The sequence below is a fragment of the Oncorhynchus kisutch genome, linkage group LG2 (genome assembly GCF_002021735.2).
Source record: "Oncorhynchus kisutch isolate 150728-3 linkage group LG2, Okis_V2, whole genome shotgun sequence".
Lineage (NCBI taxonomy): Eukaryota > Metazoa > Chordata > Actinopteri > Salmoniformes > Salmonidae > Oncorhynchus > Oncorhynchus kisutch.
Genome location: NC_034175.2, coordinates 28,817,020 through 28,888,959, shown reverse-complemented (window position 1 = coordinate 28,888,959; position 71,940 = coordinate 28,817,020). Strand labels below are relative to the sequence as shown.

At 43.5% G+C, this 71,940-nt stretch overlaps 3 protein-coding genes across 8 annotated transcripts in view; 2 read left to right on the top strand and 1 right to left on the bottom strand.

Moving 5' to 3' along the window:
- LOC109864850 (lysophospholipase-like protein 1) overlaps positions 1–4,344 on the top strand; it is a 10,806-nt gene extending 6,462 nt beyond the window's left edge. The window contains exons 3-5 of one of the 3 annotated variants that reach the window (XR_004203462.1): positions 613–782; positions 2,267–2,854; positions 3,152–4,344. Coding sequence is in view for 2 of the 3 variants with exons in the window: in XM_020452856.2 (XP_020308445.1) it covers positions 613–782; positions 2,739–2,854; positions 3,152–3,403 (538 nt within the window). In the remaining variant the exon portion in view is untranslated. The remainder of the gene's footprint in view (positions 1–612; positions 783–2,266; positions 2,855–3,151) is intronic. The other 2 variants (XM_020452856.2, XM_020452864.2) reach the window with 2 other exon arrangements.
- A 26,605-nt stretch (positions 4,345–30,949) lies between these two features.
- LOC109864841 (prolactin regulatory element-binding protein-like) lies at positions 30,950–41,168 on the bottom strand. 2 transcript variants are annotated; one of them, XM_020452835.2, is made up of 10 exons: positions 40,974–41,168; positions 39,584–39,760; positions 39,171–39,360; positions 38,530–38,783; positions 38,346–38,426; positions 38,081–38,208; positions 36,494–36,667; positions 32,692–32,764; positions 32,453–32,612; positions 30,950–32,350 (listed from the first exon to the last, which is right to left on the bottom strand). In XM_020452835.2, the coding sequence occupies exons 2-10, from the start codon at positions 39,716–39,718 to the stop codon at positions 32,256–32,258; spliced, it is 1,290 nt and encodes a 429-aa protein (XP_020308424.1). In that variant the 5' UTR covers positions 39,719–39,760; positions 40,974–41,168; the 3' UTR covers positions 30,950–32,255. The 2 variants fall into 2 exon arrangements, with proteins under 2 accessions (XP_020308424.1, XP_020308431.1); XM_020452842.2 differs by having other exon boundaries at positions 38,530–38,780; positions 40,974–41,166.
- Positions 41,169–43,451: 2,283 nt separating this feature from the next.
- LOC109864829 (adenylate cyclase type 3-like) lies at positions 43,452–71,504 on the top strand. Of its 3 annotated transcripts, XM_020452814.2 has the most exons (21): positions 43,452–44,039; positions 44,346–45,916; positions 47,125–47,274; positions 55,651–55,793; positions 55,944–56,055; positions 56,281–56,408; positions 56,776–56,934; positions 57,289–57,454; positions 57,839–57,958; positions 58,463–58,605; positions 58,914–59,075; positions 59,203–59,290; positions 61,949–62,065; positions 62,376–62,644; positions 62,884–62,965; positions 63,123–63,281; positions 66,818–66,964; positions 67,158–67,271; positions 67,589–67,715; positions 67,827–67,951; positions 68,411–71,504. In XM_020452814.2, exons 2-21 carry the CDS (start codon positions 45,242–45,244, stop codon positions 68,591–68,593), a joined length of 3,369 nt encoding a protein of 1,122 aa, XP_020308403.2. In that variant the 5' UTR covers positions 43,452–44,039; positions 44,346–45,241; the 3' UTR covers positions 68,594–71,504. The 3 variants fall into 3 exon arrangements, with proteins under 3 accessions (XP_020308403.2, XP_031648551.1, XP_031648534.1); XM_031792691.1 differs by having other exon boundaries at positions 43,452–45,916; positions 57,842–57,958; XM_031792674.1 differs by having other exon boundaries at positions 43,452–45,916.
- Positions 71,505–71,940: the final 436 nt, after the last annotated feature.

Sequence of the window (71,940 nt, the reverse complement as noted above, 5' to 3'; positions counted from 1 at the left end):
TGTTGCAGGCAGCAGAACGTTCTCCACGGCGTTTCCAGACTGTCACGTCTGTCACATGTGCTCAGTAGTGTGAACCTGCTTTCATCTGTGAAGAGCACAGGGCACCAGTGGTAAATTTGCTAATCTTGGTGTTCTCTGGCAAATGCCAAACGTCCTGCACGGTGTTGGGCTGTAAGCACAATCCCACCTATGGACGCCGGGCCCTCATACCACCCTCATGGCGTCTGTTTCTGACCGTTTGAGCAGACACATGCACATTTGTGGCCTGCTGGGGGTCATTTTGCAGGGCTCTAGCAGTGCTCCTCCTTGCACAAAGGCAGAGGTAGCGGTCCTGCTGCTGGGTTGTTGCCCTCCTACGGCCTCCTTCACGTCTCCTGCTGTACTGGCCTGTCTCCTGGTAGCGCCTCCATGCTCTGGACACTACGCTGACAGACACAGCAAACCTTCTTGCCACATCTCGCATTGATGTGCCATCCTGGATGAGCTGCAGCACGATATTGTGGAAAGGGGTAAATCTTCTTCTCCTCCTCCCATGTGACCCTCACTACCCAAACCTTTCCTCATTCCATAGCTAAACTTTGAATCTTGTTCTGTCTTCTGTTGATCCCTCAGGCCGTACACACCCATGCGGGGGGCTCTGTCCAATGTGTGGTTTGACCGCTACAAGATATCACACGACTGCCTGGAGCACTTGGAGTCTATAGACGCCATGGCCAACTCCTTGGGAGCGGTTATACAGGAGGAGATCAGGGCAGGAGTACCAAAACACAGGATGATCATAGGTACTGTCTCACACACATACACGCTAATTCTGCTGCTACTAGAGCTGTTTGTTTTATTTCCCTGTCTCTTTCTGACCGTATGTCAGATTTGGCTGTATGGTCTCTCCTTCACTCGTTACCTTCCTCATGACTTCCTAACTCCATGACCCCCTCCTGAATGTGTATTATGCACCCATCCACTTGCCCATTTGCTTGATCTTGCTCTATCTCTCTCTACACACATCACTCTCTCTCTCTCTCTCTTGGCCTTGGTGTTCTCAACTCCCTCTGTCATGATATAAAATGAAGAATGCAAGTTATCAGGTTTCTTTACCCTTTTATACGCTGCCAATTATGAACCGTAAAGTATTTCTGGAGGGATTCTCGAGTTCAGCAAATCCTTTTTCCCAAATAGTTTGGTTATCAGGTTCGCGTGTAAATGACAATGACATAAAACCGCTCGGATCAAGCGCCATAAACACTATTTTAGAACCTAGGTAAGAGTTCCCACAGGAAATATGTGGGGGGGGCCATCGCAAGTTTTATGTCTCTGTAAGAGAACAAATGATAGCATCCATGAAAGGGGAAACCGATGGGAACATTGGGAAAAGGGTCAACCTACAAGCCCTGAAATATATAAATATACGGAAATAGTTGTGAGTAGAAGAGAGAAAAAAGAGCCGAGCGTTTGTGTGAAAGGCCCAGTGTGGAACGCCAGAAAAGCCCCTGAACTCCACTCGAGAAAGTGATTCAAAAAACACATGTTCCTGGGAGAAATATTATCTTCCTAAATCATAACATTTTGTCATTAACTATAAATACTCATTGGAATCAGTCGGCATACTGGAGAAACGGGAGTGGTCTGTACCCGGAGTCCACTTGCAGGGCTGACGGACTGACAAGCGGCAGAACTTTCCATGGAAAAAACTTTTTCAAGTACAAGCCGCCGCCGCAGGCTTGTGTGTTCATGTTTTTCACTCTTTAAAAAAGCATGGATCCGTTGGGAAATCTCAGAAAAGAGAAGCTATCGCCACAGTCATGATTTCACACATATAGGCTCACACACACACACTGAAAACACACAGCAGCACTGTACCAAACAGCACAGCGGAGGGGTATACGAAAGAAGGAGACATTAGAATGTGAATGTATGATTGAGGTTTGTTATCGTGGATTGGCATGAGAGACTGAGAGTATACCAGAAAGACAGTCTCAAAGTATGTACTCTCTTCTTCAGCTGTCCCCATAGGAGAACCCTTTTTGGTTCCAGGTAGAACCCAAAAGGGCTCTACATAGTACCAAAAAGGCTTCTACAAAGGGTTATCCTATGGGAACAGCCAAATAACCCTTTTAGGTTCTAGATAACACCTTTTTTTGGTTCAAGGAGTATAGCCGGTGAAGTAAAGAAAGAAACAGAGAATCTCATGGACAAATGTTTTATTCGTTGGGCAAAGCGTGTGAACTCCCCCCCCATATCTCCATTCTTCCCTTCCCCCTCTTGACAGTATGATGGGTACTTTCACACTTTCCCAGATGTACACCGTGTGCCCAGATGTGCCCAGATGTGTGAGATTAAGGACGGGCTCGTGAACGGATGCCGACTCCTGAGGAGCGAAAAAGCTGATGATGTGGAACTATGGAGTCTGTTTCATTTTTAATGTTTTTTTATTTTCTTTCTCAGTCAAAGGCAGAGTATTTTCCACTTCGGACCGCTTAAACTGCCAGGATGGCTTAAACTACTGTTACTCATACATAATAATAAATGAATATATTTATTATTATGTTCCTATCTTATATTATTGCCAGTATGCACAGTTGGAAAAAATTTGTTTTTTTAAATTTTATTTTATTTTTTTCCTGGGAAAAGCACTTTGGATACAATATTCAATACACATTTTCAGTGAATACCTGTACAAAGACACCTAATGGAACCCAGTGCAATGACATGTTCTGTTTTGTCTTGTTCCTCGTCCAAAGGGGGTTTCTCTATGGGCGGAGCTATGGCCCTCCACCTGGCGTGCCGTTATCACCCTGACGTAGCAGGAGTCTTTGCTCTGTCCAGCTTTCTCAACAAAGACTCTGTAGTATATCAGGTAAGGCAGGCTGTCACTGGTATGTCTACTAAACTGTCCAGACAATATTCTAAATCTTGATTAGAGCGCCAGAAAACTACAACTACCTACTCAACTGTCCTTTGAATGACAGATAGTGGTAGAGAAATATTGGTGTATTGATATACAGTTTCCCAATTCAAAGATGCTCCATGTCAGTCCCAAGATCTTGCATTTATCAGGAGTTGGCTGCACTTGGTTCTGACAGAGATATTGGGCCTATAGAGTGTGCTAGTAAGCAGTCTAGAAGTGTCTGACTGACTATTCTCCCCCTGCTAGGCTGTGGAGGAGCGGGCAAGGGCTGGGAGCCCCCTCCCAGAGCTATTCCAGGGCCATGGGACAGGAGACGAGTTGGTATTCCATAAGTGGGGAGAAGAAACTACGGCCCTGCTGAAGAAGGCTGGGATGACAACCACCTTCCACTCGTTCCCAGGCCTCCAGCACCAGCTTTCCCGGCCAGAGATTGAGCTACTGCGCTCCTGGATCCTCACCAAGCTGCGCCCGGACAGTCTAGATGCCAGTGGGCAGTGACCAGTCAGCCCCACACCACTAAACAGACACATTAACAACACGCTATTAACATGGTAATAACACGTTCACATTATTGAGATGCTTTAAAATGAGCCAAACCAAACGGTACTGCGCTGGCCTGGTAAAGCACTGCCCATAGTTTCTGGAACAAACCTGGAAAAGCGAGCCAGCACGGTCAGGTCGGTACTATAGTGTGAAAAGGATATTAACATGCTGAGTGGGCTGTGGACCACCTCCTCACAACCTCTGTTGGACACAATACCGCTTTTTAAAAAATGTGTCAATAAATGTTTTTTTGTTGTTGCTTGGACACTGTCAGTTGTGCTTGCTTAGTGTCCTCAACAGCTGTGTGGTTCCCTTCAAAAGAGAACCTGTGATAGTTGAGTGTGCTTATAACCACTCCCTCTGCACTTGTACAGTCTCCACTCTTCGTCTGTCTAACTCTGATAGGATATGGGAGCATGCTCTGCCTCCACCCCTATCGTTTAACGAACACTAGAGTCAATTTAGTACCGTTGCTGTAGAGAGAACAGGAATTGTTTAGTCAATCTTGCTCGCTCAGTTTTTTTTTTATACACCATTATCGTTTTGCGCTGGGGAATGTGTTGAACATGTGTGGGGATGGAGGGAGCGGAGGTCTGTTCTGTTTGCTCAGTAGTTCTGCTCCGTAGCACACATCGCCTCATTGATAGTTATTGGGAAGAAGCAGTTAGCTATTCTTCCCTTCTTCCTACCTGCAGCCTCTCTCTCGGCGTTGTGCTTAAGGTAGTCCGGCTGTTGGGCTGCCTTCACTAGTGTAGGGCTGCAGGCCAGGGTCAGAACACAGGAAGATCATGAGTGAGCAGTAGTAACACTTAGGTGCCAAACATAATGAGTTATGGAAATGATTCACGTTTCTTGTGTAGTCCTGGCTATAAATTAAACATCTGTCAACATCAGCAGTCACCCTTTGGAAAATACTTTGAATTATGATTTTTGAAATTGTATCCACAAACCTTTAAAATTAACATTATTTTAATGAGTTTATTATATATTTGTGGTTTACATGATATAGGCTATAACAAATCAGCAACTTAGACATGAATAAGGTGGGGGCCTCCCGGGTGGCGCAGTGATCCAAGACACTGCATCGCAGTGCTAGCTGTGCCACCAGAGACTCTGGGTTCTAGCCCAGGCTCTGTCGCAGCTGGCCGTGACTGGGAGGTCCATGGGGTGACGCACAATTGGCCCAGTGTCGTCCGGGTTAGGGAGGGCTTGGCCAGAAGGGATATCCTTGTCTCATCGCGCACTAGCGACTCCTGTGGTGGGCCGAAGCAGGTCGCCAGGTGTACGGTGTTTCCTCCGACACATTGGTGCGGCTGGCTTCCGGGTTGGATGTGCGTTGTGTCGAGAAGCAGAGGCTTTCGACCTTCGCCTCTCCCGAGTCCGTACGGGAGTTGCAGCGATGACACAAGACTGCAACTACTATCAAATAAAAGACATGAATAAGGTATGAAAAATGATAGCTGCTCAGAACCAGCTAGAGAATGTAACATGGTCCCCCTACACACAAGAACACCAAACCAAAATGTATCTCACTGCAAAGGAAAATGCATGTTTATTACGTCACAGCCGTGCATGCTTTCATTCCAACATATAAACTGTATGTCCAAAATGCTTTGGCATCTAGCTGTTTTTACAGTAGCAGTAAGGCTATTCAAATTCAATTAGAAGTTGGCCTCAACACCATCCACCATTTAGGAAGCGTTCACCTCCAGCATCTGTTTCATCAACGTGTGTTGAACTCAACACTGATTAAAGTCTCTGTGCTCCCACTATACTCTCTCCACTTTCTAATCACCCAACAAATCATGTGCAATGTTTATTTGTCAATCATGCTCTCTCCCCCTTTTCTATCTAGGTTTTTCTTTCTATGTCTCCTTCAACTGGAGAGGATGGAAACGTGAGTATCAGGTGAACTCGGATTAGGCAACAATGTTAAGATCAAACTTAGTGGTTTATTGTGGCTGGGATGGGGGACTGAGAAAGGGAGAAGAGAATGGGGAGGTGGAAGATGGGGGTGCGCTCAGGGCCTCAGCCCATGTCGAGGGGAAGGGAGAGAAAGAAGAGAGGAGGGTGGGAGGTGCGGCCAAAGCAAACAGACTGAGCTCTGAATTTTTCTCTGGCCCTGATCGCTGATTACTTCCAGCTATGTGTGAAAGAATGCTACTGTTGAGCGGCCAGCAGTTCTCCTCCCCTACACCGACTGGCACACTCCTCTTCCCTTGTATGCCTCCTTAGCCATCGCTCCTTACTCGCTCCCTCCCTCCATGCCCCCACACGTTCTCTCTTTTTCTACCTCTCTTCCCCTGGCCAGCGAGAGGCCTGGGCTGTAGCCTATTGCCATTCATGCGTTTTGTGATTTAATGGCGGGAATAGATGTAGGTAATGAAGGATGCCTTGAGCGGTCTACTCCTCTCTAGGTGAAATTTTGGTGAAGAAACAAGTGTTTGTCGACGTCTCTAAAAACGCTTCATTTCGAAACGAGGAGGATACAGCCTTCACCTTGACAACCCACTGTAGACTTTAAGTCCTCTCAACACTCCTTATCCAATACCTTACTTTTCACCACTAATTGGCGTATGATATGCCACTACAACTCCCGTCACTGTTTCTGAGGCTCCTACAATACTAGCGGATCGCAATTACATAGCCACCCTAACTTGTAACTGGCCCCTTAACCCTTAGCCTACCTCACTCCTCTCTCACTGGCATTTCTAACTTCACCCTTCTGTTCTCCACCTTCCCTTCTCTTTGCTTTCTTGTTCTCTCTTTTCCTGAGGTATTCCCCCTTCCTCTCCTCCCCTCCCTCCTCCTCTAAAGTGCGTCCCCTGTCGGCTCAGATGATAATCTGCTTCACGGTGCATGTGTCAGGGGGAAGGAATGCTAATCTGGAAGAGTTGCGGACTGCGAAGTCGGGGCTTTTTTGGCTGCCAGTTTCCACTGTGCACTACTTTCCATGTGGACCTGCTCCAGAGTGGCCAGGCTACAGCAGAAGGAATTCCCGGCTGAGGGAGCCGAGATGTTGAAAGATTCCAGATCACTCATCTGGTCACCCCCCCCCCCCCCCCCCCCCCCAATTAGAGGTCACCACTCAACTGGTCTATCGCAACGCTTGACCATCCGTCGATGATTTGTAATTAGATACTATGGATTCCAATCCAGTATTAAATGATTTGTGGTCTAGGGATTAGATTATTGTTGTAGTGTCTAATATATTCTTCTAACATTTGTTTTGTACAGTGTGCCAGCAAAATTAATTAGGAAATGTGTGAGCAAGAGTGCCAAAATCTGATTGTATTCTCATTTTATTCCAATAGCCCATTTATTGTAGATTAGGATTTATAAATAGTCTGAATTGAAGAATAGGGTCTAACTTGAGTTAATGTTACTTTATAGAAAAACTGTTCTGACCAGCAAAAAATAAGTTCTGAACCGGTTTGACCCCCAGAAAAATGCTGGTTCCTTTCTGTTCCTTTTTTTAACCTGTGAAATACACAGTTTTTGAAAAACATTTAGCTCATTCAATTACTTAACCAATCAGTGTGGGTAGAGCAGGCAAGCTAGTTGTTTACATGCATGATGGACTGACATGTGTAGCCTATGGCGCAAGATGCGACTGACATTTTGCAGAGGGTTGAGGAGGCTTGAAGCGCTGGGCTGACATGCACTATCTGAATTAGTCCCCCCAGAAGAACTGTACCTGGCTTTTACAAGAGGCTGGAGCTGGGCTCTGGACAGAGATGTCACGGGCTGTAGCCAGGGCCAATTTGTGATGGTGATCTCCCCACTCCGAAGAAAGTTAGAGGTAAGTTCAGGTGATTTACACTGAGTATACCAATTAGGAACACCTTTCTAATATTCAGTTGGGGTCATGGACTCTACAAAGTGTCAAAAGCGTACCCCAGGGATGCTGGCCCATATTGACACCAGCTCTCCTTTGGATGGTGGAACATTCTTGATAAACAGGGGAAACTATTGAGTGTGAAAAGCTCTAGCTTTGCAGTTCTTTTTTAAAATATAATATGTTTATTTTCCAAAAAGAGAACGAGATACAAACATTGACTTTCACTGTAGTGTTGAATGGGATGGCAAATTTAGAGGACAAAACAAAACTTAACTCGCATATGCAAAATAAAAATCCTATTAGCTGGTACATATGATAAGACAGCGTATAGTCATTCCAAGCAGTGTAGTTAAACCAGAAGTAAATATTGAGTGGAGTACAGCACAGAGTAGCAGCAGGTCATCAACCCAGTTATGAAGGGGGAATAGACCATTTATCCCGTATCGGCTGCCATATTTTGTAAAACATTGGACTTCTATTGGAAGTATTGTATCGAATCTTTTTCCATTAGCATTACGTATCCTAAATCCGATCATCCTATTTTTTCAACTTAATTGAGGAAAATAAGAACAACCCAAAATGTTGTTTTTTTGATACTGATGCAAAGCTAACCAAAAAGCAACATTCCCCAAGAGAGGATAGCAGTGAAAAATTCATGAACTTCTTTGACGAAAAGATCATGATCATTAGAAAGCAAATTACGGACTCCTCTTTAAATCTGCGTATTCCTCCGAAGCTCAGTTGTCCTGAGTCTGCACAACTCTGCCAGGACCTAGGATCAAGGGAGACACTGAAGTTTTTTAATACTATATGTTGTCACACATTGATGAAAATAATCATGGCCTCTAAACCTTGCATACTGGACCCTATTCTAACTAAACTACTGAAAGAGCTGCTTCCTGTGCTTGGTCCTCCTATGATGAACATAATATATGGCTCTCTATCCACCGGATGTGTACCAAACTCACTAAAAGTGGCAGTAATAAAGCCTCTCTTGAAAAAGCCAAACCTTGACTGAGAAATTATAAAAAACTATCGGCCTATATCGAATCTCCCATTCCTCTCAAAAATGTTAGAAAAAGCTGTTGCACAGCAACTCACTGCTTTCCTGAAGACAAAGAATGTATACATACGCTTCGGTATGATTTTAGACCCCATCATAGCACTGAGACTGCACTTGTGAAGGTGGTAAATTACATTTTAATGGTGTCAGACCGAGGCTCTGCATCTGTCCTCGTGCTCCTAGACATTAGTGCTGCTTTTGATACCATCAATAACCACATTCTTTTGGAAACCCAACTTGGTCTACATGGACAAGTTCTGGCCTGGTTTAGATCTTATCTGTTGGAAAGATATCAGTGGATGGTTTGTCTTCTGACAAATCAACTGTACATTTCGGTGTTCCTCAGGGCTCCGTTTTAAGACCACTATTGTTTTCACTATATATTTTACCTCTTGGGGGATGTCATTTGGAAACATAATCTTAACTTTCACTGCTATGCGGACAACACACAGCTGTACATTTCAATGAAACATGGTGAAGCCCCAAAATTGCCCTCCCTGGAAGCCTGTGTTTCAAACATATGGAAGTGGATGGCGGCAAATGTTCTACTTTTAAACTCTGACAAAACAGAGATGCTAGTTCTAGGTCCCAAGAAACAAAGAGATCTTCTATTGAATCAGACAATTAATCTTGATGGTTGTACAGTCGTCTCAAATTAAACTGTGAAGGACCTCTGCGTTACTCTGGACACTGATCTCTCTTTTGACAAACATATAAAAACTGTTTCAAGGGACAGCTTTCTTCCATCTATGTAACATTGCAAAAATATTAAACTTTCTGTCCAAAAATGATGCAGAAAAATTTATCCATGCTTTTGTCACTTCTAGGTTAGACTACAGCAATGCTCTACTTTTCAGCTACCCGGATAAAGCACTAAATAAACTTCAGTTAGTGCTGAATACGGCTGCTAGAATCTTGAGTAGAAACAAAAGATATGATCATATTACTCCAGTGCTAGCCTCTCTACACTAGCTTCCTGTTAAGGCAAGGGCTGATTTCAAGGTTTTACTGCTAACCTACAAAGCATTACATGGGCTTGCTCGTACCTATCTTTCTGATTTGGTCCTGCCGTACATACCTACACATACCTACGCTACGCTACGCTCACAAGACGCAGGCCTCCTTACTGTCCCTAGAATTTCTAACAGCTGGAGTCAGGGCTTTCTCCTATAGACCTCAATTTTTATGGAATGGTCTGCCTATCCATGTGAGAGAAGCAGACTCGGTCTCGACCTTTAAGTCTTTATTGAAGACTCATCTCTTCAGCAGGTCCTATGATTGAGTCTGGCCCAGGAGTGTGAAGGTGAACGGAAAGGCACTGGAGCAACGAACCTTACTTGCTGTCTCTGCCTGGCTGGTTCCCCTATCTCCACTGGGATTCTCTGCCTCAAACCCTATTACAGGGGGTTAGTCACTGACTTACTGGTGCTCTTCCATGACGTCCCTAGGAGGGGTGAGTCACTTCAGTGGGTTTAGTCACTGACATTGATCTTCCTGTTCGGGTTGGCTCCCCCCCTTGGGTTGTGCCGTGGGGGAGATCTTCGTGGGCCATACTCTGCCTTGTCTCAGAATGGTAAGTTGGTTGTTGAAGACATCCCTCTCGTGGTGTGGGGGCTGTGCTTTGGCAAAGTGGGTGGGGTTATATCCTGCCTGTTTGGCCCTGTCCGGGGGTATCGTCAGATGGGGCCACAGTGTCTCCTGACCCCTCCTGTCTCAGTCTTCAGTATTTATGCTGCAATAGTTTGTCAGGGCTAGGGTCAGTCTGTTATATCTGGAGTATTTATGCTGTCTTATCCGGTGTCCTGTGTGAATTTAAGCATGCTCTCTCTAATTCTCTCTCTCTTATTCATTTATTTATCTCTCTCTCTGAGGACCTGAGCCCTAGGACCATGCCTCAGGACTACCTGGCCTGATGACTCCTTGCTGTCCCCAGTCCACCTGGTTGTGCTGCTGCTCCAGTTTCAACTGTTCTGCCCATGGCTATGGAACCTGACCTGTTCACCGGACGTGCTACCTGTCCTAGACCTGCTGTTTCAACTCTCTAGAGACAGCAGAAGGGGTAGAAATACTCTGAATGATTGGCTATGAAAAGCCAACTGACATTTACCCCTGAGGTGCTGACCTGTTGCACCCTCTACAACCACTGTGATTATTATTATTTGACCCTGATGGTCATCTATGAACATTTGAACATCTTGTCCATGTTCCGTTATAATCTCCACCCGACACAGCCAGAAGAGGACTGGCCACCCCTCGTAGCCTGGTTCCTCTCTAGGTTTCTTCCTAGGTTCTGGCCTTTCTAGGGAGTTTTTCCTAGCCACTGTGCTTCTACACCTGCGTTGCTTGCTGTTTGGGGTTTTAAACTGGGTTTCTGTACAGCACTTTGTGACATCAGCTGATGTAAGAAGGGCTTTATGAATACATTTGATTGATTGATTTCAAAGGTAGGTACAGTCTACAATTTCCAAAATTGCAATATGAGCCTTTTAGCTAATAGAGTACAAAGGGAAACAGCCTTCCCTTCCTGGTTATTCCCATCAACTGTACCAAACAACGATCAATTGGTCTGGGGCTATAACACTAAGGCTTTAGATATGTTATCAAAAATGAGAGCCCAGTAAGCATGTAACTTAAGACAGTCCAAAATAAGTGTGTCAAAGTCTCCTCATCCTGCTTGCACCTCTCACACAGTAGTGAGGTGTCTGGGAATATTTTATGCAGTTTTGTCCTTTGAGTAATGTAACCTGTGTATCACCTTAAACTGAACATGGTTGTGTCTGGCATTCACTGAACTGTGGTTTATATTCATGAGAGATCTTCATCTGAGATTTCTGAACCAAGTTCCTGCTCCCAAGTCCTTTAAATAGTGTCTGTAGATTCCTCTATGTGGGCAGGTAGCACATCATAAAGTCTAGAGACCGACCCTGTTGAATGGGGTTTGACAAGGATAAGGCTATCTAAAAAAACAATTTAAAAAACCTAGATGGCGTAGCAGTCAGATGACTTTGTCCTGTCCCTTGTGTAAATATATTTTTACTTATTTTTCTCTGCATATCTTTTAAAAATATTTTCCTACGCCTCAACTTCTAAATACTCTCCTGCAACCCTCCTCACCCAACGTGGCGTGGATCTGCTTTTTTCTAAAGTATATCTATTTACTTCGGATCTGGAATCCCTCAACTGAAGCCAGCTAACTACCTACCAGCTATCAGTTAGCAAACCATTGCTCGCGGTCATCAGCTAACCTTTAGCTCGGTAAGCTCTCGCCAGTTAGAACAACATGACTCAAACCAGAGCATAACGGACCTATTTCTCTCCATATCCCGGGATTTCTACCGCAGACTGAATATTTTCATCTGGATCTTCGCAACTAGCTAACCGCAAACCCAGGTGACCACTCTTGGCTAGCATTTCCATCCCGGAGTAAGAACCAATTAGCCTGAAGCAAGCCCGGCCAGGGCTCCGGTGCTACCACCGAAGCCCACTCCTGGGCTACAATATCCGGAACCCTTCTACTGCCGGTACGGGGTACAGAACCCCGCCGATCCTCTATGACTGGAATACCGACATAATCTGCCCGAGGACTCCAACAGGCCCCTCAGGCGCGGCGCCCGCTGAAGGCCCATTCTGCTAACCTGCTAGGTCTGCTAGCTACATAGAGCTACCTGGAACCCTACTAACTCCACGACTGGTCTATCGACGTCACCGCACGAAGAGGCAAAAACAGACTTACCCCCATCGCGACGTCCCCCAAAGGCTAACTTGCTAGCCCCAGTCTGCTAACTGCTGGCTTGCCTGCCCTGGTTTGCTAACTGCTAGCCCCTGCTAACTGCTTGCTTGCTAACCCGGTCTGCTAACTGCTAGATTGCCAGCCCCGGCCTACTAACTGTTAGCTTGTTAGCATCGGCCTGCTAACTGCCTGAATCGCCGTGTCCCGAGTCAGCCCAACCACTCACTGGACCCATATGTTCACTTGGCTACGCATGCCTCTTTCTAATATCAATATGCCTCGTCCATTACTGTCCTGGTTAGTTATTACTGTCTTATTTCACTGTAGAGCCTCCAGGCCTGCTCAATATGCCTTAACCTACCATGTTGTTCCACCTCCTACATATGCGATGACATCACCTGGTTTAGACGTCTCTAGAGACTATATCTCTCATCATTACTCAATGCCTAGGTTTACCTCCAATGTACTCACATCCTATCTTACCTTTGTCTGTACACTGTGCCTTGAATCTATGCTATCGAGCCCAGAAACCTGCTCCTTTTACTCTCTGTTCCGAACATGCTAGACAGCGTATAGCATTTAGCCATACCCTTATCCTACTTCTCTTCTGTTCTTCTGGTGATGTAGAGGTTAATCCAGGTCCTGCAGTGCCTAGCCCCACTCCCACTCCCCAGGTGCTCTCATTTGTTGACTTCTTTAAAGGTAAAAGCATTGATTTCATGCATGTTAACATTAGAAGCCTACTCCCTAAATTTGTTTTACTCACTGCTTTAGCACACTCTGCCAACCCGGATGTCTTAGCCGTGTCTGAATCCTGGCTTAGGAAAACCACCAAAATCCCTGAAATCTCCATCGCTAACTATAACATTTTCCGCCAAGATAGAACTGCCAAAGGGGGCGGTGTTGCAATCTACTGCAAAGATAGCCTGCAGAGTTCTGTAGTACTATCCAAGTCTGTACCCAAACAATTCGAGCTTCTACTTCTAAAAATGTACCTTTCCAGAATCAAGTCTCTCACTGTTGCCGCTTGCAATAGACCTCTCTCTGCCCCCAGCTGTGCCCTCGATACCATATGTGTTGTGGATGTCATCCTAACTAACTCGCCCTCCAAATACGCCTCTGCTGTTTTCAATCAATATCTCATCGATCACTGCCTCATTGCCTGCATCCGTAAAGGGCCTGCGACCAAACGACCACCCCTCATCACTGTTAAACGCTCCCTAAAACACTTCTGCGAGCAGGCCTTTCTAATCGACCTGACCGGGGTATCCTGGAATGACATTGACCTCATCGCGTCAGTAGATAATGCCTGGTTATTCTTTAAAAGTGCCTTCCTCACCATCTTAAATGAGCATGCCCCATTCAAAACATGTAGAACTAGGAATAGATATAGTCCTTGGTTCACTCCAGACCTGTCTGCCCTTGACCAGCACAAAAACATCCTGTGGCGTTCTGAATTAGCATCAAATAGCCCCCGTGATATGGAACTTTTCAGGGAAGTTAGGAACAAATATACACAGGCAGAAATATACACAGGCAGTTAGGAAAGCTAAGGCTAGCTTTTTCAAACAGAAAGTTGCATCCTGTGGTACTAACTAAAAAAACGTTCTGGGACACTGTAAAGTCCATGGAGAATAAGGGCACCCCTGTTGACAGCCTTTGAACAGGCGGAATGACTGCGACATCTCCTGATTGGTTACCACGGATGCCACTGGGAGTGCATAAATTATTCTTATCCAATTAATAGATTCCTTTACAAACCCGAAATGCTTCAGAACCTACGACATGTACTTCCACTAAATCTGCCTTCTCTATATCAAGAGCAAATAGCACTACTTCAACTTTATGATCATGATACTGTGGTATCCCGGGAGGTCTATCCCGAGGGTTGGTGATATAGGGGAGGTGCGTACCGTATTTGGCCACTTAGCCGGCAGACACAGCAGTTCTGTATCCTCAGCCAGTCCTGATGCCTCGACTGTCACCTTAAATCGAGCTGGGAAGAAGAATCCATATCGGGTGAATTGCCGCCCTGCATTTCTTGCGCAACTCATCATACTCTTTCCGTTGGTTCCTCACCTCCAAAGTAAGATCTGGGTAGAAAGACACCCTGCCTCGTTGTAGTTAAGGGGGAACTTTTGACTAGCCAGCTTGAGGATGAGTTCCCTGGTCTGGGGATAGTGCAGCCGTGCGATGAATGGCCTTGGTGGCGTGCCTGTGATCTGTGTGCACCATCGATCAGGATGGGCCGTTTGGAATGGGCCGTCACTCCCCAGAAAGATCGGTATCAGCTCCGATACATATTCCGTGGGTTTCCCTTTCTCAGTGTCCTCCTGGATCCCAAATATTTGGATGTTCGGCGTCTTGAATGCGATTCGACCATTTCCAGTCGGGCTTTCAGTGGTTTGTTGTAATTTTTGTCCTGTAGCCTGGCCTCGTGATCGTCTGCTCGACCTCATGCACCCTTGGTTGCCTTCACAGTTTTAGACAAAGACCCAATACTCTTTGAGATATTGGCCAACCTGTGTCCACCTCTTTGCTTAGTGAGTTTATAGCGGCTAGTAGGTCACTTGGAGTAGGTTCTGTGGGGAGCTAGTATCTTCAGCTAACTCCTCGTGGGTCGATGTTGACATTGGTTTGTTTTCTGTCTCATCCAAATTATCTTGTTTAGCGCCCCCTTTTTTGATGCCTTTTCCTTTTGTCACATTGCCAGACAATGTTTGAAGTTATATGTGGTGAGAGATTAAAATAAATATGATTTTGTTTCAAAAGTGAGCAGATCTCTACAAAACACGTCTATTCCATAGCACACTCTCTAGCGCCCCTCCGCGTTACAGTTCTTGACATAAACCGGTGCGCCTGGTACCTAATACCATACTCCATTCAAAGGCACTTAAATGTTTTGTCTTGCCCATTCACCCTCTGAATGGCACACACAGAATCCATGTCTCAATTGTCTCACGGCTTAAAAATCATTAATTATCCTGTCTCCTCCCCTTGATCTACACTGATTGAGATGGATTTAACAAGTGATGTCAATAAGGGATCATAGGTTTCACCTGGATTCACCTGGTCAGTCTATGCCAGGGAAAGTGCAGGTGTTCTTAATGTTTTGTACACTCAGTGTATCTTATCACGTGCCTTTGCATATAGAGAAGATGCTTTGTCAGTTTTGTGGATAACACACACAATTTCACTGTTCTCTCTCCGCCCATCTCTCCTCACGCACACACACTCTCTCCCTCTCCTTTCATTTTGCTCCATTCACCCTCTAACTCTTATAACCTGCTGATGAAGTGAAGCAGTAGGATGCCCGAGAAATTGTTCATAATCAGATGGCAACAGAATGCCGTGTAGTCAGTGATGATAATAATAGCTTGTGTGACTGGCAGACCACCCTGAAGTTCAAAGTATCCAGTGTTTACTTATTTCCATTTTGTTCTTTTTTTAATGCCTTCCAAAAGGCATCATTGGCAGAGTTTAGTGAGAGGACATGAAAACATTATACCTCCTTTACCCCAGAGGCAGTACACAACCACTGGCATGGAGCCTCCATCCAAGGCACTTCTCCATGGGTACGCACCCCACACATTACACCCCTACCCCCATGCCCCTCTATCTCCGGGGCACTTATCCAGCAAGAGATCATTAAGAGGCTTGTTTTAAGCTCATCAGAATAGTTTTAATTAAATTTGTCTGTTCATGTTGCTAAAGAAGGGGGTGTATGACCATTAACACAACATTAACAAGCCCTTAAAAACCAACTCAATACATTATGCATAAAGCTCTAGCCACATAAACAAGCTAACATTACTGTTTGGCAACATTGACATATGGTGCCCTGGACACCATATGTGAATTGATTGTCCCCCGTTAACTTGGCTTAGAACCTTGAGCGTGGCTGAGTTCGTACTGTTAGGTGACATAAACTGGGATATGCTTAACACCCTGGCCATCCTACAATCTAAGATAGATGCCATCAATCTCACACATATGATCAAGGAACCTACCAGGTACAACCCCAAATCTGTAAACACGGGCACCCTCATAGATATCATCCTGACCAACTTGCCCTCTATATACACCTCTGCTGTCTTCAACCAGGATCTCAGCAATCACTGCCTCATTGCCTACGTCCGTAATGGGTACGCGGTCAAACGACCACCCCTCATCACTGTCAAACGCTCCATAAAACACTTCAGCGAGCAGGACTTTCTAATCGACCTGGCCCAGGTATCCTGGAAGGATATTGACCTCATCCCGTCAGTAGAAAATGCCTGGTCATTCTTTTAAAAGTGCTTAAATAACCCATTCCAAAATGTTTTAACTAAGAACAGATATATCGAATATCCCCACGATATGCATCTTTTCAGGGAAGTTAGGAACCAATATATACACAGTCAGTTAGGAAAGCAAAGGCTAGCTTTTTCAAACAGAAATTTGCATACTGTAGCACAAATTCCCAAATGTTTTGGGACACTGTAAAGTCCATGGAGAATAAGAGCACCACCTCCCAGCTGCCCACTACACGGAGGCTAGGAAACACTGTCACCACCGATACATCTACGATAATCAAGAATTTCAATATGCATTTTTCTACAGCTGGCCATGCTTTCCACCTGGCTACCCCTACCCCGGCCAACAGCTCTGCACCCCCCCCCCCCCCCCCGCAGCAACTTGCCCAAGCCCCCCCTCTTCTCCTTCACCCAAATCCAGATAGCTGACGTTCTGAAGGAGCTGCAAAATCTGGACCCCTACAAATCAGCTGGGCTAGACAATCTGGACCCTCTCTTTCTAAATTATCTGCCGCAATTGTTGCAACCCCTATTATTAGCCTGTTCAACCTCTCTTTCGTATCGCCTGAGATCACTAATGATTGGAAAATTGCCGCGGTCATCCCCCTCTTCAAAGGAGGAGACACTCTAGACTCAAACTGTTACAGACCCATATCTATTCTGCCCTGCCTTTCTAAAGTCTTCGAAAGCCAAGTTAACAAACTGATCACCGACAATTTCGAATCCCACCGTACCTTGTCCGCTATGCAATCTGGTTTCCGAGCTGGCCATGGGTGCACCTCAGCCACGCTCAAGGTCCTAAACGATATCATAACCGCCATTGATAAATGACAGTACTGTGCAGCAGTCTTCATCGACCTGACCAAGGCTTTCGACTAAGTCGATCACCCCATTCTTATCGGTAGGCAGTCAAATGACTGCCTCGCCTGGTTCACCAACTACTTCTCAGATAGAGTTCAGTGTGTCAAATCGGAGGGCCTGTTGTCCGCACCTCTGGCAGTCTCTATGGGGGTGCCACAGGGTTAAATTCTCGGGACGACTCTTTTCTCTGTATATATCAAAGTTTTCGGCCTTCGCTGCGGGTGATTCTCTGATCCACCTCTACGCAGACAACACCATTCTGTATACTTCTGGCCTTCCTTTGGACACTATGTTAACAAACCTTCAAATGAGCTTAAATGCCATACAACACTCCTTCCGTGGCCTCCAACTGCTCTTAAATGCTAGTAAAACTAAATGCATGCTCTTCAACCGATCGCTGCCCGCACCTGCCCGCCCGACTAGCATCACTACTCTGGACGATTCTGACTTAGAATATGTGGACAACTATAAATACCTAGGTGTTTGGTTAGACTGTAAACTCTCCTTCCAGACTCACATTAAGAATATCCAATCCAATCCAAACTTAAATCTAGAATCGGTTTCCTATTTCGCAACAAAGCCTCCTTCGCTCATGCTGCTAAACATACCCTCGTAACACTGACTATACTACCAATCCTTGACTTCGGCGATGTCATTTACAAAAATAGCCTCCAACACTCGACTCAGTAAATTGGATGTAGTCTATCATAGTGCCATCCGTTTTGTCACCAAAGCCCCACACAACCACTGCAACTTGTATGCTCTAATTGGCTGGCCCTCGCTTCATATTCGTTGCCAAACCCACTGGCTCCAGGTCATCTGTAAGTCTTTGCTAGGTAAAGACCCGTATTAGCTCACTGGTCACCATAGCAACACCAACCCGTAGCACGCACTCTAGCAGGTACATTTCACTGGTCATCCCCAAAGCCAACACCCCCTTTGGCTGCCTTTCCTTCCAGTTCTCTGCTGCCAATGACTGGAACGAATTGTAAAAATCCCTGAAGCTGGAGACCTACCCTCACTAACTTTAAGCATCAGCTTACTGATCACTGCACCTGTACACAGCCCATCTGTAAATAGCCCATACAACTATCTCATTCCCATATTGTTATTTATTTTTGCTCTTTTGCATCCCAGTGTCCCTACTTGCACATCATCATCTGCACATCTATCACTCCAGTATTAATGCTAAATTGTAATTATTTTGCCTCTATGGCCTATATATTTCCTTACCTCCCTAATCTTACTACATTTGCACACACTGTATATACATTTTTCTATTGTGTTATTGACTATGTTTGTTTATCCCATGTGTTGTTGTGTGTTGCTGTGTTGTTGTTTTTGTCGAACTGCTTTGCTTTATCTTGGCCAGGTCACAGTTGTAAATGAGAACGTGTTCTCAACTGGCCTACCTGGTTAAATAAAGGTGAAATAAAAAATCGATTTTAAAAATGTTATTAAAAAGAAAAATGAAGATGTGAATACCTTGCAACAGATCAGACTCTGGTCTTACGATGATGATGAAACTCGGAGTCGAACTCATAATGCAGGCATTAGTCATTCAGGTTTTTGTGTGTATGTGTGTCCGTCTGTGTGTGTGTCCCCGAGAGTGTATGACAGAGAGACTAGAGATCGAGTGGAGTATGTAGTCTGCTGGTCTGTGTCCGCACTATGCTGCCGTTTATAGGCTTTCCTGTGATTAGAAAAGCAGCTGCAGGCGTCCGCCAGTGTTGACTCAGGGCCCTGCGGGGGCCGCCATGTTTTCTTTCGCTGTTTAGGGGGCTGGGCAGCTGGAGTACCCGGGGTGATAGAAACTCACCAAAGAAAATTTGACGTCCACTGCTTTATTTGAGCCTTTTTGGGTCATCCCTGCCAGAGAAAACCTTCCTGAAGCAGAGAGTGAGGCCAAAATGCAGGATAAACACTAAACCCTCCAATCACAATACGCCCCTCCCTGCTGCCGCTTATTTTGAAGAGGGATCACATTCAAATTTTTCCCTATTAACATTTCAAAGCGTGATCAAATAATGAAATACCTCAAGTTCTCGTGCAAAATGGGTGCACCTTGTTTGAAAGTGAAACCTCGGAACCCAATAGGAGGAGGAAATCTAATTTAATTTCCTCCCTTGTTGTCCATTACAGTGATTCGATTTAAGTGTTTCAAAAGACCTTTGACATCAGAAAGAGAGACACTGAAAGTCCTCTGAAGTTTATACAACTGCCTCGAGTAGGCTCCATTTTTAATAGTGGGCCCTCGTCCAACGTATATATTATTCCAACTTTCTTACTGCCACGAGACAGTGCCTGCTCTGTTCACATAGAGCCCATAGATGGCCCTCCCCATCCGCTACGCTCTGCTCCACACTACTCTACCAAACCAGTCCAATCACACCGCTGCCAGTGGAGCACACACCGATTTGCAGTTCAAGTACATCCCGTGTCTTATGCTGGGATGTGGCATCGTACACTTTTCAAGCTAGCCCTCTCAGGAGCACACTTGTACATTTCTATTTTCATTTCGTTGTTTCATGCTGTTTTCCCAGGAAATACGTAGGTTAATGTAATGTGCAAACAAACACCTTGCCCTTTCATCTTGAAACATTTTGCAGTCGTTACAGTACTGTACAGAAATGTCATGTTATTTAAAACGTGTCTACAGCCACATGGAACTTGAACACAGCGTGACTTGTAGACGTATCCAGAAATTAACCCTAAAAGTATAAGTCGTTGGAGGGGGTTCTACTATGCTAACATATGGAATTCGTTTTAACATGGTGATACCATGGATCATTTCGCTATTTAATTTAGAATTTTAGGACCCCTGTAGGTATATATTAGTTGTAGGCCAAACCGTTCGGGCGCTACATCCAGATTTTCAGGATGTCTCCTGGTCTGACAAACAGTGCTGGAGCTCTCTCACTTTCCTCCGCAAATGCGGAAAGCCGATGTCGGTGGATTGAGACCAATGCAAAAAAACAGATCTTTAATTTAAACAGACTTTTTATGGGGATTTTTGTATTATGTTAATTAGATTGGTGTTCCAGTCGACTCTTATTTATTTTTTTTTATTTTTTTTAAAGATTATGCAAGGCTCCATAATTTCAATTAATGAAACAACCAGTCTGTTTGGCTTGAGACTTGAGAAAAAAAGACTTAAGGACTAAAACATACACTTATGTTTCCTGACCAATCGTGTGGTGTAACAGCAGGTGATGCCAATAGCAGTAGACATTTCTAGAATGCACTCCTGCAGTCTGAGACTGTCCAGTCATTGACACGCAGCGTTGTGCTTCAGACAGAATGTTCCTGTATTTGTCATGGGGTTTTCAGATGGCTGTCACTTGCCAGATTCAGTGCGCTGTGACATTTAGTGCCATTTTCGCAGGGGCGTTTAGGGGCGTGTTGTTTATGAGACCACTGATTGTTTTACCAGAAGATCCTTTTTTTTGTTATAGTTTTATTTTATTTATAGAGGAATAGTCTAAACCTGGGCAGTTGCCCACCCCCCCCCAAAAAAAATCTATTTAATGTATTTCATATGTTAAAGATGATTACCAACATCTTCTTTAATTAATGCGGTGTAGAATGGGTGTGACTACCTCATGCAAATAAAATGGCTGTGTATGTGTGTGTTTATGTGTTGTGTTAGTGAGTATGTTTGCAGTCGCCAGTCAGATGCATCCATCAGGAGGTATAGTCCAGGTGAAAATTGCTAGTCAGCTACCTACGTTCCTCTCTGATGCTGAGACTGTGAAGCGCCGGACTGCCGTTAGTGGTGTGGTGGTTGTCTTATTCATAGCAGGGTTGAAGGGGAGATGTTTGGGACTCAGACCAGATATATTTGGGATCACCACCCCACTACCTCTGTAGGCACACTATCCAGGGAGAGTGGGACTGTACTCTTTCATATCCACTGGTCCCTCTCATCCCAGCATCGAGAAATGGACCTCTAGTTAGCCGATAGCCACGTGTGATCATCACCATCACAGGTAGTCTGCAGACCGGTAACTGACCTCCTAGTAATGAGCCTGACTGCCCATATGTGAGAGCCCCACTGCCCCCCAGCACTGCTGCCTCTGGACTGGTTTGATCAGGGAACAGCTGGAGAGACCCTCTGATTTATTTCACCTCACAGGAGTCAAAATGGCCCCTGCTCGTGTTCACTCTGCTAACTATCCAGTGCTGCGAGAGACAGAGGCCTGCCTGTGAGAGGAGGATGTCTCATCACGGCAAACCAAAGCTCAGTCGAGGATCTTAACACATCAGCCCTGCGGCAAACGCACATAAACGTACATGCTACCTCACTCATAGCACCACACGCAAACCATGCGCTGCTACTGGGGATCAAACCGCATCACGGTGAATCACACAATGTTTGCCCTGGGCTAGACGTATAATTTCATTGTGCTGCTTGCGTCTTAAAGAGTGGGAGGTAGAGAAAGTGGTGCCATCACCAGCAGGGAGCCCCCCACCACAAGCCCCACAACGGGTGTCTGTGACGCGCCACACATGGCTTTAGCTCCAAGGACTGGCTGAGCAAGTTGACCCATATCTCTGTCATCCGATGCGAGTTTACCAGGCCAGACTGTGGGTCTGTGAGAGATACCAGAAATAACCCATGACGCAGTAATATATCATTTCTAAATGTTGACAAGTGAAGATGTGAGTCGTTTTAGACGACTTCAGACTTGTCTATGGAACATAATGATCGTGTTACCCCTGTCCTGCCGCAGCATCGGTTTTCCAACTCTCGCCTCAGCAGGCAAGCCCCATGGTGCTCTAACGGGACAAGACTGTTCAAGTCACCCACAGCGAGACAGAGAGAAAGGGAAGGAGGGAGTCAGACAGAGGGACATAGTTGTTCCACTCACCCTGTCATTTTTTGTGTTTCATTGCCCTTTTGTCAGAAACGAAAAGCCCTTCTCTTAATGCGACCATGTTGTCTTTTCCATGTTTGAGTTCAGAACTCCTTATATTAGACCCAAAATGTCAGCAGCAGCAGGGCCAGGGCGTGTGCACCCAGATTCCCATCATTTGTGTTATTTAATGCCCCGTCCTTCACTCGGGCACCATAGCCACCACTGTGACAAAAAGAAAAAGAGTCAAAATGATTCCGTCTGGTTTCTGGTTTACCGAAATAGAAGTCGAAGGGAAATTACGCCCTGAAAACGCCCCCACTCTCCCGTGGCACCCTGTTCTCACCAGAATGGTATATAGCAGGTTGGGAGAAAGTGCCCATACCAATAGATGGGTTGGTTGTTTAGCAACTAAACCGACACGTGCGCAACTATGGGGCAAAACAGATGGGGTTGGCTTACATTGTTCACAACATGTAAACAATATTTAGTCTCCAATGTTAATTGCAAATGTAAATAAACACACATATTTCTGCCCCATTGAAGCGTGTGCATTGTTTTCGTGACATTGTCAGCTAACCCATCTATGGCCCAGACAGATTGTGACTAAATGGGTGGGCAGAATTGTAGTTAAGGTTCGCCACCAAGGCTTTCTTGTAGGCCAGACTCTACGCACATGGCACAAAGCACAGTATGATTAAAAACAATGATGTGTGACACACAAACAAGCATCCTACTGCTGGTTATATATAGTTTGGTTGACATGCAGGGCTTTGCGTCACAGCCTCAATAACATGTCTGTGGCTTTCCGTACATCTAGGCTGCCAGGGTCCAGTTCTGCTCTGTGTCTACTGTCTACTGTCCGGTGGGCACGAGCCAGGAGAGTCAGAGCTTCAACTGTGTTCTGCCAGCAAATTCAACATACGGTATCTATTGTGCGTGTGTGTGTGTGTGTGTGTGTGTGGTGGTGTGCCAATTAACATTGAAATATTTAGCCTACTATTTTATATGTATAGGACATGCTTGTGTGAGGCATTGCAGGGTTATGCTTTTTTTAAAGAGTTTTGTTTTGTTTACCCTGGGAGATTTTGCTCATGAAAAGGAAAAACATATACTTTTACATCCTTCATTTCTTGTCTGTTGTTGTTTTTCCCCTCTTGTTTATGTGGCCTTCTAATTTGGGCTCTGGCTTATTTACACACACATCCACAGACAGGGCCACTTTTAGCAGTGTGCGACAGATTTCCACTCCAGCCGTGGGCCGGCTGACTCCATGGCTGACGTCAGTGCAGAGGGGCCCCGGCGCAGACACTTGTGGTGTGAGTGTGTGGGATGGGATACAGGGTTTTCTCGCTGGAAATCCCGGCTTACTCACTGCCTGGCTCATTGTGGCTAGGTCACCACTGGCTTGGGTTTGCTGCTAGGGTAAGAGCTTAGACACTAGACTAGACTAAGACACATGGGCTTTAGTCTCATCGGGTGTCATTCCATCCCATGTAATCTGATTATATTTGACCTCTCCTGCGAGGAGAGTTATGACGTTTTGAAATGGCATTGGCAGAGACCATTAGAACACCAATGTTTAGAAAGACATAGGCCTGCCAGGTTTTTTGGGTAGGACTTGGCGTCTACAGAGGCACACCCCGCTATCAAGTCCACAGCCTATGTCTGTCTGTGCGTATGTGGCTATATGTATATATGTGTGTGTGTGTTTGTTTAATCTGTGCCAGCAAGACTGCCTGGCAAGCATACCACCCTGAGTTGGTGAGACGGGTCAGCAGTGTTTAAACAATGGCCAGATGAGAATAAACAGAGCATGGCCACAGGATGGTATGGGAGGGAGGTAGAGATGAGGTTCTAGTTCACATTTAAAAACTGACTCACTCCCAGACATGGGGGTGAATCATTCCAGAATAAGGGGCCCTACAATTAAAGTCCCTGACACACATTTTTGCTGTTTTCTTTCCAGCCCATCCCAACAGCTTCTCATCAAAAACAAACACTCTTTTTCTTTCTTCTCTAGACTCCTTGGGGTCTGCCCACCACAAAATTTAACTCAGGGCGGATCATGTTTTACTATACATTCGACCACCAACAATTTTAAGCAGTATTCTTATTTTTCGTCTTATGTTGCCATGTCATGGGGTTGTAGCCACATGAACACACACACACTCTCACACACACACTCACAAAGAGACAGGGTTGAGCGCAAATTAAAATGAATGTACATTTTATGTGTGGAATTTAAAGCTAACCCCTAACCCTTCCAATTCAAACTGGTTGTGATAGGAGTGAGTGGGAGAGAAGTAATGTGTGGACCGAAACATGCTGAAGCAATAATACTCTCTAATGTGTTCCATCTCTGATAAAGCACTGTACCTGGTGCCGCTCTGGCTACCACTCCACCTCATACAATCACACTGCTAGACGACAGCACTCTCCCATACACACACAGTCACTCAATCCCAAAGCACATAGTCACTCCATCACCCATATGCTGTACTCACCTCAAATACACAGCCACACATGCAGTACACTCAAAGACAAATTCACTCACCACACTGCAAAGACACACAGGAAGAGACATAAGCACACTACACTGTTCCAGTTCTATGCCACACAATTACACTCACTCTTACAAACACACAGAATCAAAGTCAAACATGAAATAGCCTACACACACATGCATGCAGACATAGTCTATTTCTTGTACCATGTATGGTGCTGTACAAAAGGTATGTTACACATTTTGTTCAAAGTGGTTCCTCGCTCTTTGTCGGTTCCCAATAATGGATGAAAAGACCTTGAGTGGTCGTATATCATTCATATAAAACGTTTTATATCTATAGAGAGGACCATACGATAATGAGGAATTCCTCCTCTCCCATCCAAGATAGGGCTGAGAGATGGAGATGAGTAGACAGGAGGTTTAAGTCAAAGGCAGCTGGCCTGGCCTCCACTGCTGTGCGGTATGCTGCTGTGATGTGGCTATGAAAGGTGAGGCTTCTGGGCTGCAGAGGCTACCAGGAGGGGGCGACTTCTGGGTTCAAACTAAAGCTCTGCTACCTGACCCGAGCCCGACGGGCGCCGACATTATACGTTGGGTTTTCATCAATTTGTACAATAATTTACTCATTTTCAAAACATTATTGTTACAAATTCCAATTTGTTGTGGCTAACGTAAGCCAGCACAAAATGTATTTCATACATTTTGAATTCAGGCTGTAACACAACAAAATGAGAAATAAGTCAATGGGGAAGGAATACTTTCTGAAGGCACTATATGGGGTTTAGTGTGTGTGTGTGTGTGTGTGTGGGGGGGGGGGGGGTCTCTTTTATATCTCAGTTGTTTGCCATGCTGATAGAGGCAAAGGCAGGTATAATGTTTGCCCTGCTTGTCTGTTTCACATTATTGCTTAACTGTACTACATTTAAGACTGTATTTTATGTGCTTTAGACCCCGGGAAACCTTTTCATCTGGGAGAATGTGTTTTTTTCCCCTCCCTAATTTGAAATGCTTGATCTTCAACACACCTGAAGCAGCAACGGGAGAGGCCTGCCTTTATAGTGGAAACATGCATGTTTTATGATTTCTATCTCACACCTTTGAAATCCATTTAAAGCCGCCGCTCTCTGATACCATAACTGTATCCAACTGGGTGAGTTTGAAGTGTTTTTTTACATGAGAAGTGAAGAGAAATGCAAAGAAGATCAATGTTTCCCTGTAATTCGACATGGCAGTATCTGAACCAGTGGTCCCACACAGCCTGGTCTCATAGACTAGACGTAACATAGTAAATGTAAATGCGGGACACTCAAATTAGTAGTAATTATTATGATATGTTACATTTGGTATGGTTACATAAGACAGAAGGTTACATAAAGGCAAAAACAAAAGTAGGATGGTTGGTCAGGGTGGATGTGTAGGCATACGATGCAAACGTTCAAATCTCATCACGTACCACTTTAGCATTTTAGTTAGTTAGCAACTTTGCAACTACTTTCTACTTTTTAGCTATTTTGCAACTACTTAGCATGTTAGCTAATCCTTCCCCTAATCCTTTTACCTAACTCCTAACCTTAACCCTAACCTTAAACCCTAACCCCTAGCCTAGCTAATGTTAGCATTAGCCACATCACATTGGAATTCGGAACATATCATATATTTTGCAAATTTGTAAAATATTGTATGGATTGCAATTTGTAATATATTGAACAAATTGCGATTTGTAACATTTCATACGAATTGTAATTCGTAACATCATATGAAATGGATAATGGACATCCACAAATCAATACATACCATACGAATCATAACATATCATACTAATTGGAGTGTTCCGCATTTACTATGCTACGTCCTACCCCTGAGTCCCTGTTGTCCCACAAGGTTTGATCCATGAACTCACATATCCATTCATATTGTTTTAGTAGTCTCATTTGAACAGGAGTCCCCAATGCTCTGTGCAGACCAGGCTGACTGGCCAGCCAACAAAACCCACCCGCTGAGACACATGACCCTGGTCTGCATTATTACTGTATTACTGTATTATCAAGGTACGCCAAAACAATCACCATGATGGGACAGATAATCATGGTCACTTGCTTAGTCACCACTATGGAGAAAGACAAACTTCCCCCTCGCTGTCTAGCCATTTTGCCCCATGCCACCAGTCAACTCCTCAGACAAATTGAAACCATTTTACTGGTCTGGCAAGGGGCATACCCACGGGGTATGTGCGTTGTCGGGAGGACAGGAGGTGAAAAAAAGAGAAAGAGGTGGTGTTTGTTCCTCTTCATGGAGTTTGAGACACGGGCCTGTCTGGGGAATTCATTTCCTGCTGGGCTGGGCTGCGATGTAGGTGAGAGGTGGGAGTTGGGTTTCCTGCCTTGTGCTGATGTAGGGGTGGGCCGTGGGGTGGAGGAGGCTGGCTGGAGGGCGGGGGTGTATTTGGGGAAATGTCTGAATCGGCTTCACAATTTGGTGAGAAGAATGACGTTTCGGAGGGGTGAATGGGTTGCACAAACATGGCTGCTGACCTTTTAGGGCGTCATTTTGTCTCACTGATGGAACTCAGCATTTTCAGCACAATGATGACTGATACTTGCCCCTTCGCTCTCTCATATAGACAAATAAACCAGGGATGGCTGGCTGGACAGACAGCATTTAGAGAGTTTCACAATGAAACACATACTGCCATTGTGAAGTGGCCTTGGACTTTACTGGAGAAACCATAGACCTCTGAGTCTGAGAGGTCTGAGACTTTCCCCCCTATCTGTGATAACTGGCTCGGATGTGTGGGAAGGTTGTGCTGCTTCAACTGAATCAGAATGTAGGTTAGATCAACAACATGGGGACTTCCACCACTATACAGCAAGAATTTGCCAGACACACAGTGCCACCTGTTGGCCAAACACACTGTGAGTGAGTGCACAACATGCACACATTTGTTTTCAGTGAAAGCCTTAAAGACATGTTCCGGTACTTTAGCGACTAAGGAAGTAATCTTTAAGCCTCCCTCTTTGGGCTGGATGTGTCAATGTCTAGTTCATACTGCTGGAGCTGCAGGAGGTAGGAACACAAGCATTTCGCTACACGCGCAATAATATCTGCTGAATATATGTATGCAACAAATCAAATTTGACTTGATTGGGTGTAGTTCATACATGTGTAGCAGCTGTCCAGAGAAGACAAGATGACTGGTCTCGACACCAGTAGTGTAACAGATGTGATCATACTTTGTGACTGTCCAGCCAGCGATGCCATTTGATTTTTGCTTATTCTGACAATAGACACAAGGAAGCGCATTAGAAGTGCAGGACAACAATATGTTTATGGATGTAGATTTCTTGATTTGTCACTTGCATGTCAATATTAGTCTGGGTATATTGAAATCAAACATAACAATGACAAAAATAGTACAAAGGAAGCACATTAGATGTAATGATTTGATTTGTGTTTATTCTGACAATAGACATTAGATGTGCAGGACAACAGTATGTTGATGGCTGTAGATTTGTGATTTGTCTGTTAGAATGGAAATAACTGAATTAGCAGGGAGCTAACATGACCATTACAATTAGAGCATGCTAGCTAACTCGCTCATACAGCAATAACATACAAAAGTAGATCATAGGATGCCCCCAATATCTAAAAGGTACCATACACATATATACTGTATATACAGATCAGGACATGTGCATAGTGAACTCATACACATATATAATGTATATACAGATCAGGACATGTGCATAGTGAACTCATACACATATATACTGTATATACAGATCAGGACATGTGCATAGTGAACTCATACACATATATACTGTATATACAGATCAGGACATGTGCATAGTGAACTCGTACACATATATACTGTATATACAGATCAGGACATGTGCATAGTGAACTCGTACACATATATACTGTATATACAGATCAGGACATGTGCATAGTGAACTCGTACACATATATACTGTATATACAGATCAGGACATGTGCATAGTGAACTCGTACACATATATACTGTATATACAGATCAGGACATGTGCATAGTGAACTCGTACACATATATACTGTATATACAGATCAGGACATGTGCATAGTGAACTCGTACACATATATACTGTATATACAGATCAGGACATGTGCATAGTGAACTCGTACACATATATACTGTATATACAGATCAGGACATGTGCATAGTGAACTCGTACACATATATACTGTATATACAGATCAGGACATGTGCATAGTGAACTCGTACACATATATACTGTATATACAGATCAGGACATGTGCATAGTGAACTCGTACACATATAAATATGAAAATAGAATACAGTATTTCAGAACGTGACCTACCACTTCAATGTCAATATCAGAGTGGGAAGAATTTCAATTTGCGATCTCCCCCTATCTGCAAGCATGACCAAAGGCATAACACCTCATTGATATGTATATTCAACCAACCAAAATGAATACTGTATATAGATTTCTTTTTTTCTATTGTGTAATTGACTGTACGCTTGTTTATTCCATGTGTAACTCAACCTTGTTTGTGTCGCACTGCTTTGCTTTATCTTGGCCAGGTCGAAGATGTGACTGAAAACTTGTTCTCAACTAGCTTACCTGGTTAAATAAAGGTGAAATAAAAAATCTAATAAACATCCAATACATATTTATGCAGTGTCAAGTGGAAACGTAACCAACCTTGTTACACATTCATAATCAACTTGCAGAATGACTGTCTTACCTCATTTAGCCACCAAACTGTTTTCTTGAAGTTGTCCTGTGTCATTTTCCCTACATTTTCCCCATATGGGACAGCCCCCTAGCAATTCGTGTTCTAGCCAATGAGCTTCAGCCCCTCGCATTTGAGTGACAGCTAGCAGGAGGCCTGCCCAGTATTATCAAATGAGGTTGCAGGAAGGGCCCAACGACTCAGTGTACATTAGAGAGAGAGAGAGCAATGAGGTGGTGCACATATCTGCACATAGTACACATTTTTCGGGGACTACTTTCAGAACTACTGGCTAAAAAGTATACAAAAGTACCAGAGAATCTCTTTAAATGCCCAGTGCAATCAAAAATGTGATTTTCCTGTGTTTTATACTGTATATACTATAATATTGTGCCTTGTTCAGTGGCAGAACAACAGATTTTTAGCCTGTCAGCTCAGGGATTTGATCTCTAACCACTAGGCTACCTGTAAGAGCTGTTTGAAAAGATTGCCTAGAATTTCTGACTGTTTTGGTGGGATGGAGTTTTGGCCTGCCTGGTTAATAGAACAATAAGAAAGAGTTCCAAACCTTTCTGCCAAGAACAGCTCGTTTTCAGTTCCCTTCCCCAATCAGACCACTCCCAGACAGTCCTAACAAAATTCTTGCTTGAGAAATGTCTCTTTTGCTAAAAAGCCATTTTTGTTTATTTTTGATCATTTTAATTGAAAACAATCCCTGTAAGGTACTTAATTGTTACCCAGAAATGATTTGATATTGAAATAAAACCATCTGCATTCGACCTTTAATAAAGGGTATATTCTGCCTGTTTGTTTTAGAGAGAGTGTACAAATGACACACTGCGGCTGTAACAGAAATTGAAGAGGTAGAGAGCCCACACTCCTTGACATTCTACCCATCAGAGGCCTTGATGTTGAGGGAGGAAAATTGGCAAGTCAATTCTGATCAAACAAATTGTAGTCCAACTGCTGGCTTGGTTTAAGGCTAAAACCCCATCCAGTGTGCCGTGTATGCCAAAGCCAAACAATATTGCGGCCAACATGCCAGCAATGCATGCCTCTCAAGGTTTCTTGTTCCCTCAAGAAGTGTCTTTGTTGTCACTGGCAAAGCACCTATAAAGGTTATGATGTGAACTGGTGGGACCAAACATTTAAAATGTCCCAGATTGCAAAGTTCACGGTAGATAATGTCCATTCTACACCTCTAATTTGTATATAAAATGTTTTCAACCTTGTACCCTACTATTATGCCCCGGGGCTCATGTTCAAGAAGGGTAATCATTTAAAAAAGAAGTTTTGCAATGGGAAACTAAAATTCAACTTTCTTATTGGATATGTCCATGTAGACCCTCCCTGTTTTAGTCCGTTGTGTTCCATTCGGTGCTTAATGAGCACGTCCCAGTGTATCACAGCAACCTTTCCATCTCTGCAACAACGCAAGTACTTAGGCCAGGCATGTAGAGGAATGGTGGTGAGACTAGGGGCCAGAACCAAGCTGTTACATAGTCAGGTACCCAAACAGGCTGGTGGCATTATTTTAAAGAGTGTGAAGAAAGCGGAAGAGAAAGTCATTAAAGCTCTTTAGTTGAAGGCCATTAAGCCTCGACAAAAGAGATTCCAATAAAGTGTTTAATTGGTTGAAACAAACACAGATGAACTATACAGCTTGATGATAGTGTTAGTCGGCCATTTGAAACAAACCAAGCACTCTCCATGGTGCTTTGGTCGAGAATGTGCAAGAATCTTGAATTCCATGCTACAAAAGACCATACAATGCTGATATACAGTATGTATACTCTGCAAGACACAGAAAACCATCACATACACTGGATCATAGCCTGCCTCATCTTTTATTTAGGATCATTATCTCATTCTATCTTAGCTAACTTGTGTTAAAATGTCACGTGAGTGACTAGACCATTAACATGAATCAGTCGGTCCAGCTCTGACGAATCAGAGCCAGCCCTGGGCCCAGACTGAATGGTTGTACACAAACACATCTACGGAGCTGTGTGGAGCAGAAAAAAAGACCACCCTTCCATCTGTCAATCTGGTTTAATGTCGAAATAGGCCTGAAAGGAGACGATTAGAGATCCTTTACAGGTGCCTTCAGAGCAGAACTCAAATTGGCAGGTCTTTCAACATTGGAAATAGAGCTAAAGGGGAGTCCACCAACCTAATTGATTTAGTTTTTCCTGAAGGTCATGATGCCCTGTTGCCTGGCCTGCTTCCCAGTCTGGGATGAACAACATTAGATAGACATTTGGTTAATGATGCCAACTAGTGGACAAAGCAGGAAACACAGGCCTCACTGGAATCTGGTATAGAAAATCCACACAGAAATGTTATCCAGCCAACTTGCTAAAATTACAAGTGTGTGTTTATGTATGCACAGGACAGATGGAAACTGACAGAAGAGCAATGATTTAAGTAGATTTATAATTTTAAATTATTTCTTAAATAGCTATGATAACAAAGGCCCAACCCCTTGCACATTCATGATGATATAGATCTGAAGTTGAGCCTTTAACTCCCCACCATGGTATAAAAGCAAAAAGAAGATTGTTACAGATCAAGAAAAAAAGGAAAATAAATCTTGTGTCTCACAGAATTGGGGGTGGAAGGAGCACAGATGGTTCCCTGGGGGGGGGGGGGGGGAATAAATGATGCAGGGAATCTTGCTGGGTTAAGAGGGAGTAAATGGCTATAGTAGATGTAGTCCAGGGTTGGGCAAGTGTGGTTCAAATGTTCCACGGTTTGGTTAAGTGTGGTACGATGGCTATAGGTAGGAGATCGATGCGTGTTCCAGGATTGAGTGGTGTCAGGGTGGCTTCCTCTGAGGTTGTTGTTGAAGATTGTAGGGCTAGTAGTGGTTGTAGGGCAGTCTGATTCTGTCCTTCTCCTTAACTCCCTGTCAATGTCTAAATGAATCCTGGGAAGAGGTGCTGCAGGAGCAGGACAGCTCCCACCACCATGAGGCCACAGAAGAACAGCACCAGCCAGATAGGGAAGGATCCTGGGATGGTGGAGATGCAGAGAGAGAGAACGAAGGAGGGTGAGGGAAAAGACAATACTACTCACAATGCTAAAATCAATGCTACCAATTCAAACCACTTACTTCGGTTGCGTACAGTGTGCATCTGACAGCGGCAGTCCACAGCCACACTCAACATGGCTGCCTCGTTGTTCCCTTTGAGGCTCTGGCCTTTGGGAGTGTCAGGCAGGAAGGCCAGATCGGTCACCACAATGCCGTGGGACTCCTGCACATAGTACAACTTCTACAGAGACAAGATAAATAGGGAGTTACACAGGGATATGCTAAGGCAGCTAATTATTTGTGTGTGTGTGTGTGTCTACCTGTAGTGAAAAGGCAATATAGATTGCTACTGATCCCGTCACTGTCCCAAGGCCAAGAAAGGTTCCAGAGTCACTGTGGAACACAGCGAGAACAAACAGGAGCCACTGACTCTGGTTAACAGGGAAGAACAAATATCTAATACAAACACATTTATTCAGGGCTAGGTGGTATACCCTATTTTAATATATATCAGTATTGATGCACAGACCAGTTTGAGTTTTTAACTTATCCTTCTGTAACGGTATTTCAATGTTTGGTTCATTAAATGTGATACACCACCTCGTTTTTAGTTTACTCCGCTACGCTCAGTTGATGTTAGACCACGAGATCATTTGCCAACAGTTTAAATTCGTTTTTTAACCTTTATTTAACTAGGCAAGTCAGTTAAAAAGAAATTCTTATTTTCAATGACGGCCTAGGAACACTGCCTTCAGGGGAAGAACATATGTTTACCCTGTCAGCTCGGGGATTCGATCTTGCAACCTTTTGGTTACTAGTCCAACGCTCTAACCACTAGGCTACCTGCCGCCCCGAATCTCTCTTCAGTCTGCATGGTCAATGTAGCAGATGCAACAATATGTTGATGACAGTGACACTGCTTTCCACATTGCCTGTTAATATAAGCATTCTAGAAATACACTATTCGTTTGTGCATCTTAATGTCTGCAAACAGCCAGTTTATTTTCTTGTGGGGGAAAAACAATTGTGTTCGTCCCTAATGCTAATCACTAATTAGCTGGATAGCTAATAAATGTACTGAGTTAGAGCAAATATAGCCTGACAGGAGTGATGGTGTAGGCCTAAATCAGCATGTTGTTATCAAGGGACCTAATGTTTGACAACAACAAAAAATCCCCACACCAGTACACCACCACCAACAGCCTGTACCATTGACACCAGGCAGGACGAGTCCATCGATTACGTTTACATCAAATCAGGACTCTACCATCAGCATGACGCAACAACATTCGTTAGACCAGGCAATGTTTTTCCACTCCTCAATTGTCCCATGTTGGCGATCGCGTGGCCGCTTCTTCTTGTTTTTAGCTGATAGGAGTGGAACCCGGTGTGGTCGTCTGGTGCAATAGCCCATCCATTAGAAGGCTTGACGAGTTGTGCGTTTCGAGTTGCCATTGCACACCACTGTTGTACTGCGCCGTTATTTGTTAAGAGTGCGAGATTCTTGCCATTTTCCTTCGAACTTTCTCATCAACGAGCTGTTTCACAGGACTGTTGCTGACTGGTGCAACCAACATCCATTCTCGGTAAACACTAGACAATATTGTGCGTGAAAAGCCCAGGAGGGCGGACGTTTCAGACACTGGATCCGGCGTACCTGGCACCGACGATAAACCAAGCTACAAAAGTAACTTACAGTTGAAGTCGGAAGTTTACATAAACCTTAGCCAAATACATTTAAACACAGTTTTTCACAATTCCTGACATTTAATCCTAGTATTTTTTTAAAGTTTTAGGTCGGTTAGGATCACCACTTTATTTTAAGAATGTGAAAAGTCCGAATAATACTACAGAGAATTATTTATTTCAGCTTTTATTTATTTAATCACATTCCCAGTGGGCCAGAAGTTTACATGCATTCAATTAGTATTTGGTATCATTGCCTTTAAATTGATTAACTTGGGTCAAACGTTTCAGGTAGCCTTCCACAAGCTTCTCACAATAAGTGGGGTGAATTTTGGCCCATTCCTTCTGACAGAGCTGGTGTAACTGAGTCAGGTTTGTAGGCCTCCTTGCTCAAACACACTTTTTCAGTTCTGCCCACATATTTTCTATAGGTTTGAGGTCAAGGCTTTGTGATGGCCACTCCAATACCTTGACTTTGTTGTCCTTAAGCCATTTTGCTACAACTTTGGAAGTATGCTTTGGGTCATTGTCCATTTGGAAAACCCATTTGCTACCAAGCCTCAACTTCCTGACTTATGTCTTGAAATGTTTCTTCAACATATACACATAATTTTCATCCTCATGAAACCATATATTTTGTGAAGTGCACCAGCCACTCCTGCAGCAAAGCACCCCCACAACATGATGCTGCCACCCCCGTGCTTCACGGTTGGGATGGTGTTCTTTGGCTTGCAAGCCTCCCCCTAGTTCCTCCAAACATTATGATGGTCCTTATGGCCAAACAGTTCTATTTTTGTTTCATCAGACCAGAGGACATTTCTCCAAAAAGTATGATTTTTGTCCCCATGTGCAGTTGCAAACCGTAGTATGTCTTTTTTATGGCGGTTTTGGAGCAGTGGCTTCCTTGCTGAGCGGCCTATCAGGTTATGTCGATATAGGACTCGTTTTACTGTGGATATAGATCCTTTTGTACCCGTTTCCTCCAGCATCTTCACAAGGTCCTTTGCTGTTGTTCTGGGATTGATTTGCACTTTTCGCACAAAAGTACATTAATCTCTAGGAGACAGAAAACGTCTCCTTCCTGAGCAGTATGACGGCTGCGTGGTCCCATGGTAATTATACTTGTTCATCTGTACAAAAAAATACTACACGTGGTACCTTCAGGCATTTGGAAATTGCTCCAAAGGATGAACCAGACTTGTGGAGGTCTTTAAAAAAATGTATCCTGAGGTCTTGGCTGATTTCCTTTGATTTTCCTACGATGTCAAGCAAAGAGACACTGAGTATGAAGGTAGGCCTTGATATACATCCACAGGTGCACCTCCAATTGACTCAAATTATGTCAATTAGCCTATCAGAAGCTTCTAAAGCCATGACATAATTTTCTGGAATTGTCCAAGCTGATTAAAAGCACAGTCAACTTAGTGTATGTAAACGTCTGACTCACTGGAATTGTGATACAGTGAATTAATCTGTCTAAACAATTGTTGGAAAAATGACTTGTGTCATTAAAGTACATGTCCTAACCGACTTGCCAAAACTATAATTTGTTAACAAGAAATGTGTGGAGTGGTAGGAAAAAAATGTTTTAATGACTCCAACCTAAGTGTACGTAAACTTCCTACTTCAACTGTAGGTCCCTCGTTTTGCCCATTCTAATGTTCAATCGAACAGTAACTGGAAGCCTCGATGCTGGTCTGCCTGCTTTATATTGCAAGCCACGGCCGCATAACTCACGGTCTGTAGGAGCAATCCAATTTTCGTAAACGGGGTGATGTACCTAATAAACTCTCCAGTGAGTGCGGAATTAGAATAATCATTCTATTTCCATGATTACAACAGTTCACCCGAGTGTTTTGATCTAAATCGCAAGTCAAATCACAATTGCAATATTTAGATAAAAACACAAGGCCTTGGTTTTTTTTGCACATATTGTGCGCCCCTACATGGCATTGTGGAAATTATGCAAAAATAGATCAACTTTTGGTTTGTTTGATTGTACAGACTAGAGAAAGACCCTTTGAAAATAACTTTATGTGTAGCCACCCTATGATCATGCACAACTCAAAACAAATTTAGAAATGTTAATATTCAAAAACATAAAATAACATAAATGTGAAAAATATTGTGAAATTATATTTTGGCCATATCGCCCGGCCCTACATTTATGATACAGTAACGTCAGAGAAATACCTGCAATGAGCAGTTAAGCGACCTTATCAGAGATGAACAAATAAGGCTCTTTCTCAATTCATCTTTGCTCAATTACTCGCATCCTTTATGATTTTCCTCCTCGCCTTCTCAAAATGCATTGGAAAAGAAGGTCTGAAGTGAGGGACATTCTCCAATATGGTTCAGAAGGGGGCAAGGAAATAGGATGCAGATAATCAAGGAAAGATTAATTGAATCCTAGGTATCCTCTCCATCCTTCCTCACCTGACAGCCAGGGTGGAGATGACCTCAGTGCCGCAGGGGTTCGTCAGCATGGGTAGGAAGTTCTGGCCGTCCCATTTAGAGAGGTAGCATTGTGGAGGTTTTCTGTCTCGTTTGTGGGGGATCTGGACGGTGTAGAGCCTCATGTTGTCTTTCTGGTCCTCGACTTTTCCAAACCTACACGGGAGAGCAAAAAAACAAACTCAGCAAAAAAAGAAACGTCCCTTTTTCAGGACCTCTGTCTTTCAAAAATAATTCATAAAAATCCAAATAACTTCACAGATCGTCATTGTAAAGGGTTTATACACCGTTTCCCATGCTTGTTCAATGAACCATAAACAATGAATGAACATGCACCTGTGGAACGGTCGTTAAGAAACTAACAGCTTACAGACAGTAGGTAATTAAGGTCACAGTTATGAAAACTTAGGACACTAGAGAGGCCTTTCTACTGACTCTGAAAAACACAAAAAGAAAGATGTCCAGGGTCCCTGCTCATCTGCATGAACGTGCCTTAGGCATGCTGCAAGGAGGCATGAGGACCTCAGATGTGGCCAGGGCAATAAATTGCAATATCCCTACTGTGAGACGCCTAAGACAGCGCTACAGGGAAACAGGACGGACATCTGATCATCCTCGCAGTGGCAGACCACGAGTAACAACACCTGCACAGGATCGGAATATCCAAACATCACGCCTGCGGGACAGATACAGGATGGCAACAACAACTGCCCTAGTTACACCAGGAACGCACAATCCCTCCATCAGTGCTCAAACTGTCCGCAATAGGCTGAGAGGGGCTGGACTGAGGGCTTGTAGGCCTGTTGTAAGGCAGGTCCTCACCAGACATCACCAGCAACAACGTCGCTGGACCAGACAGGACTGGCAAAAAGTGCTCTTCACTGACGAGTCACAGTTTGTCTCACCAGGGGTGATGGTCGGATTCGTGTTTATCGTCAAAGGAATTAGCGGCACACAGATGCCTGTACTCTGGGAGTGGGATCGATTTGGAGGTGGAGGGTCCGTCATGGTGTGGGGCGGTGTGTCACAGCATCATCAGACTGAGCTTGTTGTCATTGCAGGCAACCGCAGCGCACAGGGGAAGACATCCTCCTCCCTCATGTGGTACACTTCCTGCAGGCTCATCCTGGCATGAACCTCCAGCATGACAAAGCCACCAGCCATACTGATCGTTCTGCGTGTGATTTCCTGCAAGACAGGAATGTCAGTGTTCTGCCATGGTGCAGTCCATGAGGAGATGCACTGCAGTACTTAATGCAGCTGGTGGCCAGACCAGATATTGACTGTTACTTTTGATTTTGACCCACCTTTGTTCAGGGACACATTATTCAATTTCTGTTAGTCACGCGTCTGTGGAACTTGTTCAGTTTATGTCTCATTTGTTCAATGTTGTTATGGTCATACAAATATTTACACCTTGTTATGTTTGCTGAAAATAAATGCAGTTGACAGTGAGAGGACATTTCTTTTTTTGCTGAGTTTATGTGGTATGCTAGTGGGACCAGAGCCATATGTCAGTGATGTTACAGGGTATGTGAATATTCGTAGGAGAAAGGGGTATGTGCTTGCCTGCAAGCCATATAGCGGTATGACTTTGCTGCTATCTGAGGCATCTTCTCATGCCAACAGAGGCTCATGGCCAGCTGGTTGCCACTCCATATACTGCAGGCAAAGTCCCGGCCCACTGTCACAAGGTGCTACACAGAAACACAAAATAACACACAGGTCAGAAAATACTTACCAGTTTAGCTTACACATGATGTTTATAACCTCTTTATTACTGTGATTCCAACAGACAGACATCGGGATCATATACTTATTAGCTGGTTAGTACCTTGTTATTCGGACTGATGTCCAAGTCTTCAATTTCCCCCTCATGGGCTTTGAAGTTCAACTTCTCTTTTAAGGAGGGGTACTGGTGAAAGAGTTTAGGCATTACAGTCAAGCTCAAAACCTGCACAGTAACAATTGGGGAGAAGTCTCAACATGGCAGCCATTTTGTCATAACTTAAACTCACTTCCCACACTCTGATGTGTCCGTCTGTTCCGCCAGTCAGTAGGAGGCTGAGATCGGGACTGAACCTCACACACTTCTGGAGGGGGTCCTGGGGATTGAGGTCCGACTGCACCTCCCCAAACGTGTCAACAGAGATCTGGGTGGTGTTATCCTTCATCTCGGACACATTGCCCCTAGCAGCAGCAGCTCCCTCACTACCCTTACCCCCTTTCCCAGCTCGTCTCCTAGCTGCGCCCTGCTCACTGCCACCCCCTGCTGGAAAATAAGGGGCGTAGTGATGTGTTCATGTTAGGCAGTGTTGCCCAATCATTCTCTTTGGGACCCAAAGGGGTGCACATTTTAATTCTCCCCCCCCCCCCCCCCTACCACAAACAGAGGTGATTTAAATAATCAAAGGCTTGATGATGAGTTGATAGATTAATTAGTTGTTAGATTAATTAAGTGTGTTAGGGCTAGAGCAAAAATCATAATGTGCAGACCTTTGGGTCACCAGGACAAGGATTGAGAAACACAGATGTAATAGATGAAATGTAAGATTGGAATGACGTTACAGTAAATGTATCTGCAAAGATAATTTGAACTTTGTATATAAAGAGGTTTATAAAAGTGAATGGCAGGTTTTTGGGGGTGTTCCTTCCTTACCGTCCTTGGCTGCGGCCTTGCCCCTGGTCTGGCGTTGTCTGAAGCGCATGAGGCTGCATTTGCCGTCCTGCCCTGCGGCGATCACATCCCCACCTATTGCCAGGTTCATGGTGGCACGCGTGTCTGTGTCATGAGAGTGCACCAGGGTGGCACAGTGCTGGTCTCCTACCAACTCCAAACCCAGGAAGTGCTGAAAAAAGACAGTCCCAACTTTACTTAGCAAATACGGTACAACATTCCTCAGATTTAATTAGATCAAAATAAATGCTGAATCACACATCTACAATGTTTCTGCATTTTCACACTTACAGAATACATGCAATGTAAAAAGATGTACGAAAAGACTAGAAATTGAGAGATTGTACCCATAGAGCAGAACCATTACATGATCACCTAAACATTCAGTAGCTTACCACTGCATTCTTTATGCCCGTCTTGGAAGCACCTCCCCCTCCTGCAGTGATCACCCATCCTGTTTTGGGGTCGACTTTGATTGTGTAGAGGGGGAAGGGGGCCCTATACAGGTCTGGCATCCTCCATTTGCCCATGGCCCTTGAAGGAATCAATCCACTTCACAGCAAATTCCTTGTCTGTAGAAACAGATGCATGAGAACTCAAAATACAAATTAAAAAAACATAATTACACAATAGTAGCTAGATCCTCGCTTTGAGCAATGCTGGCGTACTTACATACACGAGCGTTGCTTTCAATTGTATTTGGTTGCACAAAACAGTCCATGGGAAGCCAGAAGTTAAATACACATTTCAGACAACTTAGGATGTTGCACACCCTTGGCTGAACGCGGTTTGCAACATCCTAAATTGTCCGAAATGGTGGTGGACAAATTGTGTATTAAGACAGTACACATATTTTTCCTGTTTTAGAAGATACTGACCCTACCATTACACGTGTTTACACTGAGCCGCACTGAGGGCGGAACACAATAATGGTTACATTATTGTAGAGGTACAATCTGGAGTACAGTGGCGTATCCCATCCCTGCATTGAGGTATGTTTTCCGACCCATATCTCCCCCCGGCTCCATAGTGTTACACGTGTTTACACTGAGCCGCACTGAGGGCGGAACACAATAATGGTTACATTACATTACATTATTGTAACCATTATTGTGTTCCGCCCTCAGTGCGGCTCAGTGTAAACACGTGTAACACTATGGAGCCGGGGGGAGATATGGGTCGGAAAACATACCTCAATGCAGGGATGGGATACGCCACTGTACTCCAGATTGTACCTTTATCCATACTACACCATTGGGAAGATTGAAATACTGCTAGTTTTCCTGGGAAACTGCTCTTTTCGGCTAGCTGAAGATGAAAAGTGACGTTTTCTTGAAACTGGCAGTATTTCAATCTTCTCGATGGAGCAGTGTGGATAAAGGTAACATTTGGAGTACAGTGGCATATCCCATTCCTGCAATGAGGTAATATAATAATAAGAATAATATCATGACATATGATCTCAGGTGTAAACAAGAGTAACGGTAGGGATGGTATATTCTGCCTGGCAAGCCTAACGCGCTTGCTACATCGTTTACTAACTAACTGGAACAGGTTTTGTTCTTTTAATGTTAGTTCGCTAAACATCCCATCGCGAAAGTCTTGTTAGCTAGCTAAATAATATGGAAATCTCAGCAATTGTCACTGCACAATACATCTGAACAATACCGTTTATCTAGATAGCTAACTCGCCATCTAAGCTTTTAGCATGCCCTCCAACCATTAGCTACTCGAGCATGAATGGTGTAGTGGATGCCAATATATTTGAGGTCTTGCAAACTCCACCTGTGTACTCTGCTCCGATTTCTCTCCTGACGCCAATTATTTCAATTCGTTGGCTATTATTCCCATGATGAGCTGTCACTGGCTGCACACGTCTAATGAAAATAACGCTCAAGTTGCTAGCTAGGTAGCCAGCTTGCTACTTCCCTACAAACACGTCAGCAGCGTGCAACCTGAGCGATCACGTCATTAAAGACGCCCCTGTACGTACGCTGTCAAATATTTTTTTTGTAGAACTATCTCGCTAGAAAGTAATCATGGTGGGCAGAGCTAAGCACGACCTAGCGAGATCCTATTGGTGCGTTCTAGCATTATTTGCATATTCCCCTTAGGGAACGCCTACTCTGTGAAGTGCGCGTGCTCAATAACTCAATTCGCCCTTACTCTACTAAACAGCGCATTTTTATACATTTATTTTTTAACTTTGGCATAATGTGAAGTCTACAGAACTTGATCCACTCTGTTCGTAACAGATTCTAGTTTGGGGAACAGAAAACCGTGTTAAGATTAAATGTTTTAATCGATGAGAAAATTTGCAGAACGTTGGCCAAAATCCATCTCACTTCCATCTTCTCCCACTGCCAGCCATTGGGCTTCCTCTAATAACCATATTTGGTGGTGAGTGGAAATCCTAACCGGATGCTTCAGATTGATATATCCGGTGAAACGTCTGTCTCATTGTTCTGTGACACTGTATTGATTGAACAGTATTGTTGTTGTTTTTGCTAAATACAATAAACATTTTAATAGCATTGCAAAACAAGAGCCAAATATTTGCAACACATGTTTTACATAGATGTATTCTCTTCTACATAGACCTAAAACCTTCTGCAGAAAATATTTGCACAGGCCTATATTGGCCAAACAATGTATTGATAATAACACTTTCCTTGTGCAAATAATGGGTTTCTTCTTTGTCCTCTGTGGCCAATGCCATGGGAAACAATATGCACATCAGATGTCCTATTCTGATTCTGCCCAACAGGGTCATTCAAAGAGTTACAGTGTATCGGCTTAATCACATGAGAGGGATGATGAAAAATATGGTCTCTCTCTAAAACAATCATGCATTCATAGTGATACTGAGAGAATGGTTGTGATATTGTCATAGGACAATGTTTATTTATGAATCTAGAGAAAACATGATGAGAGACATGGTTAAACACAATAAACAGGCTCCATTTGTCACTCTCTTCCCTTGCCCATTTGTTACATGGCAGAGATTATTCTGAAAACCGGACTTGTAAAATCCGCTTTAGCAAAGCAATCAATTGTTATGCCTCCGAATAAAATCAGGACATTACATAATCATCTGTCAACTGTTAAAGGATGTGCCCTAATCCATTGCCTCCCATAACCTGTGTCTAATTTTGCACACCATCGCCATCTGTCCTACCTCAGCCTTTGCTGGCGCTAAAGAGCACTCGTTTAATAATTATTGTTGGCTGTTCTCCAGGGGAAATCTGTCTCTCCAAGGCAACATCAGTCTTGGAATCCAGCAATTAATTAATCACTTTTACAGAGAGGTTTACCTACAAGCCTCGTCTATTCTCAATTGGCTGCATCACTCTAGGCACATATAGGTAGCGGTGGGTTAATTCTCCATGATTAGCACAGCTTCAAAAATATGTTCACACGTGTTCTCGTGGCCTATAACCTCTGCTTCCTTGACAAAATCCACACCCCAAGCTATAGAGGGATGAATACAGGTATGATTGTTCAATTTGGGCCTGAGAGGCAGGGAGATGTTGTTGATGAGTTCTTTTCCAGTAAAAAAGGTCAATGGTCTGGGTATTGATCACACGTTCAATACAGGGTTTCAGTGGAATAATCAATACAGGTCTCATGGCGGTGTCAACGAAAGAAGCCGGTCTCGGGCAGGTTCTGCACAGCCAGTAGTGTTTCTGGGACACAAACAAATGACCAGACACAACAACCGGAACACATCTCATAATCAAAAAATAAGAATAAAAGAACGATGCCATATGGTGCATGAACAGCCCTGGAGGTCAGCCCTGGACTTGACTCAGTTCCTGCTCCACATACACATCGTTTGGCATTTTACTGCATCGTTAGGAGCGTTTCGCTTCACCCGCTGTAAGATTTGCTAAATTGTGTAAGCAACCTTTGATTTGAAACAGGGTGGGCGTTGTGTGTGTCTAAAATAAACTGATGTTGTGTAGTGGGCTGCTGCTCTTGTTTGGATTGTTCAAGCCGATGGGGGAACAGCTGTCGATAAGTAGCTATAAATTGTTCCCTCTCAAAGACTGGTTCAAGTGACATGCATATTTATTTCATGGTGCTTGTTGGATCTAGGGGTAGGCCCAGGCTTCCAACCTTTTTTTTCGTTCTTTTTTCAAATGAAACTATAGAAGTAGATAATTTGATGCGATAATGGTCAGAGTCAATTAATGTGCTCAGACGTTGTGTTGGTATGGCCAGGAGGCAGAAAAACACTATGCGAACTTTAGTGGCAATTAATCAATAAAATGAAATCAAGTATCATATTAGAGCATGCTCGACCAGTCATAATGAATAACCATAGGCTATTTACATGTAGTTATCCTATTTGGAATTGTCTGTCCCTATTTCTGACTTTGTACATGGGAAGCAAGGGGAGTGGGTGATCTAAAGAGGGGGACGGGCTTATCGGGGGTAGAAAGTGAAGATCGAGGGCGAAATAGCAGAGCTGTTCCGTGTTTTCTGCAGAAGGCGAGAGTCCATTGTAGTCTATTGCTCGTCGAGAGGGACATGGACAGGTTATTCTTATAACAAACACCCCAAATGCACTGTTTTGATTACAAGTGACATCTAATCCTTACAAGAGCGAGCACCACCTATAGGAGATCGAAAGTGTGTTTTTTTCCCCCCATTGCTCGGTAAACGGATGCAACAATATGCGGATGGTTTTTACATCATCTGGTACAAAATCTCTGTTCACAGGCGGCATCTTAAAAAGGATAGATAGACCGGAGATGCCAAACGTCGAGTCACTGGAGAATGAAAACCTACATTGAAAGATCACGTTCATCTTTGGCCATCGACACATGTTAAATGGATACAGAATGGGTAAATAATGACGCTTATTGTTTTCAGTCATTCAATCATTTATATGGGTATGACAATAGCGGTCCTCTATAACACCTTTTCAAAATAGAAATATAGCCAAACGATTTAACCCTGAAATCACAGGCAACAAACTCATCAATATGTGTAATGAGGGCAAGAAATATGATATCCCTGTACTTTAGGCTGGGAAACCGCGTTGCTTAATAATAGGGCAAAAAGACTGTTAAGTATTTTAAATGGATAGCCACGATGGTGTAATTTTGGACATCCATTTTACAAGTTCTATCTTTTTTCTCTCTTTGATAGAGCGCAACATGTAGCCTATTTCCTGTGTGCGCTGTAAAATCAGAAGTCACGCATAGTTCTCCGGGGATATTCTCAACTGAGGACAGAGGCGCAGTTTTCTCAAGATAAATATTGGTAGGGAACGACAGACATTGCTCTCAGTATCAGTCTGTCAACTGCAAAGAAAAAACGAACCTAGGCCTCTTTTGCACAACTTGCACAGGCTGTCCATATTTCCCAGTAACTTTCTTAAAAATCCCTTTTTTTCCCAACGTGGATTGCTAGTCAGGTGACATCTCAGGTGGGGGGGCCGCAATTCATGATCAAACGGCATCCCATATTCTTCACTTCTTTTGAGTTTTCACCATGGAAACCCCATGTGAACAATGGTGATGACCTTGATACAATGAATATAAAAGAGAAGGGTGTCAATGTAAAAAAGTTTTGCATTCGAAAAGAAACAAAGCTACATTATCGCCCTCACTTTATTCTTAGTGAGTTTTCCATGGGCTCACTTAAGGAAAATTAACATGGTCCAGGAGACCCTTCAAATCTCCTTTTGTCTTAAGTCTACATTTGGAGGACATTGGATTGGTGAATCAACTGACAGAATCAACTGACCCTGTCAGAGACGTGTACCTAACGAATATGTGAGGAAAGCTATTCCAAAGTGCAGGGCCTGACAATCAAGACACTACGTGTGATTTAAAGGACATTTGTGACACCTCAGGGCAAAGGGTTCAGTTTACACACATGAGAATAAAAGGGAACCCGATGAGAGAGCACGATGTAGGCCTGCGTTTGAACCTTACAACAGTACCTTGAGGAATTTTACACCTGCAGAACTACAAACAGATTCCCACTTTTTTTTTACGACGAGGTCACAGGAAGAATACAAAACTTAGTCAGCATTCAAGATGCCTCGCAACCGGGCCTTCTCAGAGCCGGAGTACTCAGCAGAGTATTCAGCGGACTGCTCTGTGACCCTACCATCGGACCCGGGCCAGGCCGTGGGGCGCACGCACGAGGTAACGGTTCGCAGCCAAGGGTGCTGCCTCTGCCTACCACGCTTCATGCGTCTCACCTTTGCACCCGAGTCTCTGGAGAACCTCTATCAGACCTATTTCCGCCGGCAGCGACACGAAACCCTGCTGGTTCTGGTTGTGTTTGCTGCCCTGTTTGACAGCTACATCATTGTCATGTGCGCTGTGGTCTACACGGGTGAAAAGCTGGCCTCTGTGGTGGTGGCATCAGTGGGCCTGGCATCAGACATCCTACTCTATGTGTTGTGCTGCTACGGCCTGCTACCCGACCGCATCTCACGACGTGTGGTGCCCTACGCCCTGTGGGTGCTCATAGCGGCCCAGATCTTCTGCTACCTGGGCCTGAACTATGCCCGCTTCCACCAGGCCAGTGACACAGTGGGCTGGCAGGCCTTTTTTAGCTTCTCCTTCTTCCTGACACTGCCCTTGCGGCTCACGCCCATTGTGCTGATCACATCCGTGTCATGCGGGGTCCACACCCTGGTGCTGGGGGTCACCATTGCACAGCAGCAGCAGGAGGATATCCAGGGGGCTGCCCTCGGGAGACAGGTGAGAGTGGGGATGGGGCTGAGGACACACCTTGGGTGGGGGATGAGTTGCAGTGGGAGTGGGTGATGGGGATTGAAGTTGCAGGTGGAGAGCGAGACAGGTGAGAGTGGTTCAGGAAACACCTGGGGTGGGTGGACACGAGTTGGATGGAGTTGGAGACAGGCAGGTGTGTGTGGGGTGGGGGGGTAGATAGTAGGGTGGCAGGTAGAGAGAGGTGAACAGATCTTGTGAAGTAGCTCATAAAAGAAAATATCTAGGAACAATGCAACATGCCATACTTGCAACACAAGGAACGATGAGCAATTACTAGGCTATATACAGTAGATTTAATAAGAGGCTGATATAGTTCAAATGACAGTGCAGGTAAGTCATGCTAGCTTTCCTGATCACATCAAATGGTGTGTTGAAATAATTTTATCATGCAGAAGATTAGCCTCCAGTCTGTACTATTTATGTCACGTTATGCCCCGTAATTGTCTTACAGCATCTATAATGAATAGGCATTACTGATGAGTCTACAAACAGGCTCAATGTATCAAATTTTTCGGTGACAGAGCAGAGGCTGAGAATAGACTGAGGTTTGAGTGTCTCCTAACAATTAGAGGTAGAATTATCAATGGCAAAAAAAAAGCCTCTGTGGTTTCGTCATTTGTCGATACTGTTCTCAAAAGGTCCACAGTTTTTGGTTCTCAGTATGCTCACGTCTTCTTTAATCATAATCTCACAGTAATCCAATGAGAGGCAGGCAGCCAAATAAAAGGCCAACGCCCCCTATCGGAGCTTCAGTCTCGGCGAATCAAAATGTTATTCAATGACAAAACAGTGCAGTATCCAAACTTTGTTTGAAATGTAACTCATCAGCAGCCACCTCACTGCAACCTCTACGAGTTTGGTAATAGTTTAGAGTGCTGGTTTCTTTTTGCCTGTCTGCCACATTCATGAATGCAGAAAGTCCGTAAGATACCACTAGCCTAGGTCGTGATAAGTCTACACAAGGGTCCTCCCCACAGGGTTCAGAGTGTGTGTGCATGCGTCCGTATGTCAAATCAAATTTGTATTTGTCACATGCTTCGTAAACACAGGTGTAGACTAACAGTTAAAGGCTTACTGTGCGTGCCTGTTTGTGTGTTTATTTGATTTTATAGTGCATGTGTTGTGTGTAAGTAAGTGTGTGTGTGTGTGTGTCTAATGACTCTTGCGCTCTCCAGCTGCTGGCCAACATAGTGATCTATGTGTGTGCGATCACTGTGGGCGTCATGTCCTACTACATGACAGACCGGAAACACCGCAAGGCCTTCCTGGAAGCACGGCAGTCTCTGGAGGTCAAGCTCAATCTGGAGGAACAGAGCCAGCAACAGGTGAGACTGACAGACTGAGACAGGGAGGAAGTGTTTGCAAAAACATATGGCGGGAGGACAGAGGGGCATATACAACATATTCAGAGAGAGAAAAGTGAGAGGTTAGTAGGTTTGAGTGGTAGGTTAGAGAATGGGGGTGGGCAATAAGGAGTGTGTGGCAGTGCCAGAGTAGTGCCCTGGTTTGAATGTATGTGATTCTGATTCAGACTAGTTGTCTTTATGTTGAAGCCAAATTGAATTTAAACACAATTCTTAGTATCTACAGTTCAATTTGATCTACTGTTATACTACACTAAGCTAGTTAAATGTGTTAGCGTGCGTGTGCGTGTGTGTGTGTGTGTGTGTACACTTTGTCTGTTTGAGTTAGCGCTGTGTCAGCAGTCATTTCCCCTCCCTCCCCCTGTCTCACAGCTGTGGCCAATGGGCATTCTTGATTGCTACTATTTATGGACCAGAGGGTCACTGCTATAGAGAGCTGAGAGGAAAGGGGTGATTATGGAGGAAAGGAAGGAAGGAAGGAGGGAGGAAAGGAAGGAGGGGGCAAAGGTGTGTGTGTGTGTGTGTGTGTGTGAGAAGGGCTGATAAGACCACGAGAGGAGAAACTCCCAGAATACTAATGGAGAAGCATGGGCTGCTGGGAGACAAGGACCGCCAGCCAATCAAGGAGCATCCGGTCGCTGCAGGTTACCATGGCGACCTGCCTCCTGAGACGATGTCCGCAGTAATCACTCTGCTGACTCTCTTGCCCATTTTTTTGTCTCTCTCGGTCAGGTTTTGATAAGAACGTAGAAAAACCCTGCCACGTTATTTGTTTTCCTCCCTCCGTGTGTGTGAACTCAAGGCTTTTGTTTCCCTGATGCGTTTGTGTTTTCCAATGTTTATGTTTCTAGTCTTGGATCATCAAGGGTGGAATCTGTTCAGATGGACTTATGATGATGAGTGATAGTTTTAGGCCAATCAGATTTGTGTACAGGTACAGTGCTTTTAACAGAGAGAAAAGTTCAAGGGCTGTATTTTGGCTGACCATGTCTATGTACTGTGTAATATGTGATTATATATCATGTTTATATGTTGGATGTTTATTATTTTATCAGCGAGTCATACTGCGATCAATGTCTCTTTTGTCTCAATGTCTCTTTTACAGATGAGCCTTAAATGACAGAAAATACACGCATCAAAATGCAAACTGAAAGAAAAACATGGTAAAAAAAACAACACATTCATCTGTAATAAGCCTTTGTAAGGTAAAAAATTTTAAAATCATTCTCAATCAGCTTTCTGAATTCCCCTAGAGGCACCCAAATATCAAATCTAAGAACATTTTGAACATTTTTATTCCACAGATAAAGTGCAAGGAAACTTAAAGCTGATTTACCTAACTCGGTGGCAACCAGAGGAATTTCTTGAGTTAGTCATCCCTGAGACCGGGTGTGGTAACTCGCATGTCTAGTAAAGAAGTTAGGTACAGTCTGACTTTTTGTAAAAGGGCTTTCTAAATAAAAACATAGCAACGTATCAACCAACCTCAATCGACGGGACAGTAGTGGAGAGGGTAGTAAGTTGTAAGTTCCTCGGCGTACACATCACGGGCAAACTGAATTAGTCCACCCACACAGACAGCGTGGTGAAGAAGGCGCAGCTAGTATCACTAGCCACTTTAAACAATGCCACTTTTATATGTTTACATTTATATGTCTACATTACTCATCTCATATGTAGATACTGTACTCGATACCATCTACTGCATCTTGCCTATGCCGTTCTGTACCATCACTCATTCATATATATTTATGTACATATTCTTCATCCCTTTACACTTGTGTATAAGGTAGTTGTTGTGAAATTGTTAGGTTAGATTACTCGTTGGTTATTACTGCATTGTCGGAACTAGAAGCACAAGCATTTCACTACACTCGCATTAACATCTGCTAACCATGTGTATGTGACAAATCAAATTTGTTTTGATTTGATACGTGACTTCAGAGGTCCAACCAACTGTCTGTCGGACCCCAAGAAGACTACCTGTCGCTAATGGGGATCCTAATAAATCGAATGAATGCATTGATGAGTACAAATATTTTAGCCTGTAATAAAGCGCAGTGCGCTATGACAAACTGCATCTAACAGCATCTATTGAAGTGGCAGCTGACTTCACATAGATGATGTCGCCATAGTCTAGGACCGATAGGAACGTCGACTGAATAATCTGCGTTCCACTATTTAGCGAGAGGCAGGACCCATTTCCATAGAAGGAGCCCATTTTTTATTCTCAGCTTCTTAAGTCATCGATATGCTTTTTTAAAAGGCAGCTTTAAATCTATCCAGATATTTGTAAGCAGCGACCCAATCAATATGGACACCATCCAAATGACATGCTAAAATCAGAGTTATTTTGTTGTGCTCTGGAGAACAACATATACTTGCTTTTACCTGAATGCAATACTAATTCCAGGTCAATAAAGTATTTCTGTAATACAATGAAGGCAGACTAGTTCAGACAGAGCCTGGTCAACCGTGGGGGCAATAGCATGCACAACAGTATCATCGGCATATGAGTGCAGGTTTTTTTAAGGAGTCGATATTGTTAATGTAAAAAGCACAGGATCAGAATCGACCCCTGTAGGACAGCTTTCGTAATATCTAGGAAACCTGATTTGACACCATCAGTAGATATACACATTGAGATTTATCTGTCAAGTCATTTTAAAACCAGTTACATGCAATCTGGTCTAGGTCAATTGAGGAAAGCCTCTGAATTAGCCATGAGTGATCAAAAGTATGGAAAGCCTTTGACAGGTCAATGAAGAGGGCAGCACAATGTTGCCTTTTATCCATACAGTTAACCGCATCATTTATAACTTAAGGATGCAGCAGAGATAGTGCTATGACCTGGTCTAGAACTCAGCTGATGTACATTTAGAATACATTTCAAAGTCAAGAAAGATCTTAGCTGAGAATGAATCAAGGATTCTAATATTTTTAGCTAGGCAAGAAAGTTTAGAAATAGGGTGATTTTGAATTATTTAGATCACAAGGGTCCGCACGTTTGTGAAGGGGGGAGTACATGGGCCGCCTTCCAAACCTTGGGGATAGTACCAGATATAATCATCAGGTAAAAAAATATGGGTTAATGATTCAGTAATCAGGGGGGCAGAGAGCTGCAGCAACAATGGATCAAGCATATCAGCCCCAGTGGATTTTATTTTACCAGTCTTAAGCAAGGCACATCACATATAGTAAATTTTTAAAATAAAAACAAAGATTCACGAGAAGTTGATTGATTAACCATCAAGTCAGCTAGAGGCTGGCAGAGGAAGAGCAGAGGATTGACACACCAAGGTCAATTAAACAACAATTTCTCGCAAATAAAAAGCCTGCCAAGATAAAATTATGATTAAAAGCATCACTTATCCCATTCTTCTCAGTTATGATGCCAGAGTCAGATAGAACTTGCTTAGGAAGGGAAGAGGAATTTGTACGCTTCAGTGAATTTACTGTTTTCCAAAATTTTGAAGGATAACCAACTGTCGGATATAGAGCTTAAAAGGTAGCTTGATTTAGCTTTCTTAATCGAGATAGTACATCTGTTTCGCAAGTTTACATACACTCAATTAGTATTTGGTAGCATTGCCTTTAAATTGTTGGGTCAAATGTTGGGTCAAATGTTTCAGGTAGCCTTCCACAAGCTTCCCAAAAGAAGTTGGGTGAATTTTGGACCATTCCTCCTGACAGAGCCTGTGTAACTGAGTCAGGTTTGTAGGCCTCCTTGCTCGCACACGCTTTTTCAGTTCTGCCCACAAATTTTCTATAGGTTTGAGGTCAAGGCTTTGTGATGGCCACTCCAATACCTTGACTTTGTTGTCCTTAAGCCATTTTGCCACAACTTTGGAAGTATGCTTTGGGTCATTGTCCATTTGGAAAACCCATTTGCTACCAAGCTTCAACTTCCTGACTTGTGTCTTGAAATGTTGCTTCAACATATCCGCATAATTTTCATCCCTCATGATGCCATCTATTTTGTGAAGTGCATCAGTCCCCCCTGCAGCAGAGCACCCCCACAACATGACGCTGCCACCCCCGCGCTTCACGGTTGGGATGGTGTTCTTCGGCTTGCAAGTCTCCCCCTATTTCCTCCAATCATAACAATGGTCATTATGGCCAAACAATTCTATTTTTGTTTCATCAGACCAGATTACATTTTCCCAAATAGTACGATCTTTGTATCAATGTGCAGTTGCAAACCGTAGTCTGGCTTTTTTATGTGTCATGTTCGTTGAAAGGAATGGACCAAGGTGCAGCGTGGTAGGCGTACATTTTCCTTTATTAAATGAACACCGAACAAAAATACCAAACGAAACCTGAAGCTAAATAATAGTGCTGACATGCAACTATCCATAGACAAGATCCCACAAATAACAATGGGGAAATGGCTACCTAAATATGATCCCCAATCAGAGACAACGATAAACAGCTGCCTCTGATTGGGAATCATATCAGGCCATTATAGAAATACAATTCACCTAGATGACCCACCCAAGTCACTATCACGCCCCAACCAACACAGAGAATAAACAGCTTACTATGGTCAGGGCGTGACATTATGACGGTTTTGGAGTAGTGGCTTCTTCGTTGCTGAGCGGCCTTTCAGGTTATGTCGATATAGGACTCGTTTTACTGTGGATATAGATACTTTTGTACCTGTTTCTTCCAGCATCTTCACAAGGTCCTTTGCTGTTGTTCTGGGATTGATTTGCACTTTTTGCACCAAAGTACGTTCATCTCTAGGAGACAGAACTCCTTCCTGAGCGGTATGACGGCTGTGTGGTCCCATGGTGTTTATACTTGTGTACTATTGTTTGTACAAATGAATGTGGTACCTTCAGGCGTTTGGAAATTGCTCACAATGATGAACCAGACTTGTGGAGGTCTACAATGGTTTTTCTGAGGTCTTGGCAGATTTATTTTGTTGATTTTCCCATCATGTCAAGAAAAAGGGCACTGAGTTTGAAGGTAGGCCTTGAAATACATCCACAGGTACACCTCCAATTGACTCAAATGATATAAATTAGCCTATTAGAAGCTTCTAACGCCATGACATAATTTTCGGGAATTTTCCAAGCTGTTTAAAGGCACAGTCAACTTAGTGAATGACATCCACTTTTGATCCACTGGGATTGTGATACAGTGAATTATAAGTGAAATAACCTATCTGTAAACAATTGTTGGAAGAATTACTTGTGTCATGCACACAGTAGATGTCCTAACCGACTTGCTAAAACTATAGTTTGTTAACAAAAAAATTGTGGAGTGGTTGAAAAACAAGTTTTAATGACTCCAACCAAGTGTATGTAAACTTCCGACTTCAACTGTATATACTGTATATTGCATCCTTCACTATCTAAAACAGAGTGATGGCCTCTACTAAAAAGAGGAGTATCTCATCAGCTTTATATAGGCTGGGCCTACTATATTTATTTATGTCTCAACGTACTTAATATTACGCACATTGCTTATATTTACAACAGGAATATAGCCTACCTGGCTGGCATGAAAATAAACAACAGGGTAAAGCATCCTCCATTCGCTATTTAAGTGCATAGATGACATGTAATTTTTACTGCTGCCCCTGTTTTGAAACGGGTGCATGATAATGTTCCATTCTAAATCAAAACAAAATTCACACATATATATTATTTAGTACATGTGAAGACAATATTAAATCAAGAATAGTCTGATGGGTGACAATATTAGCTTATCACTTGTGAATGATGTAATTATCATTTCTGAATGATTCCCAGCATAAGAAACAAAGCCTTTTTTTGCGACCTTTTGAAATCATAGTCGCACACCTCATGTAGCCTAACCCATGGGCCTATATGTTTTAATAATGTTTGTATCGCAACTAAAGTGGACAAGTAACTTCTTAAAATGAAGCACATGAATCCTCTTTACAAGGGGTGTAGAGCCTAACTGGCATACATAAGCAGCATGTGAGTTTCAAGTTTGGGGAAGATAATATTCACCATAAAAATGCATCTTTATAATAAAAGCATTACATGCATAATTGCATTTGTGGTCACTTTTGATAATGGTGTTTTCCGCTAATGGAACGTTCACACTTGTAGCCTACTACCATGTGCACATTGCTGTACTTATAATGTGAAGAAAAATTCTAATAGTTTATCAGCATTTTAAGCTAAACGTTCTGATCGGTTGCATCAGTCTCATTGTTTCGACTTTTGTACTATGGGGGATAGCAGATTGACATAGGCTAGTGCTTTTGCTGTTCGTTGTGCCTACTCATCTTGTTGGCTAACTAAAAGTAAATGTGGACAGTTCTTACAATATCTTCAATATGCACCTCGAAATTGGATAAGGATGTGTGCAGTTGTATCCCCGACGTGTCTGTCTTCACTTGTAGCCTGTGAGAAAGACTGATCATGTGATAGAGCGTGCAGCACTCAAGGAGAAGCGCACAATGGCCACTGTCCGCAAAAGGCATGGATTCTTTAGGGTGCATTACAGCCACACAAAGTGGATGGCGCCGTGAAATTCTGGGCATTATCAAATGCTTGTCAAATTGTGAATGAGATGTAATGTGATGTAGTGTGTACAGCCTGTGCAAAAAAAACAAAGCAGGGCTCATGCCTTTCAAGCAACCTTTTTCAAATCATTTTTAGAGTCATTTTTACAATGTATTAACAATCAAAACATATAGCCCAACGTTTGTAGAACAACTACAGTTACAATAATAACTCAAAATTAAACATATAGGAATACCTATTTCTTTGTTAAAACCTCTTAAGGATCCGCCCCTTTTTTTACATTTTCACCTAAAATGACATACCCAAATCTCACTGCCTGTAGCTCAGGATATGCAAGGATAAGCAAGGATATGCATATTCTTGATACCATTTGAAAGGGAACACTGGGAGAATATAAACATTATATCTGGTAAAAGATAATACAAAGAAAAAAACTTATTTGAAATGCAAGAGAAAGGGCTATAATGTATTATTCCAGCCATGGACTTCTAAGCAAATCCTGTCTACATTTTCTTTATATTATGCTTCTGTCTAAAATAGATCATGGATTTATTGTGACGGTGTAGGGTATATTACATGGATTTATTAAACTTTTTTAAAATGTAGATGTTCCAAAGGTCTGCATCAGTGGCTTGTAGGCTATATGTGTAAGCCAGGAGATGCTAAATGTGTTTGTTAATTAGCGGTCAATTACCCTGAAACTGACAGTTATTTGCTTGACAATCAGCGGCTGATGAAATTTCGGGACCGCCACATCCCTAGTCTCTCCAGAGATGTTCGATCGGGTTCAAGATCGGGCTCTGGCAGGGCCACTCAAGGACATTCAGAGACTTGTCCTTAAGCCACTCCTGCATTGACTTGGCTGTGTGCTTAAGGTCATTGTCCTGTTGGAAGTGAACCTTCACCCCAGTCTGAGGTCCTGACTGCTCTGGAGCAGCTTTTCATCTAGGATCTCTCTGTACTTTGCGCCGTTCATCTTTCTCTTGATCCTAACTTGTCTCCCAGTCCCTGACGCTTTTAAACATCCCCACAGCATGATGCTGCCACCACCATGCTTCACCGTAGGGATGGTGCCAGGTTTCCTCCAGACGTGACGATTGGTGGCAGCACCAAATAGTTCAATCTTGGTTTTATCAGACCAGATAATCTTGTTTCTCATGGTCTGAGAGTCTTTTAGCTGCCTTTTGACAAACTCCCAAGTGGGCTGTCATGTGCCTTTTTACTGAGGAGTGGCTTCTGTCTGGCCACTCTACCATAAAGGCCTGATTAGTGGAGTGCTGCAGAGATGGTTGTCCTTCTGGAAGGTTCTCACATCACCACAGAGGAGCTCTGTCAGAGTGACAATCGGGTTCTTGGTTACCTCTCTGACCAAAGCTCTTCTCCCCTGATTGTTCAGTTTGGCTGGGGGGCCAGCTCAAGGAGGTCTTGGTGGTTCCAAACTTCTTACATTTAAGAAATGCTGCAGAAATGTTTTGGTACTCTTCCCCAGACCTGTGCTTCGAGACAATCCTGTCTCCAAATGCAATCAGTCATCCATGTTTATTTCGTTACGGTATTTATTTTTCCAAGATCTATTGGTTGAAGGTTGATCAAAGTAGATATAATTGGAAGTGAATGCTTTGGGATGGCAACGGAAAGCTTCCTTTGCTACGGAAGGTGGTTTAATTAGGTCATTGAATCTTTTTTTTATTGATTCTGATTGAGCATTGATTGATTTTAGCTGCCAATCACACAACATGTAAGTGCCTTTATTGTAAGCCGTGCGCTATTGAGGCTCTTTGGAGTCTCCTCATATCCACTGAAACCTCACCACTCTCCCTGTCCTCCACAGGAGCGTCTCTTGCTGTCCATCCTGCCCAAGCATATAGCAGACGAGATGTTGCAGGACATGAAGAAGAAAGAAGCCAGTCAGACTGGACAGAAGGAGATGCAGCAGTTCAACACCATGTACATGTATCGCCACGAAAACGTCAGGTACGACACAGTGGCCAGACTCTCTATGTGCAATCTATAGACCTATGGCGAGGAGAGCATAACTTATAGAGTACACTGTGTTCTATAATAAAGAGGCAGGATATCTAATAGGATGACGTGATGACAGCATGTATCCCCTTTCTCCTGCAGTATTTTGTTTGCAGACATTGTGGGATTCACTCAGCTGTCATCATCATGCAGTGCCCATGAGCTGGTCAAGCTCCTCAATGAACTGTTTGCCCGCTTTGACAAGCTGGCTGCCGTGAGTCACACACACACACACACACCCACAGACAAATAATGTCTTACTGACAAGAAAAATGTATATTGGTTGGCATGTATTTATACTAATATTTTAAACAGATTTATTTATAGATTCAAGTCAATTTACATGAGTAGTCACATCATTTCACATATAGATGAAATCACTTTGAATGTTCCAGCCCCTCCACTAACTACCTCACTGTGTGTGTGTGTTTCTGTGTAGAAATACCACCAGTTGAGAATAAAGATCCTGGGCGACTGTTACTACTGCATCTGTGGCCTGCCAGACTACAGAGAGGACCACGCTGCCTGCTCCATCATGATGGGCCTGGCCATGGTGGAGGCCATTTCGTGAGTACCACCCAATAATGGCAATGTGGACTGTAGAAACTGTAGAGTGGTTTGTGGTATAGGGCTGCATGTCAAAGGGCATCCTATTCACTCACTTATTCTCTCCTATTCATTCACTCACTTAATATTTTCTACCAAGGTTTGATGAGCTTTTAAGTCTAAACCTTTCAGTTTTCTGAATGACCTCCGTTTCAGACATGTTCACATCTCAGAGGTGCTTCTGTACTTGTGGTGAATAGGGTGTCATTTGAGATTTGCACAGAGTAGGAATAATGTGATGTGCTGGAGGCAAAACGAATGGTAGGGGAAAGACTGGCTAGGGTGGTTCTTCTTGGCTCTGTGTCACGGTGACTGTGTTGTCCTGTAGGTATGTTCGTGAGAAGACCGGGACAGATGTGGACATGCGTGTGGGGGTACACACTGGCACTGTCCTGGGGGGCGTCCTGGGACAGAAGCGGTGGCAGTATGACGTCTGGTCCACTGACGTCACCGTGGCCAATAAGATGGAGGCGGGAGGAATACCAGGGTAAGAAGGAACTGGTTTAAACCCCTCTAAGTTATTACATTTCCTTAAATCTATTTACAGATATTTACTACAACTTTAGATGATGCGCAGGCAAGATTGACCTGCCTCATGCACTCATATTTGTCAAATGTGTTTGTGCCCAATACAAACACTCTACACCTATTGCTAGCAATAAGTCATGAATTATGAAGTCGGTAAGGAAATGTTGATTTACTGAATATCAATTAAGCGGGTGACAGCGGGAATTATTCAAAGTTTGCAATAGGGAGGGCATAGGGTCAGCCCCCACCCGTTCTGCCATTGATAGACCAGGCTCTCTGACCTCTAGCCTATAACCCCTGACCTTTGCGGCAGGCGTGTGCACATCTCCCAGGCCACCATGGAGTGTCTGCACGGGGAGTTTGATATGGAGCCGGGGAACGGGGGTGACCGCTGTGAGTACCTGAAGGAGAGGGGCATCGACTCCTACCTGGTGGTGGTGCCCAAGGGCCCCTTGGGAAAGAACGGCATCAACGGGGTGGTGAGTATTGCCTCAGCACCTAGTTTTATTCAACCTTTATTCTTACAGGTTCGTCTTACTGAGATAAAACCTCTGTAAAACTTTATTTTACAACCAGGTAGTACTTACTAAGAAATAACTTTTGTCTTTTACTTTGATACCAGTCTCCAATTTTGTTGAAATCTTTGAGGTAATTACCAAGCGTAGTTTCCTAGTTAATACCATGAAAATACCAGGTAAGTAACAGCTTACAACAGGCTGTAAAAGAAAGTGTAACAAAATGTCAATATATGTTTTTCTCCAGATTCCTCCTGTCAACACACCACAGTCACTGTAACACACCTCACATTCTCTCTCTTCTCTCCCCCTCTCTCTCCTCCTTCCTGTCTCTTCGTTTCCTATCAGAAGTTGTCTGTGATGTCGTCCAATGGGAACTCTCCATTGTTGATCAACACCACTGAGTGTAATGGGAGTGTCCACACAGCCTGCACCACACCAGACGACCCAGAGGAGCTGGACACACGGGTAACGTATGACCTTTACGGTAACCCCTAACACACAGGATTGCAACTCAATGTGCTACAAGTGCACAGTGAATGCAGGCCTTTTGTTCCAGGATTAGTACACCTATTCAAATGATTAACTAATCATTGTCTTATATTTAGACCTCGATTTGTTTATTCAGGGGTGTTATAGCACTGGGCTAGTACAAAAACCTCCAAATGCTTTGGCTGTCTCCAAGACAGGAGTTGCTCCAAAGTGTGCTACCTTCTCTACTTCAAACCAGAATGAAGAGTGGCTCCACCCAGATTCTCCGCCCTTCTCATTAAGTGTGCATTTGCACACTCCCCATCATGGATCTAAAAACATTGAATTGGTGTAAGTATTGGCTGGAGAGAGCTTCGACCATTGTTCAATCCATGAGAGGGAGTGTGCACGTGCACTTTTTAGAAGAAGTGTGGAGAATCGGGGTGCATCCAGTGAGTGGTGTAATGACAGACGAGGAATGCCACCTTCTTGTGACCCCAGGTGGTGAACCCTTCGTTCCCCAACCCTCGGCGGAGGCTAAGACTGCGGGACCTGGCCGAGAGGGTGATTGATGCCCAAGAGAACGAACAGGAGCTCAACAAACTGCTCAATGAGGCACTGCTGGAGAGAGAGACCGTACAAGCGTGAGTAGACCGAGAGGGAGGGTGTGTGTGGGGTTGCAAAATTCCAGGAACTTTAAATAAATTCCCTGGTTTTCCTGAAATCCTGGTTGGAAGATTCTGGATTTCATGCTTATTCCCTCCTGATTTTGGGAATCCCCCAACTGGGCATTTATTTAAAATTCCCTTAATTTTGCCAGCCTTTGTATATCTATGAATGTGTGTGTGTGTGATAGTCAGAGGGTGTGTGAGTGAGCCTTGTGCAGCCAGGTATGAATCCTCTGTTATGTGAGCAGACAGACTGTGTGAACCCTCCCTCTCTACCCTGTCAGTCTGAAGGGGAAACGCACCAACCGTCTGTCCCTGCGCTTTGTGGACCCTGAGCTGGAGACCCGCTACTCCGTAGAAAAGGAGAAGCAGAGCGGAGCTGCCTTCAGCTGCTCCTGTGTAGTGCTCCTGTTCACTGCAGCCATGGAGGTCCTCATAGACCCTCGGTGAGTTCACCTAATCTCTCGTTCTCTCTCTCTCTCTCTGTCTGTCTCTCTCTCTCTCTCTCGTTCTCTCTCTCTCTCTCTCTCTCTCTTCCGTTCCTTATGTTCTGTGTGTTCTTGCGGTTGACAGGATGATAGCAAACTACGTGACCCTAGCTGTGGGAGAGGTCCTACTGCTCGTCCTAACTGTCTGCTCTCTGGCGGCCATCTTCCCTCGAGTGAGTGCCCCTTCCCCCAGCTCCACTATCACACTTTGCTCGACATCCAACCAGAGAGCAGCTAGCCTTTCAGAGCGAGCAACAGTTAACCCACAGCCAAATCTGAATTTATCATAGAACATTTGCCACAACATAAGAAATCTGTTGTGGTATACTCTTGAGTAAAAAAATAACGTAGTTGTGATAGTGGATCAGCATACCGTAGTTAAATAACTTTTTAAATGTGCTAAGCATCTCATGATGCTGTGCATTTGATGTGTACAGACACTCCCAATGTTACGTAAGCTGAATGTGGTAAAGAATGTGTCTAATCAGCAACCCATACGTTCGTTCTTTTGTCACGCATCAGCACTTTTGATCTAACCTCATGAGCCAGGTCATGGAAAGTCAAATTTATTGACTTCTACAGACAGTTATGTAGCTACCACTATCGACTGCTCCCATCACCCTAACAGCAACACTCCTCCCCCATCCCCACACTGCCCACAAGGGTTTTGAACCTGGTGCACGGTGCACTCTATCTGTGCACCCTGTGCAATGCAGACACACAGTCACACACACGCATACAGTGCATTCGGAAAGTATTCAGGCTTTTTCCACATTTTGTTACGTTACAGCCTTATTCTAAAATAGATTAAATAGTTTTTTCCCTCTCATCAGTCTACACACGACACCCCATAATGACAAAGCAAAAACAGGTTCAGAGACTTGTCCCGAAGCCACTCCTGCATTGTCTTGGCTGTGTGCTTAGGGTCCTTGTCCTGTTGGGAGGGGAACTTTCACCCCCAGTCTAATGTTGTGAACACTCTGGAGCAGGTTTTCATCAAGGATCTCTCTCTACTTTGCTCCATTCATCTTTCCCTTGATCCTGACTAGTCTCCCAGTCCCTGCCATTGAAAAACATCCCCACAGCATGATGCTGCCACCACCATGCTTCACCGTAGGGATGGTGCCAGGTTTCCTCCAGATGTGACGCTTGGCATTCAGGCCAAAGAGTTCAATTTTGGTTTCATCAGACCAGAGAATCTTGTTTCTCATGATCTGAGTCTTTTAGTTACCTTTTAGGAAACTACAAGCGGGCTGTCATGCCTTTTTACTGATTGGTGGAGTGCTGCAGAGATAATTGTTCTTCTGGAAGAACTCTGGAGCTCTGTCAGAGTGACAATTGGGTTCTTGGTCATCTCCCTGACGCAGCGGTCTAAGGCACTGCATCTCAGTGCTAGAGGTGTTCGATCCCGGGCTGTATCACAACCGGCCATGATCGAGAGTCCCATAGGGCGACTCACAATTGGCCCAGCATCGTCTGGCCTAGGGGAGGGTTTGGAGTAGATTGATGAGGAAAAATATATAATTGTATCAATTTTAGAATAAGGCTGTAAGGTAACAATGTGTAAAAAGGGAAGGGGTCTGAATACTTCCCGAATGCACTGTACACACATAAACAAACAGATGAACAACTATTATATCAACTATTATATCAAGGGTGAAATGCATGTCCATGTCAACATGTCTGAGCCTGTCCCAGTACAATGTCAACCACACGAACACCAGAAACCACACACACTCACACACACACACACTTTACCCCAGAGCGTATAAGCAAGAGCTTTTAGTGCTACATAAGAAATGCTTTTACTTGAGGCTGTATGGGCCAGATTATTGTTCAGCTGCCGTAGAGAATGTACTGTACCCAATGAGATCAGATTTAACCATTGGAGATCTGAGTCCCCTCGCATGACGGTAGTTCCAATCCAGTGACTATTCTTTATCTATGGAAAATCAATCCCTCCTCATCATATATAGATGTTCATAGAGAAGCCCTCTGGTTGAACTGATGCATGACTCCTAATGGCATGATTGATGGTTCAATGAGGAAAACCAATATGTCTCGTCCTCAGTTTGTCCCAGCTCATCTGAAATGACCGTTGACAGATACAGCACTGGGTAGTTGTATACTGTTCTGCCACTAACATGAAAGTCACTATAGGAGATGTAGGATCTTAATTTGAACACTCAGAAACACAGTTTTTTATTTATTTAACTAGTCAGTTAAAAACAAATTCTTATTTACAATGACGGCCTACTGTTGCAGGACAACTTTCCTGCCATGCAGGAAATGTACAACTTGTAGTGTGTTTGAGGTTTAAAAAGGCTTCTGAAGTTTACCACTTTGACATTTCAGACTTGAATTTCTCTTATGAGAAATGTATCAGCCCCCTACAAAAATGTCCAGTAATTATAATCCACATAATTCACACTTCCTGTTGCTGCAGGATTATTTTCCTGCTGTAGCAAACTGGTGCAAATGAATATCCTTCATCTGTACAAACTCACTAGGAGAAATACCCTGACCGCTACTATGGTTTCCGTCTGACGATGCGTTTGAAAACTGAACATGATTACGATGACGATTACAATTGCATTGCTTTGTTGGTTATAGCGAGCAAAGACGACTGTCACCATCAATCATAGTTTAAAACGTTTTTAATATTCCGCCATTGCCCCACATATACCACGGGTGTCATAAAAGAGTGTTGTAAAACATTACTCAGAACCACATCAATACAACGATGATAGATGGATAGATATTACTGGTGAGTTCACGTGACTGGTTAATGATATTACTGTTGATGGCCAACATGTTATTTTCCCACCTAGGTTTTCCCTAAGAGGCTGGTGTCTTTCTCTACATGGATCGACCACACCCGCTGGGCACGGAACACATGGGCCATGGCAGCAATCTTCATCCTCACCATGGCCGACATTGTGGACATGGTGAGAAATCGCTAGTCCAGTAGAAGAAATCACAACACTGGCTTTCTGGTGTTGGAATGATGCAGTAGCATGCCAACACACAAGCCTTTCTCATAAAGCTGGGTTTGACTTAAGGGTCTATTTTTGGTATTGACTTGCACGCATACCGTCCATAAGCAACAGCACGCGTTGCAGTTAAATGTTTTAAATTCATAATAAAGCAACAAGATGGGAGTGAAACCAAGGGGTCCATATAAGCTTGGAGGAAGCACTAGAAATCGATCTTGCGTTGACATTTGGCCTCTATCCCCTCTCTGTCCACGCCGTGTAGCTGAGCTGTCCCCGTCCCTCTGGAAACGCCACAATGGCTCCTCCTTCCTCTGTTGTCCAATCCAGGGCAGAGGGCTGTCTGGACAACCCCAAGTACTACAGCTACATCGCCGTGCTGGCACTCATGGCGACCACCATGCTGGTACAGGTCAGCCACATGGTCAAGGTCACACTCATGCTCCTCATCACCATAGCAACGGGCATCGTCAACATCTACAGCTGGAGGGACATATTTGACCGCTACGATATGGCCCGCTTCCAGGACTACAGGTGGATGTGGTTGTGGTGTTATAGGCTGTAGAACAGATGTGGGTGGTGGTCATCAGTTTATGGATGTGTGGTCATCATTTCGTTTCAATTAGTAAAACTGGAATTGGAATTTCAGTTGACTGAATTGAAATGAAATTGACCACAACTCTTGAGTGTCATGTTTAGTGTGATTATTGTTGTTCTGTAAACAATGTGAGCATGCTTGTGATTTCTGATGATCTCTGTGCTCTGTTTTTGAGGTCTTACCTGGTTCCCTCCAAATATGCCATGACTATCATGATCTTCATCATGATGATCAGCTTCTACTACTTTTCTCGACATGTAAGTTACCACGGCAGAAGTCGACTAGTTATATACCTTCCAAGTCGTCACCACTTCTCTATTCTCCACACGTTCTGCTTCTCCTCCTTTCTTGTTGACCTCTCCATCTCTATTTGAACCTCTTTCCTGTCTCCTGCCACCATGTCCCTGACTTTAGGTGGAGAAGCTAGCACGTACTCTGTTCTTGTGGAAGATTGAGGTCCATGAGCAGAAGGAGAAGGTGTATGAGATGAGGCGCTGGAACGAGGCGCTGGTCACTAACATGCTGCCAGAGCACGTAGCACGCCACTTCCTGGGCTCCAAGAAAAGGGACGAGGTGAGACAACTTCACTACTGTACATACAATATCTGGTTCCCCCTTCATGTCATCCAAAAAGTTATACTTTTCAGTCATCTGTCCATAGAATATTCTTCCAAGAGTCTTGATGATCTTCCAGGTATGTTTTGGCAAACTTTAGTCAACTTTTTGGACGACATGGGCCCCATTATGTCTGGCAAAAACCAAGCACTGCATTCCACAGTAAGAACCTCATACCAACGGTCAAGCATGGTGGTGGTAGTGTGAGGGTTTGGGGACGTATCCAATTTGTTTTGTTATTTGTAAACTCAGGTTTCCTTAATCTAATATTAGGTTTTGGTTGAAGATCTGATAACATTCAGTATAAAGAATATGCAAAAATATAGAAATTCCCAGGGCTCTAAATTCAAAAATTTAATTGGTGGCACTGAAAATATATTTTTTAATCGATTGAAATATAGCCTACAGTATGTTGGGCCTTGAAGTATGCTAGCTACTTCTGAAGCACATGTTGTGCCCTTGAAACTAATATGGAAACCTGTAAATGCATTTAGGAGTATATGCGACCAAAATTGTCACACTTTATAGCCCTGACCGTAGCTACAATGTAAATACGAGGGATGTGACGGTAATGGAATTTTGGATGAAAGTTATTAGTCAGCCAAATAGACATGTTCACTGTTATAACCGTTCTAATAGCAAAACAATTAGAATACATGTACAAAACATGAGTCTACACTGAGTGTACAAAACATTAGGAACCCCTTCCTAATATTGAGTTGGACCCCCTTTTGCCTCAGAACAGCCTGGACTCTGTGTTCCACAGATGCTGGCCCAAGTTGACTCCAATGCTTCCCACAGTTGTGTGAAGTTGGCTGGATGTCCTTTGGGTTTTGCACTATTCTTGATTTCACACTGTTGAGTGTGGAAAAAACCCAGCAGTGTTGCAGTTCTTGACATACTCAAACCGGTGAGCCTGGCACCTACTACAAATACCCGGTTCAAAGGCACTTTAAATATTTTGTCTTGCCCATTCACCCTCTGAATGGCACACATACACAATCCATGTCTCAAGGCTTAAAAATCCTTCTTTAACCTGTCTCCTGCTGGAGACATCAATAATGGATCATAGCTTTCATCTGGATTCACCTGGTCAGTCTGTCATGGAAAGAGCCAGGTGTCCCTAATGTTTTGTACACTCAGTGAATATATTTTTTAAGACGCACATTTTCTCCTGTCTTCTGCATGTGCTGCTGCTGCAGGGAGTGGGGTGTTGCCTAGGCAACCGATGCCTCGTTTGCTACAACACCTTGCATGTTTCAGCAAGGAGAAACAAAGTTTCATCACGTTGCAGAGTCCATGTTGCAGCAGAAACGGACTCAATTGCGCTAATGGCCGGCCATCCCGTCTTCAGTCAGCTGATCATATACAGTACCAGTCAAAAGTTTGGACACACCTACTCATTCAAGGGTTTTTATTTTTTATATTTTCTACGTTGTAGAATAATAGTGAAGACATCAAAACTATGAAATAACACATGGAATCATGTAGTAAGCAAAAATGTATATAATTTATATTTGAGATTCGTCAAAGTAGCCAACCATTGCCTTGACGACAGCTTTCACACTCTTGGAATTCTCTCAACCCGCTTCACCTGGAATGCTTTTCCAACAGTCTTGAAGGAGTTCACCCCAAACTATCTCAATTGGGTTGAGGTCGGGTGATTGTGGAAGCCAGGTCATCTGATGGAGCACTCCATCACTCTCCTTCTTGGTCAAATAGCCCTTACACAGCCTGGAGGTGTGTTGGGTCATTGTCCTGTTGAAAAACAAGTGATAGTACCACTAAGCGCAACCCAGATGGGATGACGTAGCGCTGCAGAATTCTGGGGTAGCCATGCTGGTTAAGTGTGCCTTGAATTCTAAATAAATCACTGACAGTGTCACCAGAAAAGCACCCCCACACCTCCTCTTCCATGCCTCAAGGTGGGAACCACACATGAGCAGATCATCCGTTCACCTACTCTGCATCTCACAAAGACACGGCGGCTGGAGTCAAAAATCTAATTTGGAGTCATCAGACCAAAGGACAGATTTGCACCGGTCTAAATGTCAATTTCTCATGTTTCTTGGCCCAAGCAAATCTCTTTTTATTATTGTTGTCTTTTAGTAATAGTTTCTTTGCAGCAATTTGACCATGGAGGCCTGATTCACGCAGTCTTCTCTGAACAGTTGATGTTGAGATGTGTCTGTTACATTTATTTGGGCTAGTTTGAGAAACCGATGCCTCAGAAGTCCTCAACTGGCAGCTTCATTAAATAGTACCCGCAAAACACCCGTCTCAACGTCAACAGTAAAGAGATGACTCCGGGATGCTGGCCTTCTAGGCAGAGTTCCTCTGTCCAGTGTCTGTGTTCTTTTGCCCATCTTAATCTTTTCTTTTTTATTGGCCAGTCTGAGATATGGCTTTTTCTTTGCAACTCTGCCTAGAAGGCCAGCATCCCGGAGTCGCCTCTTCATTGTTGACACTGAGACTGGTGTTTTGCGGGCACTATTTAATGAAGCTGCCAGTTGAGGACTTGTGAGGTGTCTGTTTCTCAAACTAGACACTAATTTACTTGTCCTCTTGCTCAGTTGTGCACCGGGGCCTCCCACTCTTTCTATTTTGGTTAGAGGCCGTTTGTGCTGTTCTGTGAAGGAAGTAGTGCACAGCGTTGTACGAGATCTTCAGGTTTTTTGCAATTTGTCGCATGGAATAGCCTTAATTTCTCAAAACAAGAATAGACTGACGAGTTTCAGAAGAAAGTTATTTGTTTTCTGGCCATTTTGAGCCTGTAATCAAACCCACAAATGCTGATGCTCCAGATACTCAACTACTCTAACGAAGGCCAGTTTAATTGCGACAACAGTTTGCAGCTGTGCTAACATAACTGCAAAAGGGTTTTCTAATGATCAATTAACCTTTTAAAATGCTAAACTTGGATTAGCTAACACAACATGCCATTGGAACACAGGAGTGATCGTTGCTGATAATGGGCCTCTGTATGCCTATGTAGATGATAAAAAATCTTCCGTTTCCAGCTACAATAGTCATTTACAACATTATTCATGTCTACACTGATTTCTGATCAATTTGATGTTATTTTAGTGGACAAACAAATTGCTTTTCTTTCAAAAACAAGGACATTTCTAAGTGACCCAAACTTTTGAATGGTAGTGTAAATATATATATATTTATATATCTATATTTTTTTAACGGATATGACAGTTCTTTAATTGTCATGACGGTCTTCATCCATAACCATCGTTTATATGGTAATTGTGCCAGCCCTAGTAAATACATACCTTTTAAGGCAGTCAATGTGAAGTGGGACCAATACATGTATAGTTGAGAAAGAGGTATCAGCCATGGTCACTGTGTGCGGTGATGTTACCATGTTATCACAGTGGTAAGGTTTGTTCAGCTGTTGCAAAGTTTATACCTGGAGTTATGCTCTTGACTTATCTATGTCTGTACATCTGTTAATCTGAAATATATATATAAACTCCTTCCAGGAGCTGTACAGCCAGTCATATGATGAGATTGGGGTGATGTTCGCCTCCATCCCCAACTTCTCGGACTTCTACACAGAGGAGAGCATCAACAATGGGGGGATTGAGTGCCTCAGGTTCCTCAACGAAATCATCTCAGATTTTGACAGCGTAAGAAGCTCATGAATGCATCATTTCCACTTGTGACTTGTAACAGTCATGCAAATGTTGAAACTAGCTTGCTATGACAATGGAAGTACTGTATGTTATTGCTCCCTATTCCCGAGGCATGTATAGGAATTAAAGATGCTGCCTAATACTTTGAGACTTGACCTTTCAACCCGTGACCTTTAACCTCTGACAGCTCCTGGACGAGTCTCAGTTCCGCTGCATCACCAAAATCAAAACCATTGGCAGCACCTACATGGCAGCATCAGGAGTCACTCCCGACGTCAGCAACGGCTACGCCTGTCTGAAGGTTAGCTCATTACCATGGTCATCAGCCACTGGGTCTGGGTCAGAGGCTTAAGCTAGCCGTGTAAACTATATCATGTATGACATAATCATGTGAACTCCTATAGCCAAACAGCAGAATTCCCGATGAACTCAGTCTTGGGTATCTTATAGTGTTTGTGGTAGCAGGTCAGAAATGTGATCAAGAGCTTTGGGACTGATCTTTTACAGAGGATATGTTAATTTTATGGGTGATGATGATCGTAGTGGTGGTGATGATCAAATTAATTCACTTGAAACTTGATGATGAGGATGGTTACGGTAGAGGGCTCTGTTGTGCAGAAAGAAGAGCTGACTGACAGAGAGCGCTGGCAGCATTTGGCAGATCTGGCTGACTTTGCTCTGGCCATGAAGGTCTCGCTCATGAACATCAACTACCAGTCCTTCAACAACTTTATGCTACGCATAGGTCAGTGCTAACTTTTCAGCCATATATTTTAAGGTGAGAGAAGAATGGAGAGTGTGTCCTAGTTTTGTACAGCATGCATATCATGTATCCCATACTTCCTCCTTTCCTCAGGTTTGAATAAAGGGGGGGTTCTGGCAGGAGTGATTGGTGCCCGGAAGCCTCACTATGACATCTGGGGAAACACTGTGAATGTGGCCAGTCGCATGGAGTCCACAGGGGTCATGGGTAACATCCAGGTAAGGCCTCTCCATAACAGGGTGCGACGAGATGCAGGATGGGATAAGTATTGAGGTGACAACCAAACAATCAGTTATAGCTGTAGCGCATTGGCCCGTAAGGTCGTTGATGTACCTGATTTCTGGTGAGGACTGAGCAGGAGCACTTGATAGCCTACAATGATTGATACATTGCAGTCGCCTGCAAGATCTCGAAACCACATACAGCAATCTGATACCTGACTGCGCAGTCGATGATGTGGCATGCAACCATTGGTTGACTGCAATGTAGTCGGCCTGGAATTGTTGTTTCCCAGATGGCTATAATAACACAAGAATAATCCTACTTTGTTTGATTACTATTTAGATCTTGGGGTTTGACATCAGGGAATAGTTTTAAGTGGATTACCAAATCTGGGTAGAAAACACATGTTGGATGGATTCATCACCTACAATTTGGTGTGATTCTACTGCCCCCAGGTGGTGGAAGATTGTTACCACATCTTGAAGGAGTACGGATTCCGTTTTGTGAGGAGGGGACCTATCTTTGTGAAGGGGAAAGGAGAGCTGCTTACCTACTTTCTGAAGGGTAGAGAAAAACAGGGCTCCTTCATCAACGGCTCCTCGGTCACCCTGCCACACCAAGTGGTGGACAACTCCTGACCTGCGTGTCAATGCTCACAGAAACACACATGCATAATCAGAAATATACATTGTAATGTATAAGTGAGATCTGAATTCATGCTTATACCAACACTCTTTCAGAATTGCAAAGTATGTCAGAGGATATGGACATCTTGCAAAGAAAGAAGATTTGTCCTGCCTCCCCCTCCCCCACCCTGCCTGTTCAAATACTTTTTTTTGCAAACTACAAAGCTTTTGAAAATAGTGCTCAGCTATTTGCACTACAGACTTATGAACACATATCACGGTACTGTATAGTCACACATAGTTACACACAGTCTTAGACAAACACTCTTATTCAGAAACACAGTCTGACAAACACACATTCATGTACTCACTGCAATGCCATCCTTACGACGCGCTCAAGCCAGATGCATCATGGCTGTTGGACTAAATGCCTCATTTTGAATACTTTCCCCCTTTTACAAAATACTTTATATTTGGAAAAGAATGGATTTCATTGTGTTTGTTACAGTATCTCCAAACTGCTTGGAGATGGCGATGACCTGAGATAAGATGGTAGAGGTGTGTGTGTGTGTGTGTGTGTGTGTGTGTGTGTGTGTGTGTGTGTGTGTGTGTGTGTGTGTGTGTGTGTGTGTGTGTGTGTGTGTGTGTGTGTGTGTGTGTGTGTGTGTGCTGAATAAGCCTGCAGTGAAAGTATTCTTTCTCACTTTTTTCTGATCCGGACTCAAGTAACATGCCATGCCCTTTTTTTCTATTAGCTATGAATTTGGAACACATGCCTTCTATGTTCTCCCCCCCACCCCCCCCCCCCATCACTTCTTTACGGCATCTGAGTCTATGCTGACAGTGGGCACAGAACCCAGGTGTGAGTCCTCAGGTGTGAAATTGGCGACAGGTTGAATGTTTTTGTGTTTTTTTGGAGGCATTGCAGGTGTGCGCATGCACGTTGACAAGCAAGAGTGATTCATGGTATTTTAGAGTTTGTGGTCACCAGGTCTTTGTGAGTAGCTGACACCTGTGGTCATGGGTATTCCGGTGGATAGAAATGCAGTGCCCTGAAAAAAGTATTTTCCCCCTTTTTGGATTTCCTCTGTTATTACATGTTTTTGATACTGAATTAGCAGATCTTCAACTAAAACCTTATATTAGAAAAAGGGAACCTGAGTTTACAACAAACAAACAAAAACATATTTTATTTATTTAATTAACAACGTTATGCAACACCCAATTCCCCTGTGTGAAAAAAGGTATTGACCCCTTACACTCAATAACTGGTTGTGCCACCTTTAGCTGCAAATGTCTGCAACCAAATGCTTCCTCTAGTTGTGGATCAGTCTCTCACGTCGCTGTGGAGGAATTTTGGCCCACTCTTGCATGCAGAACTTCTTTAACTCAGCGACATTTGTGGGTTTTCAAGCATGAACTGCTCATTTCATGTCCTGCCACAACATCTCAATTGGGATTAGGTCTGGACTTTGACTAGGCCATTCCACAACTTCAATTTTGTTGCTTTTTAGTCATTTTAAAGTAGACTTGACTTTTGGATTAAAGTTGACTAACGTTTGCCAAAAGACACCTGGAAGATCATCAAGGCTCTTGGAAGAATGTTCTATGAACAGATGAGTCAAGCGTATAACTTTTTGGAAGACATGGGTCCCATTATGCCTGACGAAAAACCAAACACTGCATACCACGGTAAGAACCTTGTACCAATAGTCAAGCATGGTGGTGGTAGTGTGATGCTTTGGGGATGCTTTGCTGCCTCAGGACCTGGATGACTTGCCTTAATAGAAGGAACCATAAATTGTGCTCTGTATCAAATAAAAGGTTATTGGTCACATACACATATTTAGCAGATGTTATTGTGGGTGTAGCAAAATGCTTGCTGTATCAGTGAATTCTACAGGAGAATGTCAGGCTTTCTGTGAGCTGAAGCACAGCTGGGTCATGCAGCAAGACAATAATCCAAAACACACAATCCATGGCTAAAAAGCAACAAATTTGAAGTTTTGTAATGGCCTAGACAAAGTCCAGACCTAATCCCAATTGAGATGTTGTGGCAGGACTTGAAATGAGCAGTTCATGCTTGAAAACCCACAAACGTCGCTGAGTTAAAGCAGTTCTGCATAGAAGAGTGGGCCAAAATTCCTCCACAGCGACGTGAGAGACTGAGCAAGAACTAAAGGAAGTGTTTGATTGGAGTCATTGCAGCTAAAGGTGCCACAAACAGTTATTGAGTGTAAGGGGAAATTACTTTTTCACATGAGCATTGGGTGTTGCATAACTATGTTTCTGAAATCAATTAAATAAGTATGTAATTGTTGTGTTATTTGTTGACTCAGGTCCCCTTTATCTAATATTAGATTTTGGTTGAAGATCTGATAATATTCTGTATAAAAACAAAAATGCAAAAGTAGAGAATTAAGGGGGAAAATTACTTTTCCACGGCACTGTATGTTTGTTTGTTTGTGTATATGTAAGGTGGATATGTGGACAGTATTGCAGGTGAGTTTCTTTTGCTCGTATTGTGTCCCCGTCAGTGTCTTTTCTCTGAAATTGGATGGAAGTGCAATAGTTTATTCTTCTACAACCCTCTGTCCTCGCTTGCCCCTTACACAAATTAAAACATTCCTGGCCCTTTTAATATTTTTATAACTAAGTTTAATTCATGCTGAGATTCTATTTACAGTGAAGGGATAAAGGACTAATGAGTCTCTAAGTTGTACATACAGTTTACTGTTCATTAACTTAATTTATTGCAGTTGTCAGGGACAGATTTCCTTTTTTTAAACCAATGTAAAAGTGCCAATGTTGAAGGAATGGCTTTGGTCCCTGTACATGTGGCCAAAATGCAGGTCTTTGCTGTTTCTCGATTTGTATTTTAAAGAACCTCAGGCTTGGGAATAAAATGGCACTTTGAATGGTCTGTAAACTATCTGTGTTTGAGTTGAAAGATAAGTTATTAATGTATTTCATTTAAATTATTTGTCATTTTCAAGTGTATTGATAAAAAAAAACGAAATGAAACCATGGTCCCTAATACGTTCTTTATTTAGTGTCTTTTGAGTAGGTCTGTTGTCTCCTCTTTGGATAGCATAAAGTTGTTGTATATGTTGAGAGTGTGACATCCAATCCATTTCATGCAGAAGTTGCAGAACCTAATGAACACAATATGTTGAAAAGACATTTCAACCAATTTTGCTTGTTGAGAAGAGATCCCCTTTTTGATGTAGCTTGAAAGAAAACTTAAAGGGGAAACCTGCAATTGCAACTTCCAGTTTTAGACTTTTAAATGAATGATATATAATCATTAAATTATGCTACCTGGGGTGGCAGGTAGCCTAGTGGTTAGAGCATTGGGC

What these genes read in the sequence shown, in the direction of transcription:
- LOC109864829 (XM_020452814.2), top strand. Translation starts at nt 45,242, where the DNA reads ATGCCTCGCAACCGGGCCTTCTCAGAGCCGGAGTACTCAGCAGAGTAT. An exon ending in TGGCCGACATTGTGGACATG is followed by an intron (nt 62,066 to 62,375) that starts GTGAGAAATCGC and finishes CACGCCGTGTAG; the next exon opens with CTGAGCTGTCCCCGTCCCTC. An exon ending in ACGGCTACGCCTGTCTGAAG is followed by an intron (nt 67,272 to 67,588) that starts GTTAGCTCATTA and finishes TCTGTTGTGCAG; the next exon opens with AAAGAAGAGCTGACTGACAG.
- LOC109864841 (XM_020452835.2), bottom strand. Translation starts at nt 39,718, where the DNA reads ATGGGCAAATGGAGGATGCCAGACCTGTATAGGGCCCCCTTCCCCCTC. An exon ending in TACCGCTATATGGCTTGCAG is followed by an intron (nt 36,668 to 38,080) that starts GCAAGCACATAC and finishes TCTCCCGTGTAG; the next exon opens with GTTTGGAAAAGTCGAGGACC. An exon ending in ATATTGCCTTTTCACTACAG is followed by an intron (nt 32,613 to 32,691) that starts GTAGACACACAC and finishes TTGTCTCTGTAG; the next exon opens with AAGTTGTACTATGTGCAGGA.